The sequence below is a fragment of the Phalacrocorax carbo genome, chromosome 23, assembly GCF_963921805.1.
Source record: "Phalacrocorax carbo chromosome 23, bPhaCar2.1, whole genome shotgun sequence".
Classification (NCBI taxonomy): Eukaryota; Metazoa; Chordata; class Aves; order Suliformes; family Phalacrocoracidae; genus Phalacrocorax; species Phalacrocorax carbo.
The window spans coordinates 1,885,626-1,951,835 of NC_087535.1; the positions used below are offsets into that span (position 1 = coordinate 1,885,626).

Below are 66,210 nucleotides of genomic sequence, written 5' to 3' on the forward strand. Positions count from 1 at the left end.
TGAGAACAATGGCTTGTCTACAAGGCCGCTTGTGGAATGCTTCATCTACCTCTTCACTCTGGTTGGGCGCTCAATACCAGACCCCCAGCAGGATATTTGCCTTAAGCACAGGAAGGAACCCAGTTAAAAAGATGACAGATGCCAGCAGGCTTTCAGAGCAGCAGTCATCTTCCCAGAAGTAACGAGCACTTGCATTGGCCTTCTCCCCCCTCATCAAGGGTTCGGTAACTGCCCGTCATTCTGGTCATCCTTGCAAATCATTAGGTTCACTGAAGAGCTAAAATGTCAAGTAACATCAGCATCTCCAGGAGCTCAGTGCAGGCTTGGCACAGCGGGAGGGTACAACCAGCCTCTCCGATTGGTCCAACAGTCCTTGCAGCTTTTGTATTTACTATAGAAGCAGAAGGCAATGCTACCCTGCTGCCAGCAGGCGCTTCCCTGACAGGTCCTGCAGGTCACCAGCAGCATTGGAAGATGCTGCCAGGAGCAGTGTTTGGCCTCATCCTGGTGCACATTGGTCCCGTGCTGCTTCTGTGCTACATCCACAAATGCTTTCAAGGTGAAGGAGTTTCGCTGCACTGGATTGTTGCTGGAGTTGTCTTGCAGCCAGGTTTCCAAAGAGGACAGATGGATGCCAATTGTGATAACAGATTGCTCTAGAGACCTTACATTTTTCATGTCAGAAATAATTTTTATTCTTTTAAAACCAAAAATAGTACTTCCAGTGATTAAAAACCCACTCTAACCCCCCCCACATTTACCAAAACCCCACCCATAAAGATAACTGACTAATCCAGCCTTGTGAAACTTCACAATGAGACAGTTCAACTGAAGGGTAAATTTTAGCATGCGGTAGGTGATAGAAATAATATCTACCCTACAGTTCTAGTGGAACTAGCCAAGAAGGAGAGTTATGGTGAAGGAAGTTATACATTGGCCCTAACTCAGTGAGACATTTTGCAACGTCGCCCTTAAAATGTGTAAAAAAAGTCCCCTTTAAGTCATAGGAACTATTCACAACGGTATGCATTCTGCTGCGCCTCCCCAAACTGGGGATTGCAAGCAAACTGTGAACTTAAAAACCGTATCTGAAAATCCCTAAACCTCTGTCTCTACAAGACAGACAAATCAAGTGTTTAACGCTAATGTGTGATCACATTAATGTGCATATATTCGTCAACTGACATTCATCTGGCATGTTGGAAAGACTAGTATTTATCACTTAAACTATTTATACAGATGCATGAACGTCAAGTGGATTTGAACAATACTACAGCATCGTTTCCTGTCAAACCCAGTCACCTCTAGAATTTACCTAACAGCTGCAGCAAAGGGCTTGTAAGCCACTCACAGATAGAAAATTTCATTCAAAATCATTGCACTAGCAAACGCATTGAAGATACAACACTTTTCTTGGAGGTCAGTTCACACCAAGAGGCACTATCTGCAGGGAAACGCAGTGAGTACAGTTCGTCCGGTTCAGCTGACCTCTGGCTCTCCCCTTTTGCCATGTTTTGGTTCCCAGTGGGTGACCCCTGACACGACCTCGGTTTGTTCTGTCGTCCTGGCCACTTTTCCTTTTGATACGTTTTCTTCGGAGTGGTCACGCTTTACCTTCATTTCCATTGGGTCATCTGTATCATCTATGGCAAGAAAGAAGAATTAAAGCTTGCAAGTCCTTCTCCAACTTCAGTGCAACAGCCCTCAATGACGGCAGCAGGTGAGGTTACAAAGCATGCCAGAAAACGCTTCTATTCACAGGCAACGAGAACAATGCTGGGCGTAGGGGACTCTGGTTCTCAGATTTTGGCTTTCCGTATCTCCCAAGAGCAATCACAACGACATTTACTCCCCTATACCAAAGGGTTTGTAGAAGAACTCTCAGCATACATTGATTCTATCTGGAATGTAACGATGTGCAACCTCCTGGATGTATTAGTATGCACAGGATTGGGAACAATTAATTCCTTCTGACCATAGCAGTTGAGGTGGGAACACTTAAGACTCCCCAGAGCTGCTGCACGTAGGATTTCTGTAATATATACGGAGGCTGCTATGGCATACGCTGTTCAATACAAAAGCATTGCTTCACTTCCCTTCCTGCAGAGATTCCTCTGAGGCTACAAGCTCATCACAGGCCCCAGGATGCGAATTTTAAGAGCACAGGTGCCATGTAAGTGGAACACCTCTGTGATTGGAAATACCTAATTAATTCAGAGTAGCCCAAAGTTTGAGTGTTCCAGCCTTACCTGATAACTAGCAGTTTGTTACACATGTGCTTAACCTGTTTTAGAAAACAAGGTCAAAAGGTAAATTTCTTAGAGCAACTCAGCTCTCAAGGTCATTTTGCTAGTGATCAGTGGGAATTTCAAATAATTCCTGCTACAGGGCAGGGTAGATCATGCTAAAAAGGACAAACAACGATGCTCTGGTTCGCAAGAGGCGTGGGCAGAGCCGCAGAGATTTCTGCACCTTGGAGATATACCCCGCAAACCTGGGGCTGGGCAGCCTGCTTGTGCAGACCTACAGAAGGTAGAGAAGGTCTGCTTGTGGGAAGGCATCCCTCCAGCAGGCACGAGCAAGCTCCCATCCTGCAAGAGCACCCAGAAGGGAAGGGAACACTGCTCAACCTCTGGTTTCCCATTTCAACAGTACCTAGAAGAGCAGCACATGGTGTGGGTAGCCAAGAGGAAAGGCGTCCTGGAAATCAATGCAGAGCCAACCCCCAAAGCTGGTGACAGCCTCTGCATCGCAGTCACTGAGCATCCAGTGCTGCAGCACCTCTTACCTCTCGTGAGCTGGGCTGTTCTGTACTGTTCCTCTCTGACCTGTTTCATCAGCTGCAGGTTGTGATCGCTGGCTTCCTTGTGGTTCACCATTGGGAAGGGGTAGTCCTGACCTAGTGCAACAGAGACAGCAGCCCTTACAGAACTAATCAAGGATGTTTCACTGGATTTGCACCAGGGCAAGCGCTTGCAGCTTTTCTTAAAATAAATGGCATCTAAGACAGACCATGTGACCCACTCTTCAGAAGTGCCTACTTCCATCGAAGAGTAAGAGCTCCCATTTAGGCATAAGCTTATAAGAGACTTCAAAGATGCATTACAGCAAGTGTAAAAGCACAAGATGTTCAGATACAGATACTATTTAAAGACAGCCCAGAATCCAAGACAGATAAATGCAAAGACATACAGTGATCCAATAGTTTTAGGACATGAAGTTGAGGCAAAAATAAGTCCTCTGAAATCAGGCTCAAGTAAGAAACTTTAAAGGAGAATTGACAGAAGGTAGACTGCTGGACTAATCCATTTTCAGAAGATAAATGCATGACTTGTGTTGGAAATGTGATGCTTCCATCTCACACATGTAATTATTCTGGACAGTTAGCAGCATCAAAATCCTTAGCAAGGTATTCAAACATATTACCTATGATACACCCCGCTTGCTTCTGCTCCTCTTCAGATGCTGTCCAGGGCTCATAGATGTACTTGGAGGGAAAGTTCTTTAGTATAGGCAAGTATTTCCTACAAAACAGGAATAATATGGGGTTTTATAATCCTGCAGACAAATACACATACATTTAAGAGAAGTGTAAACCAACCTATGCCACATTAATTCTTGATGCTTGTGCTGATACTACAATCCATGGCGAAGTTCTGATTCATCTTGCACAAAAGAACTGTTTTTATGTTCTGAAACCCTCCGTAGGGTGATATCTTCCAAAAGTTAATTTTACAGCAAAGAATAAATGGGTTGATTTAAACATTACTTCAGTTTTTACTTCACCAAAAAGGTTTTTGTTTTTAACATTTTCAGTGACATTTCATCCTAAATCTTAATAAATTTAAAAAAAATTCAAAAAAACTAAAAAATTTTTACATAAAAGTTATTTTCCGCCCCCCTCACACTGTCAGGTATATCAGCATGGGCTTCCCCTTGACAAGACACAGAGCTAGACAGGATGTGAGGAAGAGATGTCAGGAAATGGAGTTGTTTGCTCAGACATCAACACAGCCTGCTCCTATCGTAGTCAGCTGTAAAATCGCCCACTGCTTATGAGAAAGCCCATTGTTACCTTACCTAGAGATAAGGAAACCAAGACTTTGAAGCAAAGAGGATGCACTCAGAGTGGGAAATAAAACTTACGTGTCTGAAATGAATCAGACCGCCTACAAAGCCAAGAAACACAGTACAGACTGGAGCGGGGGAGCTGTGGGAGGTTTTACTCAAGTCCTTTAGAAAGAGGAGTCAGCCTGGTGATCACACACAGTGCTGGAGCCGCCAGGTGCTCACAAATCAATACAATGCCCTGCTCAGTCATCACCTGTGCAACCACGGGTATGTCTCTTTGCTTCTACGTGCCTCAGTTTCCTTAAGTGTTAAATAAAATCTTTGCTATGATCCCCGTTTCACAGCGGTATGCCTTTCAAACAAACCGAGTTCATCAGCTCCTGCTGTAAGGGGAGCCAGGGAAGCACCAACGGAGCAGACGGTGCCATGCTGTGCATCGCCCTACCGGATGTACTGGCCCTCGGGGTCCGTGCGCTTCCCAAAGCGGACGGGGCAGAAGATCCGTGTGTACTGGTGGAAGAACGCGCTGGCCGACAGCCACATCCAGTTCCCTGCATTGATGCTGTAGTCAGCATCTAAAAGCAGCTCCTCAAACACCTGCACTTCAGGGACAGGAAGAGAAAGAGAAACACCCCTGACATGGCTGCCATTGCTAGCAGAAAAAACAGCCAAAAACCCAAACAGGCTGGGAGGTGAAGCTTGGCACTGTGCTGGTGTGGGCTACTTTTCTCACAGGGCACAGAGGGAAGGCTCTCCAGCAAGACAGTTTGCCAGAAGGAAGCTAGAGCAGTGAAAGAGCAACCCAAAGCCCGAAGGTCTGGCTTTGAGGCCTGCTGCAGACTGAGCAGGTCTCCAGTATTGTCATCATTCAAAATCATCAGGCTTTGGGGACGGGAACGACCTCTCATCACTGCACCCAGCACAGCAGGGCTCAGACGTGAGTGAGAGGCCATGAGGTTTCATAAACCATCAGATTTCTGGTGAGGCTCGGTAATGAAGCACCACTCTACGTACCACCTCCCACTGCCAGGCTCGCATTTTGTTCAAGGTCAGCCAGAACAAAGAAAATAAAAAACCAGAAGTGAACCTTCATGCCCTCTTCCCAGCTGATCCAAAGGTCCCCCCGCGTCAAGAAGCAGGCAACAGCATGCCGAGCAAGGTGATGGATCCAGCCTTCCTGGCGCAGCTGGGTCATAATTGCGTCGATCCACGGGAACCCCGTCTGTGCCTGCAGCAGAAAAGAAATATCAGCCCTCCTGCAAAGCTTCATTACACTTCTTTCCTACACAGTGCTGTAAGCCCCGTCTCAGACAGCCAGCAGGGAACAATCCCAGGGCAACAGAAAAACTCTAAACTGAAACATAGCAGTTGTGGCAATGCATCTTGTTACCGTTTTCCATTTGTGGAGCCTCTCTGCATCCTCATACCAACTGATCTGAAGGCAGATGGGGTTCCCAGCCATTTTGGTGAAGTTTGGTGTTGCTGATGCCACCGTATAGAAGAATTCCCTCCACAGAAGCTGCCCTTGGAGTGACACAGGGGGCAGAGAGTGATGCTTGGCCTGCAAAAGACACATGAGGTGAAAGCTTCTGTTCATATACACCATTGCAGTCTCACTCATTTTGTAACTGTCAGGCCCATAAAAGATTAATCTAACAACGCTACCAGCTACATGGCACTTTATCATGAAAGCCCAATATCTAAGACCTGAAGAAATGCTGTATGCCCAAAAGGAAAGCTGAACTCTGTTAGACCTCAGTGTTACATCAAACATTTTCCATCTATCTTCCAAAATGGTATCACACTGGGATTTCTTAAACCAAACATGCATTTATTAACATATTAACTGCTCGGCCAGCTGAATTCAGGTGGCTCAACTGTGTCTCAAGAGATACTCTTAATGAGAAGGTTCAGGGAGACCTTGGTTTTCTTGGGTTGGTTTCAACCATACTTTTTCTTAAGAATCAAACAAGTTTTCAGAAGTTGGTTTCGGCTTATACTACAGTTAAAACCTGTCTAAGATGAAAAGAGATGATTTCTGAAAACAAAACTGCTTGAACAGGCTAAACTGATGAAAAACTTCACTTAAACACCAGGCAGACATCCAGAATTCCTTGAATTTTAGGAGGGTTTTCCTGGGCTTCCCTACTGCTTCCAGGTGTCATTGCTCCCTATTTATCATATTTCTAAAACGTAATTGGGAGAAGCTGCATACATTCACAGGTGCTCCACTCAACATATAAACCCCCATCACAGATTTCATAGCACTCTGTGAGAAGACATTAGCAAGGCAGCGTTTTTTGATACACTGGGTTTCTACCAAGATGATCTGAGCCTCACATACCAGACATGTGAGTGTGCTGGATTTGCTTAACTATGACCGATTATTTTCTTACCTGAGCATAAATGTTTGACAACCTATAAAAAAAGGTGCGAACTGACAGGCAGCCCATACTGAAATACGGGCTCAGGCCTGTGGTGCTTGGAAGCAGCGAATTTGGGATTGTTCTCGGTTTGGTAAAACTTGCCACCCAGCCCTAAAACAAAAACAGAAATCCAGGTTCAGGCAGTACAAGGCGACACATGCCCAGCTAATGGAACAGGGAAAACCTCTTGGCAATTGACTTCCACATCACAGAGACCTGTTCAATATCATGTCTGGAAAATGCTCCCACCACCCATCCTGCCTCAAATGCCACCATCAAGGAGAATGACATCTTGAGACCAGGCTGCCATCCTCCTCCGAGATCTCCAAACACATAGACCTCCTCCAAGCCCAACGTCAAGGCCACATCTCACCCGTGGGTGCTGTGAAGCTCTGCTCTCCCCAGAGAGCTGGGTGATTTTGTAACACAGAGAACAGCGCTCTCAGTCCAGCAGCACCACACTGAGATCTTTTCCCATTTTATGAAACCAGGAGTGGGTAACGTATCTGCTTGGAAGCAGCCAGCAGCAAGGAGGCTTGGCTGCCAAGAGGTGAGCCCCGGCGGGGAAGGACTCAGCTGGAGCTGGAATGGCTGAGTGGTTTCTTGAGGTCCAGACACAACCACACATAAAAGGAGCAAGGTGGACACTAACCTCAGCCCATCTAGAGCCACCATCATCACCCATGTAAAGTCAAGGCTGACCTGGTCAGTCAAGTGTTGCTCCAGGCGCTGTAGCCCTTCGGTCTCCCCTCCTCTCCAGGGGGAAGGGCTCTCTGGCGGGATCTTCAAATCCACGGGGAGAGGCACCCTGTAACACTCAGCCAGGCCTGGGTCACGGGGCCTACATCTCCTGGAGTGAGAGAGGGGGCTGTGTCAGAGGGAACCGGAGCCAGGAGAGGGAGGAAGACCCCCGTCCATTGCATATGCCAAGATCTCCTCTGTTGCAGCACAGTGGAACAAAAGCACAGCCAGAAACGTCAGGCTGCACTCTCCCTGGGGAAGAAAAAACTTATCCTGGAATCTCTCCAGGAAATTCTAGTCTGAACTGAGGGAGGAGGTACAGACCCACCAAATTACAGCGCTCAAAGCAGTCGGCTGCAGCCCCCACAGCTCAGACACCCATCTCGCTTCCCATCTGCTACATAAGGCTCGGAGGTGCCCCCTCTCCAGCTTCCCCCAGCTGTCTTATCCATCCCTGGGAAGGAGCGAAGAGCGTCCTCAGACTCTGAACATTATTACGGGTCATGGGCACTGCCTCCGAAGGCCTCTCCAGCTCCTGGGCCTCTGAGGAGAGGTCGCTCTGGGACAGGTTTCTTAGGGAAGGAGACAGATCAGTCCCCAAGGCCACCTCCCCAGCTGCGTCTTCCCAGCCAGGGTGGGAGCTTCCCAAGCCCACACCTCCGAGCAGTCCCCCCACACCTCTTCTGCAGCCTCAGCTGCTGAGGCTTCCCCAAGGCCTCTGCCCCCTGTGAGGCTGGAAGAGCATCAGGGTACGTTTTTTTCCACACCCTGCAATACATAGAGGAGATTCAAGGAAGTGTCAGTGGTATGCAGACTTCTCAAAAACCATGAATGAACTCAGATATCAGTAGAGATCTTTATACTTACCTGGAAAAAACTGAGCTCAGCTCTGTTGCAGACACCTACAGAAGAAGGGGCCAGTGCAGCCCTCAGAGCACTGACATAACACAGGCCTGCTGGGAAGCATGTGAACCACTTATCTCTCATCATCATTAATTTTAAAAGTGCAAATAAACAGAGATTAAAAAAAGGGCAGGGGCGGGAAACAGTGCAAGAAAAAAATATAGTAACCAATATATCCCAATACTTACATGGGTCTTATCATCAGACTATCTGAGGCAACACTCAGGACCTAACAGGATTCCCCAAGATGGAAAGGTTACCAACCCAGAGCCGAGGTCACGCAGGAGGTGCCTGGCACAAGTCCCAAGTATCTGCAGTCCCATCCACAGTGGCCAGCTCTCTCCTACCCCAGTCCTACCTCTCTTTGGGTCACTGACCCCTCCTCATGCAGAGGAGCTCATGCAGAGCTAAATGTAAGACTTCCCTGACTCTGAGCTGCTTCTCAAGTGCTGGGCAACATGAGCTCGGTCCCTCCTTCCCATACAGCAGATGGGAGGAGAGAAAGATTTAAAGCCAGAAGGGAACAGCATGATTATCCCACCGAACTTCCTACATAAAACAAACCACAGTGGTTCATCCAATTCCTGCCTTGAACCTTGCTTTGTGAGGAAGCTAGAGCATGCCTTTGAGAGACTGACCTGTATTTCCATAATTCACCCCTCTCAAACTTTTACATACCTTAAAAGCCTGTCTCAATGTGCCTTGCAAAAGCTTAAGTCTTTGGACTGTGCCCCCTCTCATCTGCTCCCCTCTCGCAATAGCAGAATCACATCCCCTGTACATACAATCAATAACCCTCCGTGCGCAGAAGCAATACAAGGTAACATCAGAAACACCCCGCGGCCCTGGCTCTTCCTTTGGGCAGAGAAAAAGGAGCTGCAATTTCCTGTTGTCTAAGTGTTACTTACTGGAAGTCTTCAGCTGAAAGGTTTCGGACAGGCACCTCCGGGTCGCCGAGCAGAGACAGAATGTGAAGGAACCTCTTGTATGTTAATGGGGGAGTCCCACTGTTCAGGTCCAAAATCCTAAGTAAAACAAGATCACTTTTCACCGCAATATAAACCAAGAAGGAAGCTGGAGCTGCCAGTGGATAGGAAGGTGACAGCACAGGCCAGAACAGCCTCAGTTCATGCAACAAAATGTGGAAATTACCAATTTTACAAGTAAAACTTCCCTGGGCGGATGTACATCCATCCTGAGAGCAGTGTCTCAGGGCTTGAGACAACAAACTTGGCACTAGGATGCCAGCCACGGCTTCAGCTGGGCAGCTCTGTACAGCCAGACATAGCCAGGATGGCAGAGTACAAGGTGCAAAACACACCTTGTGTTTGTGTCTGGTCACAAAAAAAAAACCAGGTTCAGGGCAGTAAATAACTCTTCTGTGTGAGCAACCACCTGTGCAAACAGACAGTTTGAATTCAAGATGGCAAGACACATACATCCATTCACCTACGTAAACTAGGGGCTTTCCAGAATGGAGGGTCAAGGCTGTTTTAGTTATTACTGATCAACTCGCTATTGTTGTTAATTTCAATATCTTCAGTCATTCAGCTCTGCATAACAGCTTGGATCCAAGTGCATCCAGACACCAGTGGAAGTTGATTAGAAAAATTAAAAAAAAAAATCTGACACAAAAAATTATATAAAAGCCCTATTAAATGTGTTAAAGAATTTCTTCCACTCTGTTTAAAAGAGTAGCTAATGTAAGTTTTGAAGTGAATCAAACTGCCCAAAAGGAAAAAATTAACATGGTCTTCAGGCTCAAATCATAGCCCAACATCCTAACACCTCTGCAACCCACCAGAATCTCTTATTACTTCCAGCAGATCAACACAGGAAAAAGTCTCCAGCAAACAGTGCTACGTTCATCTCAGTCCAATTTCATCAAAAGAAACACATTAGGATTAGAACCACCAAGATACCTGGCCTTTGCCCCCTGATGCTCTAAAATAAACCTTCCTGGAGACACCTCACTGGTCTTGGGGGCAATCACGTACCGTTTGGTATCGTACAGACTGTGGCCCAGCAGGGAAAGCACCTCAAACCCCAGCTCTTCTCCAAGATGCCGTATGTTGGCCTCCATTTCCTTGTAAAACGGTTCCATCTCCGCATCCAGAGTCACTTGTGTGATATTCCATTTCTGGATATGATCCCTAAGAACCGACTCATACTCTCCTTGAATGACCAGCAAGCAAGAGCCCAGCTGACACAAGTTTTTCTGGAGGTCGTCCAGGGACTGCAGCAGAAAATGCCACCGCAGGGCGCCTATCTGCATCGCGGACGTCATGAACTTTCTGTCCAGGATGTAGACAGGGTAGACGACCTCCGAGGACTCCAGCGCAGCCAGCAGCGTTGGGTTGTCATGAAGCCGAAGTCCCTTCCGGAAAAGATGAATGGTGCGATGCGGCATCCTGGCTCTTCTCCTCAGGTCTGCTAAAAGAGGAAGGGAACCATTGGCTTTGGGGTTACACAGTCCCTATTGAAGAACCAGCTCAATTAACAATTAGAAACAGAACCCCAAGCAGCCCTCAGCTCTTTTTACTGCAAATCTCTGCTTTTTGATAAGGTTTCGTGAGAGAGAAAAGCAGAAACTGGACCAAACCGCTCTCCTCAGTGTCCTCAGCAAGGTCCCACCATTCAACAGCATTCACCTTGCTCCACAGAGAAAGGCTTCTTCCCCAAATGAGTCACTCAAGTCCTTAAACTAAATCCCTAAATTAAATTCTATCCCAATAGCACTCACCAGAACAAAGGAATCAAAACAGACAGAGCTGCCAGATCTCCACTGCAAAAACATTTTATAACCCCACAGATGTGGCCATCAGCAAACCCGCCGTCAGTCAACAGCGAGAAGATGGTTCAGGGAGCTCTGCCTCCATTTGTACACAACAGGCTGCAGGGAGAATTGCTCTGCAGGAGCCCTCGTCTCACCAGACACCCGATACAACCCTCGCTCTGGCAGTGACAAGCTTTTCTGGATTTCAGTAGGAGACATCAGAAAGACACAGCAGGTTTCCTCACTAACAAGACTGTTAAGGCTGCACGGTGAACCAAGGGAAAGCAAAGCACAGCCCAACCGACACCGGTACAAGAGCATTATGCCTCAGTTCATCAGTTTGCCGTAGTTTTTGTCCATCTTTCCTAGCCCCAGGAGACCTCATGGTGCTTCTCAGTGTCAGGAGCAGCCCTCCTCTCTCCATAGCAGAGCTGGGTGGTGAAACTGCACAAAACTACTCTTTTTCTAAGATGGGGCTAATGTAGGGATTAGCACACATTCATTCCCCTTTGAACTGCTTCAGCTGAATCTAGAAGACAAGCAGAAGGGCTGGTCTTGGCTCTCAGTCCGGGGTAGCTCAGGGCAGAGCCTGAGAAACTGCTTCACAACTAGTGGCTGCTCTGCTCACGGGGTGATGGACTCTGCAGAGGGCAGGACACAGAAACGACGAGCTCAGGTGCCACCTTGTGTTTGTATCAAGCCCAGCAACGTCTCCCCAACTTGCTCTCTCTCACGTAGAAGCAGGGAAGCTCACACTCGCCTCCGAGGTGGGTCCACAACTGCTTCTCGTTCAAGCGTTACCACCCATAGAAGAATTAAGAGATTATGGATTACCAAAGAACCAAACAGTAATCTCTAATCCAGTTCAGCTCTTCCACTCGCACCCTCCCAAATGGCTGCAATGGGTGTCTCGGCCCCTTGTCCCTGCTCAACCCATTATCAACAGCTTTACCAGCCTCATAAACAATGATCTGACTTGCCCTGCTCCCAGAAACGCACATCAGCATCACCAAGACAAACCCAGTTGCTCTCCCAGGCTGTGACGCAGCACATGGCAAACACCCCGATAGGCAAACCCTGCAAACTTGCGGGCTCGCAAGTGCTGGGCAGCACCAGGCACAGCCGAACACGGGGATCTGGGCACCGCGGGGTGCTCTGCCTTGTGCCCCAGTTTGGGCACCGCCCTGCCCACACGTCCTGGGAGAACAGGAGAGACAAGGTGACTCTCCTGCCGCTTGGGGAGCGCCCAGCTGGCACTTCTGGGTAACAAACCATGCAAAGGGTGCTGCATCCCACGGCAGGAGCACAGGACCAGCCTGCACCAGCTGGCCTCACTGAGGGGCTGCCCCGAGTTGGGGCTCCAAGGCCCTCCACAGCCTTTGGGGCCATCCCAAGCCCTGCAGCCCCATGTAGTCTGCAGGGTCACCCCAAGTCCAGGGCCCTGCAGCCCCCCATAAACCCTATAAACTCACCCCAAGCCCAGTGCCCCTTGGCCCCACACAGCCCATAAGCCTGCTCTGAGCCCAGCACCCCATACAACCTATAGGGTAACACCAAACTTGGGGTCCCACCCAGCCCATAGGGCCACCCCAAACCTGGGGCCTTCCAGCCCCACACAGCCCATGGGGTGGCCCCAAGCCCAGGGTGTCCTGGGGTGGCGGGGGGGGGGAATCCCATCCCTTCCAGTGGTGGCATTCCCTGCACGGCCAGTGGGATATGGCCATGGGGAGCGGGGCCACACCAGGGCAGGGAATGGGAGGGACTGGGCACAGGATAGAGGGACACCAGGGCAGGACCAGAGGGGCCTGGGTGGACTGCAGTGCCGAGGTTAGGAGCAGCTCTGGGAATCCCAGCGCAGGGGACTGGGGGAATTGGAGCTGGTGGGGAGCAGGGGTTCCAGGAAAGGGGGCTGAAGAGGTGTCAGGGCCGGGTGGAGAGCTGGGACCCACTTCTAGGCAGCAAGGAATAAGGGGGGGATCGCTGGTGCAGGCCTGGCAGCACTACGGGCGGCGTCGGAGAGGAGGCGGAGGCTCAGCACCAAGGGACAGCTCCCTCGGACAGTCCTGCCCCGTCAGGAGGAAGGGGAAGATCCTCTGGGGCGATGGGGGGGAGGCAGAGCAGCCACTGTCCATCAATCGACTTGGTGTTAGGATTTAACCACCGTTACTCTCCTAACTCACCGTGAACTGGTGACTTGAGGTCGTTCACGCAGCAAGGCCGGGCAGACCCCCTACGACATCTGTTCATCAAAAAATCAAGCAGCACAGGCAGAAAATGCACCTCGCACCTGATACACCCCTGCACTCTGGGGGTACACCATGACACAAAGCAGGGAAAACCCCAAATCAGGCAAGTGGGCCTTACCCCGAGCCGTACCTGGCTGACGCTCCGGGGTCTTTACATGTTGCCCCAAAAAGAAGATGTGACACAACTGCTGATCACGGCTCTGCCACCGCCGAGCATTTCTCTCTGCGGGCAGAGGGATGCAGGGGTCATCAGAGCATCACCGGCCGGATCCAGCTGTGCCGCTCCTATTCCTACAAGCATTGAGAAATTAGTTACCCAGGTTTAAACACTCCTAAATACCATAAATATCAGCATCGAGGTGGATTCTGCATCAAAGACGATCTGAGCGACTTGAGGCTCTTGTGTAATACCCAGGCAAGGAGGAGGAGGATCGCATCCAGCTCGCCACCCTCTGGTGCGCTGGCTCCCAGCAAGACGGGGCACGTACGGACCAAGGCCCAGGAGCTGGAAGGAAAACCTTTAACAGTTTAATTCCCTCTGCGGGCACTCTTGATTGCCCGGTTAGGTCAAACCACAGATGTTCTCCCTGTCCATAAGCCTGCCTGCTTAGAAGCGATAGTAATGCAATTACAAAGCTTTAAATACACACGTCAGGAGCTGGGAAGGCAGCCTTGTGGGAGCCCTCCGAGACCGCAGTTCGGGCTGTTGTTGCAGAATGATTGTTCCTTTACAATCGTTAATTGTAAATTCGGTTTACAACAGTTTTGGTTGCAATAAGAAAATTCAGTTTAACAACAATTCAGTTGTTTTAATGTTTCTTCTGATTTGAGAGGTTTGAGAATGATTCATTAAATCAGGTTTTAAGAAGAAACCCCATTTTTTTGTGTTAACTTGGTTCCGTAATCCCCGTCTCCACGTCGTGCCAGACCCGAGCCCGCTGCCGACCCAACACCTTTGTGCCACCTCTCTTCTCCCAACGGTTCAGGAGATAAAGTGCCACGTAGAGGGTTGGATACAAAAAAAAATGACATTTTAAGGCACACCAGGAAAAGAGCCCCCAGACCACCCCCCGCTCTTCCCTGCAGCGCCCCGGGGACCCCAGCCCCTGCCTCCTCCGTGCCTCCCGGCGCCCACCGGACAGCGCTTATCTCTTTCCCCGCGGGCCCGGTGACGCCCGGCACCTCCTGCAGCCCCGCGGCGGCACCGGCTCCCTTCCTCCACCGTCCCATCAGCCCCCGCGGCTCGACCCGCCAGCATTATGCAAGCCACGCCCATACAGCGGGCGGGGCTTCACGAAATGGGCGTGGTTTGGTCGTCCTCCCGCAGCGCTCATCCAATAGCAGCGCCTCTCCTCTTCAAATTCCAATTGCCGCCGAATGGGCGGGGCTGGGGAGATACCCAATTAGCGCTCGCCTGGCGGGACGCGGGGCGGGGCTGCCTGTCAGGCGTCTTCCCCTTCGTTGCTAGGCTCCGGGGGAGGATTCGCCCCCTGCCGCGCGCTTCCGCCGCGCGCTGAGGGTGTGTGAGGGGGACGGTAAGCTATGGGTCGTGACGGGGGGGGGTGATTAGGTGGGGGCGTAACTAATTAGGCCGCGGGGGTAATTAGGGCGCGGGAAGCAGCGAGGCTGGGTAGGAGGCGGTTCCTGGCGGGGTTGTGTGAGGCTGGGGGCTCTTGGGGGGGAGGGGGCCAGGCCAAGGGAGGCCGCTTCCTTGGGGCGGGGGGGCGATCCTCGGCCGTGTCAGGGGATAAGCGGGTAGGGGGAGAGGGGCCCTGTCCGTGGAGGTATGAGGGGGGAGGTCCCTGTCTTGGGGGTGTCACAGGTATTCCTGTAGCAGGGAGTGTCTGTCCCTAAGGCCGCTTTGGGCTTTCCTGTTGCGGGAGGATGGGAGAGAGGGGCCCCTCTGGGGTGGGGAGACGGCCCCTCTTTGCTGTGGGGCTTGGAGGGAGGTGGCACTGCTGGGTACCCCAGCCTACAGCACCTCTGGGGGTAGGCGGCTCCAGCAGAGCTATGAAGGGATAGTATTTCACCCTAAAGGGACCCGGGTCATCCTAGGGCAGGCGTTACAGTCCCGTTAGGGGTCTGGAGCTTGGTCCTGGACTGGGAGGGGTTGATACACTCAGCTGGGGAGGGAGGAGTAGGGCTGATTTTAATGGTGGGGATTTGGATCTCTTCCTCCAGCTGGATGCGAGAGCAGCTCCAGGAACAGCCTCCTGAGACTCTGGCTATCGCATCAGGATAACAACTTGAAACCCAGCTTAATTCTTCTTAGCAGGAAAAAAGAATTCAATATTAAGTGCTGTTTTTGAAAAGCTAATTTTGCCAGCAATAAAATCTAGTCTTTTACAGCTTCAGCACAATGCAAAGAGCATCACGGCTGAAGAGGGAGCTCTCCCTCTTGACCACGGAGCCACCTCCAGGCATCACCTGCTGGCAGAATGAAAACCAGCTAGATGACCTACGAGCACGTATGTACTTCTCTGACGGGACTTTTCTATACGTAAGGGGTGTATTAGGGATCGCTGCTAGGTCTGGATTTGCTGGGTGGCAGGTACTTCATAGGCTGTGTGGAATTTAGGACAACGCCTAGGGGTTTTTTTTGTTTTCCTTTAAATATAGCCTGGCCTATGCCTGGTCGTCTGCCTGCCGTTTGGATTGCCACGGGGTGGGACTGGTGTCGGATAAGCTGTCTTTTTTTTTTTTGTTCCTGAATCTGAGCAGCATTAGAGTTCTGTAAGTGTGGGACATGTGGAGGCTGTTGGACAAATCCAAGTGATTTTGAATGTAATGCTTATGTTTTAATCTTGCTTTTAAAGAAATTTTAGGAGGTGCAGACACACCGTATGAGAAAGGAATATTCAACCTGGAAATAGTTGTTCCTGAAAGGTAAGTAGGCAATGCCATCTAGTTTGGTAGCTGGTGTAGTGCTTCCTTCAAATATAAGTTAACTGATGTAAGGTATTTTATATAAGCGCTGCCATCTTGGTCTTTCCTTTGGCCTCCCAACAAAGAGTGGTTGATAGGTGACACTCTTTGTTTATGGAATGTAACTAATATTGTTTCCATTGTCTGACACACTTATTTCACATTGGGCATCCTACGATGTGCGAATCACTACCTAAAAGTGCTCTGAGATATCTACCTTATCCCACTGTCTTAAAGCTTTCTGGAAAGGAGTTCTTTCATGTGTAGAAAGTTCCCTGTCACGTTTGCTTCTTTGTGGAAAGCTACCCAGGGAAGTGCTAGTCAGACGCAGCTGAAAGCATCAAAGGCGAGCACTGCCTCCTCCAAAACTTTGTGGGGAAGGATGTCACTTAGTAAATGGCCAGGAGAAGGAAATAATGCCATTGCTCGGGTGATGAAGCAACTGGCGTAGAGATATAAAAATAATTTGTTTCTTAATGCTTATTCCTTAAAGGTACCCGTTTGAGCCCCCGAAGATTCGTTTCCTGACCCCTATCTACCATCCAAACATTGACTCTGCTGGAAGGATTTGCCTGGATGTTCTTAAATTACCCCCAAAGGTAAGACAGTGCTACCTGGGCGTGGGTAAGTGAGCCTGAGGAGGATAATGAGCTCCTTATCCTTTTCTTGTAAAAGCCGTATTGAATGTCTGTTTACTACTGACTTATTTACACAGGAATAAAGTTTTTGAGTGGCATCTCCTTTGTTTAGCGGCTCAAACGTGACCTTCTTTGTTCCATATAAATTCCCAAGGCTTTAAGGATTGGAGTCAAAAGGTGTTAGGTGGCCCTGGCACCGCTACAGCCTGCGGCTGTCGGTCAGGCTTCCTTGGAGAGGCCACAGTGTGCTGAGAAGGGATCTGGTGTTTTCTGCGGGGGTTTAAATGCTGAAGCCCTGAGGCAGCTTGTGGGCAGGTCGGGCTTAAATGCCACAAGCCCTGAGGGTTCTCTAAGGCAGCCCGTGGGCAGGTTTGTTTTAGATTAACTGCTTCTCTCGCCCCATGTCCTTGAAGGGTGCGTGGAGGCCTTCCTTGAACATCTCCACTCTGCTGACCTCCATACAGCTGTTGATGGCGGAGCCCAACCCTGATGACCCTCTCATGGCAGACATAGTACGTGAGCTCCTCTTCCTCTCTCATGGCTGTGGGCGCAGACCGGGAAGGAACGGTGTGTTAGATTTAGGCTGTGCTTCCACTTTGCTCGCTCTGGAGTAACATGCCAGCGCGTTACAGTGCAGCGTGGCGTGATGTGGATCAGGCCTGGGGACACACCCATGTTCCCCTGAGCAGCTGGGGCGCGCAGCGCCGGGTCTATGCCAGCAGCGGAAAAGAGACGGTAAAGGTCTTGTCCTCCAGCCTGCCAGCACCAAATGGCAGCGTGCATTCTTCAAGCGAACTAAAGCAAGCAAAATAATTTTTATGCTTCATGCTGCGCACTTGTAGTGGTTTTGTTCTGGTTCTAGGAGTCCTAAAGCCAGACCTTAGTCCCAGCTTCTCAGTGTGATGTTTGTATTAAATCAAACCTGTCTTTGTCTTGCTCATTGCATTTAGTCCTCGGAGTACAAGTACAACAAGCAACTGTTCTTGCTAAATGCCAGAGAGTGGACTGAGAAATACGCGAGCCAGCAGAAGGGGGTGAGAAACATGCTCTGCTTTCTCAGCTGAATGTAGCTCTGCTTTGTGAGCAGTCCTCCTTGTCTCAATTTGCCTGTCACAGTCACTGTGTGCAGCTCTCTTTGGCAGCCTTCTTTCTTCCCTCCCCTTCTGTATTTTGGATGTCTATTTAATTTCATTACTCCTTAAGATCACTCGATTCGCTCCTCCCAAATAAATGTGTTAATTCACAAGTGATTGCAGTGCTTCTCGGGAAGAAGGAAGGATGAGTCAGACTGAAGCCTGATAAAGCCCCTGCCCAGGGATCCTCCAGCCCTGTGCCTCGGCTCTGCTCCTGCCAGGTTCCGTGTCCCACTGTGGCTGTGCCGTATGCTCAGCTACACCCCTTCTCCACCGCTCTTCCCTTCGCTGATGGGTCTCCCCAGTCCTCGGTGGAGCGCAGCCTTCCTGCCCTCACCCTCCCTCTTCTCCTGCCTCCATTCTGCGCCCTTGCTTATCTCACAGAGGCGTCACAGAAAAGTAAACCACGCTTAAGTGGATCAAAGCCTGTTCCCAAAAATCAATTCTGTTTGGGCCTTCTCCCTTACCCGGGTGCCCTCCCTGCACCCGATTTGGACAGCATGCTTTCCCAGAGGGCTCGCTGCTCCAGCTCAGAACACGTCCGCACGTTAACTGCGCGGGTCGTTAAAAGGGCTCAGGGTGAAGAGACCTTTACAGCAAGACACTCAGCCCCAGAGAGACCCGGCTCATGCGCGGGCATGGCACTTCCACACTCGGCCATCACCCTGCTCTCCTGGCGTTCCTAAAATTTCCGCAGTCAGAGGGGGATAATTAAGGGTGACAGCATAAAAGCTGGAAGCGCGGTCGGCTCTGACCCTCACGGAGGGCAGGGCACGCTAAGGCGTACGCGTGCGGAGCTGGGAACACCCAGCGGTCGGTGCCAGGGGCTGGAGAACAATTATTCACAGCTGTTACTTTTATTTCTTGTGTTACTACAGGCTTCCAAGCCTCTGGAAGAGAAAATAAACCGAAGCGAAATGAGTACCACCAGTGAATCTACTGTGCAGAAGAGAAAAGGGAGTGCTACCAGCAAGAAGGAGAAGAAATCTCGCCTGGATTCCTAGGTGGTTTTCAGTCTTGTTGCAGCTCTCGCCTTTGCTTTTGCTGTCCTCTCTTTGCCTCAAACTTTAACCAATATGTGACTGCAGCGCAGGCTTTGTTGTTCTATTTCCTGGGGTTTTCTTCTGTGAAAAGTTATATAAATTAGATAAATAAGATATAATAAATAAATTAGATATAAAGCTTTAATTTATTTTCTCTTTTGTTGTGCGGAGTTTTTGAAATATTCTGAAGAAAAAGAAACTTGGAAGTATCAGTTCAGCTCCGCTTTCCAGCTTTCTCTCAGAGAAATGGGAACAACACCGAGGATTTCGGTTCCTATTTTACTGTCCCTGCCTCAGACCAGACTGAGAGCGGAAGCTGAGCAACAGACATGTCGGGACTAGTTTGTGGAAATCCTCCTCTAGTAAAGACTTACTTTCCTTGTAGCATCAAGGCTTCTAAAGGATAAAGGGCAGCGGGGCTGGGGCAGGGTCTGGAGCACAAGTGTGCTGGGGGGCGGCTGAGGGGGCTGGGGGGGTTTAGCCTGGAGAAGAGGGGGCTGAGGGGAGCCCTTCTCGCTCTCTGCAGCTGCCTGAGAGGGGCTGGAGTGAGGGGGGGGCTGGTCTCTGCTCCCAAGTCACCAGTGACAGGGCGAGAGGGAACGGCCTCAGGCTGCGTCAGGGGAGGTTTAGGTTGGATATTGGGAAAATGTCTTTAGTGCCAGAGTGGTCGGGCCCTGGCACAGGCTGCCCAGAGAGGGGGGGGGAGTCACCGTCCCTGGGGGGGTTCAAACACCGTGCAGATGTGGCCCTTGGGGACATGGTTTAGGAGGCCTGGGGGTGTTGGGTTGGTGGTGGGACTTGATGATCCTAGAGGTCTTTTCCACCTTTAATGATTCTGTAGTTCTATAAGTCAGTCATTAAAGCTGGAGACTCCCAGGGCTCCACAGTTCCGCTCTCTGGAGCAGCTGGTTGGGCTCCAGTTGCACCCCAGACCATGGAACGTGACCTGGGCTGTGTCTCGACTCTGCTGGGTCTCTGGGATGTGGCCAGTGTAAAACACCAGCTGAGGGGGGTGAAGATCAGCCCAGAGGAGCCGGGGATCTGGGAGCGGGACGGGCGCAGGAGGAGCAGGGTGCCGGGGAGGGGACGTGCAGGGCGAGAAGCTGGCACGGCTGAGGAGGAGAGGTTTTGGTGGTGCAGCGGGTCAGAGGGTGCTGGGGGCAGGACTCCCTGTTGCCAGAGCTGTCTGATTCTGTGCACACCCGCGGCAGGTCGCAGCGGGAGCGAGTTTGTTGCTCGAACTCCTGCTCTGCGTGGTTGCCTGTGAGGAATTTAACCTGTGTCCCGTCCCTGCTCCAAGAACAGCAAGCCAGGCCCATCCTTATGCGCCTGCTGGAGCAGAGGCAGGACCTGGGGAAGTAATCAGAGAGCTGAACCAAGAGATGTGCTCTGATATGCCAGGAAATGGAGTGTCCTTGCCTGCTGCTGTTCACAAAGCCCTTGGCTTGTCTCTCCTGCGCTTCATCCAGTTCAGTCGAAGTTGTAATAAAGGCAAAAGGCGAAGAACATGGCGAAGATCTGAAACAGCGGGGGGGGGGGGGGGGAGGCAGGACACTATGTCCAAGGAGGCACTTCTGCCCTTCCTGAGGAGCAAAATCCACCTTCTCCCAGCCCTTTAACCTGACTCAACCACAGCGGCGGTTGGCTTTATGCCCCAAGGCAGACCCGCTGTATGTGCACCTGCTTTCTGGGTGCGATCATGAGGCTCAGGTGGGTCTGCCTCAAGCTCCTGTGTGGTCCCTTCACCCCCAGACCACCCTCCTGGCAAAAAGGGAGCCTGACCTGCTGCCTGCCCCCTCCCTTCCCATCCCCTCCGGCCCCGCTCAGCACCTCGATGCCCAGCACGGCCGAGCTGCAGGTCCCCGGGAGGGAGATGTACTTGTGCAAGGTCCTGCCAAAGGTGGAGAAGCAGCCCTAGGGTGGAGGAGATGCTGGAGGGGCTCCCTCGGGCTCCCTCGCACTCCCCACAGCTGCGGGGAGCTCAGAGGGCAACCGAGGCCTGGGGAGATGGGGAGTGTGGTGGGGCAGGAGGAGCTGGGAACTTGAGGGGTCTCTGGGGTGCAGCACCATGGGCGGGCAGTGTCCCAGCCCCGGGAAGTGCTGGGGACGGGACAGGCACATGGCAGGGTCGGGTCCTACCTGCTCGTGGATGTAGCCAGGGTTCCTCTCGCGGCACTGCTCCCAGCCCAGCAGCTCACCCGCCTGCAGGACCCCGTCCCGGGTGCAGCACGCCCGTGGCCAGGGTGTCCCCGGGTGCAGCTCCTGGAAGCGGGACCCATTCCCAAAGTCTTCGGGTCCTAAAACGCCGCAACACGAGAACTGAAACATAAGGGAAACGTCATCAGCATGCTGTCAAACTGGGGGACACTGCCTGGGGAGGTGACGGAGGGAGGGGGAACAGCCCAGCCTAGAATCATGGAATCATTGAGGTTGGAAAGGACCTCTGGGATCATCAAGTCCCACCACCAACCCAACACCCCCAGGCCTCCTAAACCATGTCCCCAAGGGCCACGTCTGCACGGTGTTTGAACCCCTCCAGGGACGGTGACTCCCCCACCTCTCTGGGCAGCCTGTGCCAGGGCCTGACCGCTCTTGCACTAAAGACATTTTCCCTCACACCCAACCTAAACCTCCCCTGACGCAGCCTGAGGCCGTTCCCTCTCGTCCTGTCACCGGTGACTTGGGAGCAGAGACAAACCCCCCCCTCACTCCAGCCCCTCTCAGGCAGCTGCAGGGAGCAAGAGGGGCTCCCCTCAGCCCCCTCTTCTCCAGGCTAAACCCCCCCAGCTCCCTCAGCCGCCCCCCAGCACACTTGTGCTCCAGACCCTGCCCCAGCTTTGCTGCCCTTCACTGCATGCCCAGCATGGTGCTGGGTTTCTGGGGTACATGAGCCCCTCGCCTGCATTCAGGGTCACCCTCAGCAGCTCCTGTGGGTGCTCTGTGCCCCCCACAGCCCACCACCAGCTGCTCACCGTGACCATGAGGGTGTTCCAGGCGGTGGAGAAGACCTCGGCACCTTCATCCCCACGGTAGTTCCTCCGCAGCTCAGTCAGGAAGAGCTCAGGCCGGATCTGTGGGGCCGGTGCCACCTGTGAGCACTGGGGAGTGGTACCAGGGATGGGGCAGTGGGGGTGTGCGCCCACCCCACCCACCCCTGCGCAGCACCACACAGCCAGGGGACATGGGGAGCCACCCATGGTACGCATCCACCAGGGTTCGGGCTTGCGTCAGGGTGCTGGTGATGAAGGTGAGGGTGACAAAGAACGTCCCCACACCAGTCCCAGTCCCCTGGGGCACTCAGGGCCGTGACCCACGGGCACAGCGGAGGGAGAAGAGGGGCTGGCCACACTGGGCACAGCGTCAGGGCATAGGGATGGTACCTGCTTCCAGTGCACCAGGAAAAGAACAGCCCCAACCAGCTGCGTGACAAAGATGAGGCTCACAAGGATGAAGAACTGGAAGGCAGTGGGATGAAGGAGTCAGAGACCAGCCTGACCCCACGGGCAGCTCGCTCCGGCTCTTCCTCCCCTCCTCTGCAGGCAGCCCTGCCCATGCCCAGTGCCCGAGAGCGGGGGACACGGGACGAGTGCGCAGCTCCTGGGGATGGATGCCGCATCTCTGAGCACCGCAGCTGCAAGGCAGAGGGTTAAAAACCAGCACCAGCTCTGGGGATGCTAAAGAAACAGGCGTGTCGGTGCTCAGAAAGGGGTTCCTAGCCCTTGCTATTGGGGGGAAAAGTTCAGAAATGCTGTGTGGAACAAGGCAGCAGCTTCAGAGAGAAGTGACACCCCCCCCACTCAGGAGCTTTATAAAATCCTCTGGACTCTAAGTTCAAAGACTCGTAAGGTGGGGAGTGGATTGGGATGTGCGCTGAGGGCCGACGGGCCAGGATGGGGAACACTGGCTCCCCCAAGGACGCCCTGCATCCCCCAGCACCCTCCATCCCCTCGTCCCTGCATCCCCCCGCACCCTCTGTCCCCTGGCTCCCACACCCCGCAGTCCCCTGCCCGCCTGGCTCCCCGCATCCCACAACAGATGCCTCCCCACCCGTCTGCCCCCACTCACCACCAGCAGCAGCGGCCGGCTCCGGCGCAGGGCCCCGCAGCACCCCAGGAAGCCCAGCAGCGCGAGGGCGATGCCCACGGCCAGCAGCAGGTACGCGCCCGCGCTCAACACAGCCTTGGCAGCCACGATGTCCTGGAAACCAGCTGGGTCCACGGCCACCCAGACCCCCACACCCACCAGACACGTCCCCCCGGCCTGTGGGACACCCAGTGGTTACGGGGCGCAGGGACCCCACGAGGGCTCCGTGGGGATGATCTCACCTCTGCTGGGGTCCCCTCCCTCGGACTGGGGTCACCCACCCCTGCGCCAGCCAGAGATGTCATCCCTCAGGAACACTGGACCCCACCCCACCCCACCAGGCCCAGGGGGACTCACAAACACCAGCACGTTGAAGACGAACATCAGGTACTTCACGCAGCTCAAGACACCCATGGGGACACTGCGGAGGGGACACAGCAGCGTTCGGCCCTGCAGAGGGGAGAGCAGAGCCTCTCCTGGACCCCCCCGGCTCCAGCAGGACACAGGGGCTGCCCCCAACCAGCATGAAACCCCCCAAATTCCGAAGGGCATCTCCTGCCGCACCCCCAAAAAGCCCCAAAACCCGTGTCCCCTCCAAACCCAACACCGCTCACCCTGTGGGGACAGCAGATGGCCCAGACGCCACCAGCCAGCCCCAGCGGCACCTATTTAACGCCGGGAAGGTTGGAAAATCTGTCCGCTCCTTCCCAGCCAAGCAGCCCCTGAGAAACCCCTTCCAGCGGCTGGGCATGAATGATTGATGGGGAACTGGATCCACCATTGTGCCGTCGCGGCAAGGGGAGTCTCCGGCCCCGGCTGTCGTTAGCGGAGGTAATTAAACCTCTGGGCAGGGAAAGACGAGCTGGCCCCAACAGGCCGAGGGCGACCTTGGCCATCAATTATTGCTGCAGTCATTTGCTCCCCAGGGCTGTCGACAGCTGGGGAAGCCCTCGACGGCCTTCAGTGGGGACTCGCGGTGCTGGCATGGCCACTGGAGACAGAGGGACAGGTTACGGGCAGATGGCTGGGTCTGTTTCCCCTGGCCTGGGCACCCCTCAGAGCAGCGCTGGCATGGTAACGGGGCAGCTGTGTCAATGCCACCACAGGCCTGGGGGAGGCATAGGCCCGCCCCCACCACCACCCCCCGCGGGGCTCTGCCCCCTCTCCTCGGTGCGGCGGCGGGACTGAGCCCCCCGGCCCTGCCCCGGCCCCGCCCCGGCCGGGCCCGCCCGCCGCCATCACGGGACTCCCGGAGCTGGCGCTGCCGCCGCAGCGCCGCGCCCCGCCCCACCCCACCCCTCCCCTAGATGGCAGCCGAGCGCACGACCAGAGAGACGCGCAGCTTGGCTAGAGCGCCCCCATGTCAGGTGGGCGACTAGCCCAATGAACCGCCGGCGGGGAGAGGGGGAGGGAGAGAGACAGACAGCTTCTGCGGCCAATCAGAAGGCGGGACCCGCGTAGTGCCCCTACCGTCCCGTCCCGGAGGCGTCGTCGCCGGGCGGGGGCTGGTATTCGCGACCGGAAGCGGCCCCGTTCCCTCAGCGTCGCTTCCGGTGCCGCCGCCGCCGCCGTCGCCGCCGCCCTGCCCGGGATGTAGCGACCGGTGAGTGCGGGCGGGGCTGGCCTGGGAGCGGAGCCGGGAGTGGGGCTGGCCTGGGAGCGGAGCCGCCGCCGCCGCCCCACGCCGGTGCTCCGGGAGGGCCCGTCCCGTCGGTTCCAGCCCCCCGGGAGGTCCCGGCCCGGGGCGGCGCGCGTGGCCGTCGGTGCCCGGCCGGGCCCTGGTGACTTTCCTTTCCCTCCCCCCGCAGCGCGGCGGCACAAGGACGCGGAGCGACCCGCCCCGGCCGCCGCCGCCGCTGCCATGGCGTCCCGCAAGGCCTCCGCCGCCGGGCAGGGCAGCGGGTTGGCCGCCGCCGGCCGGGAGAGAGCGCACCTGGAGCTGGCCGAGCTGGGGCCGCTGCTGGAGGAGAAGGGGGACCGGGGAGCCGCCGGCTCGGCCAGTGTAAGCCCCCCGTGCTGCCCCCCTCGCCCAGAACCGCCGGAGTGGATTAACCTCGGAATTTGCCCGTTATCCCGGGAAAATACCCGGGCCGGGTGGTGTTTTGTAGAGCCACGAGTCTGGTCATTGCTGTGCATCAGCTGTGAGGTGTTTTGTGACCCAGCCGCCGATGGGTCTGGCTGCTCCGTGCTTGGAGCCAGCCCAAAGCCTTCTCCGGTCGATCGCGATGGCCCCGTGCCGGGGTGTCGGCCGAGACGTGCCTCTGTGTCCTGGCAGCGCTGATGGAGCAAGGGGCTGTTCTTCACCCCCAACCTCGGGGCTGGAAACCACCTTCCCAACCCCACGAGGGAAAAGGAGGAGAGAGGGAGTCGAGCCAGGATGGGCAGAGTGTTCCCGGCCCGGGAGGGTGCCAGGAGCTGCTGCCGCTGCTCTGCATCGGGCTCATGACTGGGGTGCAGAGCCGGGTTTCCTGGCTGGGCCGAGTGGCTGTTCCAGCCTTGGTTGTAGGGATGAAAGTCCCCCCTTGTAATCCCACCTCTCAGCACGGATAAATCGGGGATTAGCCTTCCTGAGATGGCTAAGACAGTGGTGTGTTGCATAAGTAGTGGTGACCGGTGGGCCCTGCGTCTCCCCTCAGGAAGGGATGAGGCCCCAGGTGCTCTCAGAAGGAGCTTGCAGTACGTTGTTCCTCCTCCCGTGGACAGCAATGGTTTCCTCCCAGTGTTTCTCTCTCTAGGCTGAAGACCCTCCATGCCCAGCGGCCCGTGAGGAAGAGGAGGAGGTGGTCCGTGTGCTGACTCTGCCTCTGCAGGCTCATCATGCCATGGAGAAGATGGAAGAGTTTGTGTATAAGGTACAGCAGCCTGTAGCGATTCCCCAGCCCTGATTTGGGAGCATTAACGAGGCCCGGATGCCCCAAGGCTGGTGCTGGGGGCGGCGGGCAGGGTATGGGATGGGTTGCTCTGCCTGAGTAAAGCTCCCTGGGCTCTGTGCGGCTCCACCGGCAGCTGGTTCTGGCTCCACTCGCTGGGGCCTGGATGAGCAGCGACCTGGGGAGCTATCCCAGTGTCTCTGCCTTCCTCTGATGGGGACAGGAGGCACCAAGCACCGTTGCTGGCTTCGCCCGGCACCTGTCCTCGTGGTCACTGCAGTTCGGTAAGCGGTGGCGTTGCCTTAGGGCCAGCCTGGGTCTGTTGCCAGCCAGGGTTCCCTCTTCCCTGACCAAAATGGGGGGAGTTCCCTGCTGCAGGGAACAGCTGCTTTGGGTGCAGAAGGGTTAAACCCAAGGGCTCAGTTGCCTTTGGCTCCCTGGGGGGATGCGTGGGGAGTGCTCTGCAGGATGTGGGTGGTGTAAGGGGTCCCGCAGGGTGCTGATGTTGCAAAAGCTGAACTTCCCCTCCCCGAGGAGCCTTATGGGGCCTTTTCAGCCCTGGCTGTAGGGAAGACTCTGCTGGGCTTGTTCTGCCTGCAGCTTTAGGCTCCCGGGGTAAGTAAACATGAGCCTTTGGGCTGGCTCGATGCCCTGAGGGCCACCAGCACAGCTTGCCTTCTATGATTCTATAGGGAATGGCAGGGAGATGTGCCAGGGGAGGGTTAGGCTGGGTATTAGGAAAAGCTTCTTCCCCCAGAGGGTGGTGGAGCCCTGGAACAGGCTCCCCAGGGAGGCATCACGGCACCAGCCTGGTGGTATTCAGGAGCACTTGGACAAGTCCCTCAGAGACATGGTGTGAACTTGGGGTGTCCTGTGCAGGGACAGGAGCTGGGCTTGATGATCCTTGTTGAGTCCCTTCCCACTCAGGGCATTCTATGATTGGTGTGTTGCAGGTGTGGGAAGGGCGCTGGCGCGTTATCCCTTACGACGTGCTGCCTGACTGGCTGAAGGACAACGATTACCTCCTGCACGGACACAGGCCTCCCATGCCGTCCTTCCGAGCCTGCTTCAAGAGCATCTTCCGAATACACACCGAGACAGGCAACATCTGGACACACTTGCTAGGTGACTGGGAGGGTTTGGTAGCCCTGGGGCTGGAGGTGGGCTCGGACCCCGTGCGAGAGGGCGGCCCTTTGTGGCCTGGGCTTGCTTGGTGCTGGTGTCCACTCCATGCCCGGGACCTCCCTTTGAGGACCACATCCCCCAGCCCGGTCCTGTGCGCACAGGCAGCGGGGTCACGAGCTACCTGAGAGCTCCTCGGGTGAAGGGAGACCGGGGCTGGGCTCAGCGATGGTTTGTGGCTTTGCCCACACTCCACAAGAGCGGGACGGGGAAATGTGCCCTGGGTGAGACAGGAACGCCTCGGAGCGCTTTCCTCTGAAACCCAGGGACTGGTCTGCGGCTCTTCGCCCTGCGCCTGGCCCTGCCCTTACCCCCGGCTCCGCTTGCCTGCGCGTGTACCAACAGCCTGGGCTAACGGCTCGCTGCCGGGCAGCCCCAGCTGCGACTGAGCACCTCCAGAGTGCCGCAAGCAGGATGCGACCAGGGCCTGCCTTGCAGAGCGCAGCCAGGGCCGTGTTTTCCCTGTCTCTTTGCTGAATTCGTTCCCCCCTGCTTCTGCCACATCCGCCTGACCGCCCTTTCGGTGCACTTCCTGCAGGTTTTGTCTTGTTCCTCTGCTTGGGGATCCTGACCATGCTGCGGCCCAACATGTACTTCATGGCTCCTCTCCAGGAGAAGGTGGTGTTCGGGATGTTCTTCCTAGGAGCGGTGCTGTGCCTCAGCTTCTCCTGGCTTTTCCACACTGTCTACTGTCACTCGGAGAAGGTCTCGCGGACTTTTTCAAAGTGAGTCAGCACGAGGGCGGTTGTGCAGTCTCTGGTTTTGAGTTCTCACAGCACTTCCTCTTAAAAAGTGCTGTGTTCCCAAATGTTGTATCCTGGGGGGAAGGGAGCACTCTCTGAATCCAGCACGGAGCTTGGAGCTGAGAGGGAGCCACAGCTGGGTCCTGACGGACACTGCCCTGTGCCTGAGCACCCAAATCCCACCAGCCCAAGTGCCCTCAGGTAGATGATAAAGACCCCGGGACTCTGTGGCTCCCAAGGGAGCAGCCTTTGTGCCCCTCAGCACAGCGAATTGAGGACGGGTCTTGGTCCCACAGGGCAGCCATGGGACACAGCAGTTGGGCAGTTTCCAGTTTACTGGATGCTTTCAAAAAATCTCTGGTTTGGATCCAATTTGGCCTGAAACCAAATTGAAAGAAACAAAACAAAGAGGATTCCCGGCAGAGCGGAAAGGCCATGCAGCGGCCAGCGCTGCTCCCTGAGGTCGGTGCGCAGGCTGCGCTTAGAGTTAAGCTCACATCAGCCTTCGTGGCCTGGGCAGGGCAGCAGCAAGGCTTTCAAATAAGATCTTGCTCACGCAAGTCTGTCAGAGGTATTTACTTGGGCACTGCTTGCTGGGAAATCCTGCACAAACCTTTGCACAATCCTGTGCACAAACCCGAGATCCTGCGGGCTCGTGTCTGCAGAACGCGCTGTGCCGCCACGCCCGCAGCAGAAGTGCCCTCGCGCACCAGGGACGTGCTTGCCACGGCCGCCGCGGTGCTGGGGGTAACACGAGCGGCTGCATTTCGGTGGTGAAATGGTTCCCGGATCGATAGATCGAAAGCGCTTTGCAGTGGAGGATAACAGTCAAATCCATACGCGCCAGGCCTCGTGCCCACTGCATCCCATCAGGGTGGTTTGAGTGCGCGGCCTGTCTCACACCCTGCCAGCTCCTCTTCATCCTCTGCGGTCCTGCCGAGCTCTGCTGGCCTCCCCGGCAGCCGCGTCCATGCCCAGGCCCTTTCCCCGTCCCAGGCCGTGTTGAGGGGGCCCAAGCGCAGCCTTCCTCCCCTCTCTGGACATGCAGCTTCACCTGCAGGGCCGTGGTGACTCCATTGGGGTGTGGGGAGGCTGGAGGGGGCTGACACCCCGGTACCAAGAGGAACGCAAGGGTTCGGGGGAGGGGGATTTTGGGGCTCACCTGTGACTCTGTGTTGTTGTACCCCGGCTGCAGGTTGGATTATTCAGGAATTGCACTGCTGATCATGGGGAGCTTTGTCCCATGGCTCTACTATTCGTTCTACTGCTCCCCACAGCCAAGACTCATCTACCTCTCCATCGTCTGTGTCCTGGGTATCTCTGCCATCATCGTTGCTCAGTGGGACAGGTTTGCCACCCCCAAGCACAGGCAGACAAGAGCAGGTAGGAGTCCTCCCTCCTCGCGGTGGGTCCCTGGCCCTGGGTTGGAGCTCGGGAGGGGCTCAGAGGCACTTTGGGAAGATCCCATTTTGGAATGGTGCTTCCCTTCGGGAAGAGCTCTCAGCATCTGCAGAACTCATCCCCCAGAGCACCACAGCGCCCTGCAGCAGCTCCTGGCAGCGAGAGCTCTCCTCCCTCCTCTCGCTGTGCTGGGGATTTAGATCCTCCGCTGAGCAGGGCCAGAGCTCTGCTGGGCACTCGGTGAGCCTGAGGTTTGGAGCAGACAGACAGCATTTAAAAATAGCCCTGTAAGTGGTGGCTGGGTGGCCCAGGGCTGTGCCACGACAAGCCGTCTTCTCCGGGAAGCAGTTTGGCAGCGTGAACCTGCAGCTCAGCGCAGGAGGAGGAGGAGGTTCCCTCGGCTCTCCCCTGCCAGTTACCCCTGGCACGTCACTGCAGGGTGAGGCTGCTTCAACCTGCTCTACTCTCACACCCTGTCCTGCCCCTGCTGCAGCCTCCACAGGTTAAATCAGCCTCGCTGAGCACCGGGGAGTGGGGAGAAACACCCCTGCAGGCCCTCGCTTCCCAGGAGGGCTCCCGCAGCACAATGTCTCTTGCAGCAGCGTCCTGGCTACCTGAGAGGCTGGAGGCTGGGAAGCACCGCTGGCATGGCACCCCCGACACCCCCTCAGGAGGGGGCAGGGGACGGGGCAGGACTGCCCGCTGGCGGAAATCCCAGCTGCCAGCTCCTGGAGAGGGCTGCTGTCCTCCCCCGGTGCGAGGCGAGATCCCGCTGCGAGCACAAGCCACGGCCTCTCTGGGCCCGTGTCTCGCCGCGGTGCCGTTTGCTCTCTGCCAAACTAATTAGATGCCAGAGCTGAAAATCCCAGCGCTGCTAATTAGCACCTTCCCCTCCGAGCAGCTTCACTGAATGAGTGACTGTGGCAAAGCCTCAGGGGGGCTGGCTGGGGCTGCCGCCGCGTTCCTCCTGCCTGTGAGGCTTCGGTGCGATCCCAAGGGCCGGCACCTCCCAAAAGAGCCGTTCCCGTAGCCAGGAGCGGGAGCTGCTGCAGCCCTGCCACTGCTGGGGGAGCGTGTGTCTGTGAGCTCTGCCCAGCGAGCACTGGGGATCAGCACTGGTTTTGACTGGGGTGTTGAGCTCTAGATCCCTCATTTTGTGGTGGATAAATGCCATGGGGGTTGGATAATCCAGGACCAAGCGAGGAAAAGCTGCTAGTGCCTCCCAGAGCTGCCCTTCACACAGGACGAGGGTGCGAGGGGAGCTGGCGCGGAGGAGCAGCGCCCCGGCCACGCTGCGCTTGCCTTCGCTGATCTCCCCTCTCTGCCGCAGGCGTCTTTCTGGGGCTGGGGCTGAGCGGCGTGGTGCCCACCATGCACTTCACCATCGCCGAAGGCTTTGTGAAAGCCACCACCGTCGGCCAGATGGGCTGGTTCTTCCTCATGGCCGTGATGTACATCACGGGTGCAGGGCTCTACGCCGCCCGCATACCTGAGCGCTTCTTCCCGGGCAAGTTCGACATCTGGGTGAGTGTGGGACGTGTCGGGGGGCAGCTGCGAGGCTGGGGAGGGGGGATCGAGGGCGGGGAACGCCGAGGTGAGGAGGAGGAGGTGGCTGGGGGTGTCTTGGAGTGCCCCAACGGCTGCTGCAAGCAGGTCGGGGCGGCTGAAGTACAGGGTGGAAAACCTTGCCCGGGAGCAACAAGGAGGGGAAGGTGGAGCTCAGAGGACAGTCCTGGGGCGGTGGAGAAGCAGCGAGGAGGAGGAGGAAGAGGAGGTGTTCCCGGTGTTGCTTTCCCCTTTGGTCTGGTCTAAAGGGCTTTTTCGCTTCCCTGCAGTTTCAGTCGCATCAGATCTTCCACGTGCTCGTGGTGGCCGCGGCCTTTGTCCACTTCTACGGGGTGTCGAACCTGCAGGAGTTTCGCTACGGACTCGAAGGGGGGTGCACAGACGACTCTCTCCTCTGAGGGCGCCTGATTTTAGTACAAGCTTCCTAAGTGCTTTTTAAACTCTGTCTTTGCTAAAATCAAAGGAAGACTCAAAACTGTTTGGGGTTGTTGGTTGGTTTGTGTTTGGTTGGTTGGTGTTTGTTTTTTTGTTTTTTTTTCTTAAGAAAAAAGAAACAGAAAAACTCTTTAGCAAAGTTGTCAACCAACTCCTCACCCCCTTCCCCCCGCACTTGGCGGGGGCTGAGGGGAGGCGACGTGGCCTCGCCTCCTCCAGACAGTGTTTAAGCTGCACCGGGGCCGTCCGACCTTCCCAGGCACGCCCATTCCCGAAAGCAAAGGGGCGCGGGTCCCCCGCTGCCGGCGCGGCCGAGCACCCCTTCCCGAGCCCACCGCCGGAGCCAGCGGGTCACGCGCTACCAGGGCCAGAGGTTTTTTTTCCTTTTGCATATCCCTCGCAGCAGAGCCGCCTCGCTCGGGGCAGCTCTGCCGCCCCCGGTGCTGCTGCCCAGGGCACGGGCACAGATTCACGTAACTTAAGTTTTAATTGTCTTTTCTTTGGTTGTTTGTTTTCCTTGACAAAGTAATGTAAACAGAAATGAGAGAATATTTAATATTTAATACTAAGCTTTAAAAAGACTTGCTGCCACCGCAGTGTACTCGGCTCCCTCACTGTCTGTGGTAGTAAAGGAAGGACAGTGTGTTAGGGGAATGTAGAGCTGCTGTAGCTGATCGAAATAAAAAGGTCCATAGTTCAGTGTCGTGCCGGCGGCGTCTGTCTCGGTTATTTTGGGGCGGGCGTAGGGGAGCCGCTCAGGGCACGGGCTGCGTCTGGGGAGAGGGCCGGGAGCAGCGTGTCCCCTCCAGGGCTGCCGGCACCGAGCACCAGCAGGTGCGGCAGGATCCCTCCGGCCGCGGCAGCCGGGCAGGCCGGCCCCGACGGCAGAAATAAAACGTGGGAGCGCTCGGGTGTTGCGGCGATAACGGGAGGAACCCCTTTGCTGGCTGGGCGCTGCACTGCTGGACAGCGGGACCCGCTGCCCTCCCTCCTGCGACCGGCACGGCCAGGTGCTCGCAGCTGCTCGGAAAAGCTGCCGCAGCCTGGCTGGGGCGTGGGGAGCAAAGGGTGATGCCCTGCATCGGTGCAACGTGTGAGGGCGGTTGTTCAGCGCAGGAGGTCAAGGGGAATTAGAGGGAAGAGCCCAGCTGCGCAAAGCTCCTCTCAGGCGGGTGAGGGAGGAGCGCCTGGCAGGGCCACCGCAGCCCCTGGGCCACAGCCAGTCACTGCTGGCACCTATCCCTGCTCTCCCCAGCAGGTGGGAGTCGCTGCTGCCTCCCAGAAGGGTTGTGTGGTGGCCCCTTCTTTGGCCATGGCCTGACCGAGGGGCCCCCGTGTCCCAGCTCGGCCACTCTGCTCCCAAAGCGCAGGTGGGAGAGGTCACCCAAGCGCTCCAGGCCGGGAGGTGGCTCGGCCCCGTCATCTCGCCTCGCAGCAAAGCCTGAGGGCAGACAGGGAGCGAAACCCTCACGCTGCACGCAGAGTTGCACAGCACCCCAGGGCTCTAATCCTATGTGAAGAGTACGGGGAAGCGTGGTGGTGAACACACAGCTCTGGATACACCTGGGAAGCGCCACAGCTGCTGCGAGCTGAGCGTAATTCTCTCAAATACCAGCAACTCACCCACTCCCCTGGGCGGGGGGTCTCACGCGGGGACAGGAGCGAGCACTGGCAGAGTGACACAAGTCAAGAAAATTGTCCTGACAACTGGCCTGAGGAACCAGGTAAGTGGCAAAGGAAGACGAGCCTTTACACACACACACACGGTGCTTTTGTGCTTACGGTTTTTTGAAACGTGCAGACCAGCAGCAGCTACACGACAGCAAGGCAGCCGAGGGGCGCGGCCCAGCAGTCCCGGGGCGGGTCTAGGACAGGTGGGGCACGGACACAGGAAAAGGTCGCTTTTACAGGATGATGGGACGTGATGTCCAGGATCTCGCACGCACACGTCGTACAACCCCAATGCACCTGTTTGCCAACCATACTGTGACCGCTTCCGTGTTATTTTCATCCTCTCCTCCTACTAAATGGGTCTGAGTTTCCTGATAGAGAGCAGAGCTCACGTGCCCTCCCGGGCAGAGGAAAAGCCACGAGGCGGCTCAGATAATATTCAAATCTTTTTTGAATATGGATAGGCTATCAGGGCCTGCCAGCAAGCAATAGTATTAACAACAGAAAACTCACCAGATGATAAGATTTTTTAACTGCTGGCAAAAGGGAACACACTTAAACAACTGGAGTTTAAGACCAAAAACATGGAGCAGATGTTTTAGCTGTGCTTAGGCCTGGATCCGAGGTGAAAAGGCAAGCGGCTGCGCTGGCAGCAGGTGCAGTGCTTCCCCCTGCAGCCCGTGCTCTGTTCGGGGCTGCTACACGCGTCTGCGGCAGTTCGAGGAGGGGCGGCTGGCTGCGGCGCGCCCTTCCAGGCCTGCTGCGAAAGCCACAGCAAGCAGCAGCAGAGGCGACGAGTTAAATTTGCTGCCGCCTCTTGCTAAAAGGGGCTCAAAGCCCCGCGGGTTTAGGGGAAGGCGGAGGTTTGCTGCAGCCTGCGGACCCGCACAAGGCTCCTGCTTTAAGCAAAGCACTCGGGCTGCGTGGCGGCAGCGCAGAAAGCCAACAGCAGCAGTGGGACGCATATCGCTGGGGGTGATTGTCACCGGCTTGAACATTCTCCCAATAATATGCACTATAGGAATGTAAAACTGCGCGTAGACGAATTATCTTCCTTAAGCTGAAATACGGGTAGCGACCTAAATCCGATGGGGAGGTGGCTAAATTGCAGCTGCGTTCACTGCGGATGGTCAATGGCACGTGCCAGGGAAGGCTCCAAAGACTTTCACTTCAGTCCGTGTCCAAAGGACGACAAGACTCCGTTTGGTCCTTGTCTTAAACCTCCGTGTATTCTATCAGACATGTATTAACGTTACAGCAATGGAATCTATCACGAATAAATAGATTTGTCATCTTCTAAAAGTTCTCCTGGGCAGCTTTACCCGGAAAAGAGCTGAAGGTCCTCGTGGCATGGTTTGTGTAAGAGGCTGCCACTGGTGTAGACATACCGTGTCGCCGTCCTCCAGCGTTTTACATCACAGCTCAGGTACAAGGTGAACCAGGAGAATGGGGATGATCACTGGTATTGTCTGTAGTCGCCGAATGGAGAGGGCTGCAGCTGGGAGGGGTCATCTGAAAACTGAGGGCCTGGGAATACAGCAAGAGAAAAAAGGCAAATAATAAACACCAGAGGACGAGAGATTCTTCCCACTAACAATGAAATGCATTCACAGCATTTTTAATACAAATCCCCTCTAAAAATGAAGCCAGATTTTACAGGATCACAGAGTCCCAGACTGGCGGGGGTCGAGAGGCACCTCTGGAGCTCACCCCGTCCCACCCCTGCGTGAGCAGGCACCCCCAGAGCAGGGGCACAGGGCCGCGTCCAGGCGGGGGGTGAATGTCTCCAGGGAAGGGACCCCACAGCCTCTCTGGGCAGCCTGTGCCCCTGCTCCGGCACCCGCACAGGGAAGGGGTTTGTCCCCATGTTCAGGGGGAGCTTCCCGTGTTCCAGCTTGTGCCCGTGGCCCCTTGGCCTGGCGTTGGGCACCACTGAAAAGAGCCCGGCCCCATCCCCCTGACACCCACCCTTCAGATATTTATAGGCACTGATGAGACCCCCCTCAGCCTTCTCTTCTCCAGGCTGAACAGACCCAGGTCTCTCAGCCTTTCCTCACAAGGGAGATGCTCCAGCCCCTGATCCCCTTGGCAGCTCTGCGCTGGCCTTGCTCCAGCAGTTCCCTGCCCTTCTTGAACTGGAGGGCCCAGAACTGGCCGCAGCACCCCAGATGTGGCCTCACCAGGGCAGAGCAGAGGGGGAGGAGAACCTCCCTCGCCCTGCTGCCCACACGCCTTTCCATGCCCCCCAGGGCACCGCTGGCCCCCTTGGCCCCAAGGGCCCGGTGCTGGCTCAGGGTCAGCTTATATTTGATTTCCTTTCATTCGGAGAAGTTTGAGAGCTTCACGCACTGACGAGAGCCTCTGTCCAACAAGGACCACAATTTTATCTCCTTTATTAATGCAGCAAGAGAGAAACATTTTCAGTCACCTAAAGGAGCTGGAAGCCTCTGCCTTATTGCCCTTCAGTTGAACTTAGCCACTCTGTAAAGGTTTAACCACGGTAACGTGCCCGACAATAAAGCAAGGCAGTGAAACGGAACAGACCATTGTGGAGTCGGCCTCCCGACTCCTCTCACCGACGTTCTGCTGGAGGGAAGCAATACCTTTAGCGCACGCCACTTCTAGAGGGAGTAAATGGTAACAGACAGATGATACCCCTTCTCTAAAGCAGACTAATTTTAAAATGTCTTTGTATTAAGAACAGAAACTGTTATAATTTAGACTGAACAAAGAATGTCAGTGAACAAACCCAAGAGAGGAAGCCTCTCAGGAATTGGTGGCTTGTTACTAATCCTTTCAACACTGGTGGTTTTGTCTGTATTCCTCCCAAAACAAAATGGGGCGACAGAGGTATGAAGTATTTTGCACAGGTAAGGATTGACACAAACAGCTACTGACTCGGCTAACTGACACCTCAGCTTGCGTTTTACTTAAGGAAAAAAAAATGGATTTATTTTTTGAAGCAGTTTAGAAAAAAACTGCTGCCACCACCATCCCCTCTCTTCGAAATCTGTTATCTGTATCTGCCGGCTGCTCTTTATCACCTCTTCGCACCAGGGCTGCCCGCAGACCGCAGGCTGCCGGCACCACCCCTCTTGCTCCTCCCTCAACCCTGCTGCCACGGCCCGCCGGGTCCGGAGGCTGCGCCAGGGGCCAGGTGGGCAGCGGGGCCGTCCCTGCTCTCAGCCACGCAGCCTCCAGTCGCCCAGCGGGAAGGAGCTCAGGAAACTCTTGTCTCGTCGGCAACGCGCGGTTCCTCCTTGACTTTCTACAGCCTCAGAAGCTGGCAGAGTACATTCACTCTGCGATAAAACCGATGACTGAAGAGGTGCATTAGTAAAGCCTGCACGATAAAAGCCTTGCGATACCACGGCCTGCTGGCTCCTTACCGTTTGGAAACTGTGTGGAGGCAAATCTTGTCAACAGAATACCAGCTCCTTCAATTAAAGCCAGGAGAATTCCTCCCATCGCAGCAGATCCAACCATGGCAACAGGTCCATCTGAAAACAAAAAGCACAAAACAAGACTTTTTACTTCTTTGGTGCATCACTTTGCATATTAGAGCTCTCTTTAGGTATAATCTCTCCTATAAGCAGACTCAGAAGCAGTAATTTTGCATCCATTAAGCTTCATGAGCATCACCAGTAAAAGGATAATTACTGGGCAACTCCCCCTTCCCCAAGGAAGCAAAGGAACACCACTAACGTCTGAGAACATAATCATCACTTCCATAAGCACGGGACAAAAGTTTCAGATTATCTTTTAATTTCTCTTAGAAAGTAAATTCCAGTTTGGGTACTGCAGACTGCTCCTTCACTATAACGGTGAGTACAGTACATTTAAAATCAGAAGTTTTTAATTAACGTCCTCCCCAGTGCTCAGTTTCTTACTTCTTGCAGCTAATATGGCTCCAGTCAGGGCTCCGCTTGTGATTGAATTCCACGGATCTTCCTTCCCTCTCATTCTGACCATACTGCAGTCAATCATGGAGAAGAGACCTCCCCAGACAGCAAAGCTACCTGGTAAAAACAAAAAGCCAAACCAGTTGAGAGGAAGCAGACAAACCAGCCACGCCGCAGCCGGACAGTCAAGACACGGTGCAGTATTCGTGTGCTTGCTTCCATATTCCAACCCACAAAGAGCCAACAACAGGTTAAAATCAATACTGAGAAAAACTCTCAACTTGCCAGGTGATGCACATATTACACATAGACACATTTTATAATCTTACTGATTTATATTTAATGACAGGCGGCCTATCAAACAGTGGTTATAATGGAACTTCCATCCTAATAAAGGATAAAGAGTAAGATAAGGATAAATTAAAAAGCTCAGGGAACTTTCATGGCTTTCACTTTTTAAACCTACCTCCTCACAGAGAATGACGCAGGGTAATTTCGCACCTCACCCTAACCTGCTCCTGGCATCTCAGAGGATCGGTGCCGGTCGCCATCGTACGGCAGATGCAAAGAGAATGCAAGTTTTCAGAATGCAAATTCTGAATTTGTCACGGTGTGAGCTGGGACAGAGTTAATTCTCTTCCCTGTAGCTGGTGCAGTGCCGCGGTTTGGATTTAGGATGAGAATATTGTTGATAACACCGGGATGTTCAGTTGCTGCTGAGCAGCGCTTACACTAGGCAAGGACTTTTCCAGCCTCCCATGCTCTGCCGGGGGCACAAGGAGCCGGGAGGGGAGGGGGCACAGCCAAGGCAGCTGATCCATATCACATGATGCCATGCCCAGTGTGTTAACTGGGGGGAGCTGGCCAGGGGAGGCAGCGACCGTGGTTTGTGGACCGGTGGCATCGGTCGGCGGGTGGTGAGCGGCTGCAGCACTTTTTGTCTGGTTGGGTATTTTTCCCCTCCCCAGGTTTTGTGTCTCTCTCTCATTATTTTTCCTTTCCATTTTTAAATTATTATTAATATTTTTGTTTTATTTTAATTATTAAACTGTTCTTATCTGAACCCATAAGTGATCTTACTTTTGCTCTTCCAATTCTCTCCCCGCTCCCACCAGGGCAGGGGCAGTGAGCGAGTGGCTGCATGGGGCTCAGTTACTAACTGGGGCTAAACCACGTCCTTTAACAATAATGCGTATTAAAAATTAAAATAAATATTGACCTCCAGACTCATTTTGGGAAAACTACTGTTTAGAGTAAGTTCAGCCTTCCTTAATTCGAGGCGCCTTAAGGCTTTATACCGGCTTAACACCAGCTGGAAACCAGGAGGCGCCTCCCTCGGCGCACAGCCACCGCAGGCTGCAGCCACGGAGCCTCTTCAGTCCGCGGCGCCGGCTCCTTCAGGCAGCTCTGCTGCAGCCGGCGCTTCCCCGCTCAGCACCACCCTCCCGTTTTCTCCTGTAACACACTGGCTCCACGTGCCTGGCAGAACGGCACGGAGCAGCACGCGGCCTTTGAGAGGTCACGACGTCATTTTGACTCAGGCCACGGTTTTATGATTTTTTACACTTACGCACAAAAGTCACTTCGCAAAAACAACTGAAATTTACCTAGCTGGCCCCAGGGAACCGCCTGAAATCCTGCCCGGACCCACCCCTCCACTTCATTGTTTCTCCAGTTTTCATTGTTTCTTTTAATTGGGCCAATTTTGTTTAGTTTAAGACCCTGCACACAAAGCACAAGCTGCCAGGCGACTCTGCTGCTTAAAATATGACAAAATGATTAACCCTGTGTCCTGGTTTCAGCTGGGATAGAGTTATTTTTCTTTGTAGTAGCTAGATTGTGATAGAAATACCTTTAAACTGTCATAGCCTGGGATCCAAGTTACATGTTATGGCAATTGCTGTAGCAGAAACCCCTTGTTGCTGGCCAGGCTGGCAGCAATGCCGGGAGTTCACTGCAATGTTAAAACCCACAACCTGTCCCAAAGGGGCCAGAGGTGGAGATTGTGACGGTTCTACCTTTAAATTGTTGTAACCTGTGGTCTGAGTCGCATGTTATGGGCGTTAATATAGCAGAAACCACCTGAAGCAACGGAGGACAAGCCTTACCAGAAGCAGTGCAAGCGCAGCAGTGACCCAGCCTGAGCTGGCTTCGGTGCCCCGTAACTCCACGCAACACCCCACCTCTCCTGCCCTGAGTGACCACCGCAGCAGACGGAGCCCAAAGTCATGGACTGAATGAGCTCAATGGACATTTTGTGGACCCTCTACAGACATTTTACAGGGGTGGTCCATAGGTTAAGGGAATGATAAATGATATCTGTATTTTGTCAAAGGATGAGAAGGGGAATGGTGGTTAATGGGGTTGTATTGGATAGTATGGGACCTGAGCATGGCGAAAATGGTGTGGAATAAGAGGTGGATACTGTCCTGGTTTCAGCTGGGATAGGGTTAATTTTCTTTGTAGTAGCCAGCATGGGGCTATGGTTTGGATTTGGGGTGGAAACAGTGGTGATAATGCGGAGATGTTTTAGTTGTTGCTAAGTAGCGCTTACACTAGTCAAGGACTTTTCCAGCTCCCCACGCTCTACCAGGGGCACAAGGAGCTGGGAGGGGACACAGCTGGGGTGGTGACCCCAGCTGACCCCGGGGCTGTCCCACACCGTGCGGCATCGTGCTCAGCACGAGCTGGGGGAGGAGGAGGAAGGGGGCATGTTGGCAGTGATGGCGTTTGTCTTCCCCAGTCACCGTTAGGCGCGATGGAGCCCTGCTCTCCTGGGGATGGCTGAGCCCCGCCTGCCCGTGGGGAGGAGGGAATGAATTCCTTGGTCTGCTTTGCTTCCACGCACAGCTTTTGCTTTACCTGTTAAACTGTCTTTATCCCACCCCATGAGTTTCCTCACTTCTACTCTTCCAATTCTCTCCCCCATCCCACCACGAGGGAGCGAGCGAGCGGCTGAATGGGGCTTGGTTGCTGGCTGGGGCTAAACTGTGACACCCTGGCTTGTTACTCCATGAACACAAGCACGCTTCCTCTGCACCAAACTAATTCTGGATGCGTCATAACATTTACTCATCACTTGGACTAACAAACACCCTGAAACCCAGCTGGCCCACAGCTCAGGTGTCACTGCACTCGTACCGCGTTACGTTCCCAAACTTGGTTATCTACCAAGAGTCAACTGACTGCAACAACAATATAGCATTAATTACCTCCCAGTTGCGGAGCTCTTGTTTTAATAGCTGTCAAACTTCCCCGCAGCCGGTGGTTTACACCCTACAATAAAAGAAATGACAGTTAAAAGAGTGAAGCCTTACAGCCAATCTGACTGTATATAGCAAAAACCTGCCACAGGCCCGACTTATTTCTAAGCTCCTTCAACAGCCGGGACCAGGAGCTGACAGAAACGGCATTTTACACATACTTCAGCATTTATCGCTCCCTTACAACACACCTGTCAACTACAGAAATGAATTACAGCCATCAGGCATTAAACAACTTGAGTTCAAGTTTGTTTGAGTGGCCTAGTGGGGATGGAACGAGACATTTAAAGTAACACTTTTAGCAAGACAAGTGTTATTTATTTTTCACGTTTCATTTCTTTGTTCCATTCCGATGCCCGGTCACTTGACACAGTTTGCACACAGGACACACGCGGAGCAAACAGCAGCATCAGGCGGCTCCGGGCAGCAGCACATCTCACTAGTTGTCCCAAATTTAGTCCTTCCTGCTGGTCACGAGGAGCATTTAGTCCTTGGCCCATCAGCTCAGTCTCAGCTCAGAGAAGCAATTCAGTTTCTAAAGGTAGTGCTGAGCCTTCCCGAGTGTAACACTAAGCACGTCATCTGGGACCCTGCGGAATTATGACTACACATTTTCCCACACCTTAAGAAGATTTAATGAACACAAACTGTCACGGTTTGGGCTGGGACAGAGTTAATTCTCTTCCCTGTAGCTGGTGCAGTGCCACGGTTTGGATTTAGGATGAGAATATTGTTGATAACACCGGGATGTTCAGTTGCTGCTGAGCAGCGCTTACACTAGGCAAGGACTTTTCCAGCCTCCCATGCTCTGCCGGGGGCACAAGGAGCCGGGAGGGGAGGGGGCACAGCCAAGGCAGCTGATCCAAACTGGCCAAAGGGATGTTCCATATCACATGATGCCATGCCCAGTGTGTTAACTGGGGGGAGCTGGCCGGGGGAAGCAGCAATCGCGGCTCGGGGACTGGTGGCATCAGTCGGCGGGTGGTGAGCGGTTGCAGCACTTGTGGGTTTGTGGGGTTTTTTCCCCTTTTTTTTCCTCTGGGTTTCATTTCTCTCTTGCTAGTTTCCTTTTTATTATATTATTATCACCACCATCATTATTCTCATTACCATTATTACTACCACTATTTTAATTATTAAACTGTTCTTATCTCAACCCATGAGTGATCTTACTTTTGCTCTTCCGACTCTCCCCCGTCCCACCGGGTTGGGGGCAGCGAGCGAGCTGCGGCGTGGGGCTGAGCTGCTGACTGGGGCTAAACCACAACAATAAACCCGAGTTTTATTTTTGGTACAAGCGCTCACAAGTGCAGACTGGTTTATTTAATAACTCTTATGCAAAATTAAGAACGCATTTAAGCAGATAGATCCTGCAGACACTTAACTTGAAAAGGATTGACTGGTTTGGAAACAGTTACTTACAAAACTTACCTCAAACTGAGATATTTGAGGCAAACATTGTCACAGAGTAACACTAAAAACCACACAACAAAACCCCCTTTTATCCTAAGCCAGAGAAATGTTTTAAAACAAATGTTCAAGTAGAAATAGGATCTTATTTTAACAAATGTCTCTACAACAGGCTTAGAGTAAAAATTTTGCAGCAGAAATCCTGAAAGCGGAAGTATCTTAAATGAGTTGCATCGGCTAAACTTCAACTTTCATGTTTACATACGCTGCTGGATTTAAACAAAGCCTATAAAAAATCCAGCTGATAAAATATATTAATCATTAAATAAAAGAAAAATAATCCCCCCTAGTATAAATCTGAAGGACAAAAAGATTCTTGCTTTGAGTCTTTCCATTTCTTAAAAGAAAGGGAGAGGAGTAGGCCAGAAGAGGAAGAACAGCCCAGGCTTCACGTCTTTACGTGCAGACAGAGCCAGTGGCTGGTGCCGAGATGGACCCAGTCTCCGCTCGCCGCCCCGAGGGAGATGTCCCTCAGTGAGGGAGGGCAGCCGGCCACTGGCGTCCCACCGCTGCCGTCAGATCAAACAGAGAAAGCACAGCTTTCACCCAGGAAGGCAAAGGCCCCGTCTGGATCCTGAGCCGGTCCCCGAGGTACCCTCCTGCTTTGGATTAACAACACACAGGCCGTTAATCAGTCCCACAGGGGTTTCTTCTCCTTTACCTGCCGCTGGCCAGATTCACTGCTGACGGACGGAGGACTGCGCTCTGAACGCTCTCTCAAGTGATTTTACTTACCACTGGGGAATTTCTGAATCCCTTGATAGCTTGGAAGATGCCACCTCCTATCGCTCCCATCGTGAAAGCGCCTCCGCAGTCATCTACTATCCTCCAGGGACTATAAGGAAAAATAAAGGTGAAAATACTAAATTCTATCATGTTAAACCATGCAAGTAACCGTCACGGACCCACCGCTCACGCACTGAGTGTAACTGGAGTGAAGATCAAGCCTGTCTCACATCCAGCTTGCCGAACAGACATCAACAGAATGCACGGACAGGTAATATTACAGCAAAAGAAACTCAACTTTTGCCGAGAGTTTGCCAACCCGCCTCCCAAGAGCGGTAAGCATCAATTAGACAGAAGAATTGCCCGAACAACTCACACAAGGCAGAAAGACGTATTTCCATCGTGGAAAAATTCTGCAGACTTCCAGCTCTCCCCTACTTACAGAGTGTAAATGGCTTTATGTTTATTGTTCTCATTTTCATCCTGACATACAGAAAACTTAGGTGGCAAATTCCAGGAGGCTCACTTCACAGCTGGCACAAAACACCACTTTTCTGAATTATCCATGCTTTTCATTAGTTCTGGTTATTTAAATGGGAGGCTTCAAAGTCATCTTTTGTTAAACTGAAGAGGTTTTTCCTGCCGCATCCTGGACCTTTGAAGTTCATTCAAACAAAACACAGACCTAGTCAGAGGTCCAGGAGGCCACAACTCCTGCCTCCAACAACATGTGGCGTCCAGTGTTTCCAACCAGTAAGCAAAAGCTTTGCCACAGAACGAGCGCCCTCCTCACAGGAAACACTTTCAACACCGGTGAGATGAGCTTTAATTTGGGGTTCAAAACTGCTGCCAAGCACTAGAGCCTTCCACCCCTCTGCCACTAAACTGAACTCCTACACTCGGTGAGCACTAACCTGCTATTAACCTCTGTTGCCACTGCTGGTAATTTTGAAGCATAAAATAACAAAGTTGTTTTGTTTCTTTCATCTTATATCTAAATCTTACAGCAGAAGCCAAAAACTCAGATGGTTATAGCTCCTGCACTGGCAATAATCAGCAAACCTCGCAAAAAACAGACTACAGCAGCACGCAGGGCCACAAAACTGAACACTGCAGCAAGCTCAGTGTTCACATTACCAAACCACAGACAGGAGCATCGATGTGTGTTTGGGATTTCACCCTGAATTTCACATTTCTGTTCTAGATAACTCCCTACAGCACCCAGATCCTGCACCTCAGAATACATCTTCATTGATCCATTTTGAATCTGCCACAGCATATGCTAATGCTCTTCTGCTGTAAGGAGCAACAAACATCATCACTCTCCCCTGGACCCCTTGCTGTACTTTGTATTTTCTCACAGGGTTTTTTTCTTCTCAAAAAAAAAAAAAAAAGTCTAAAATTTGCCATCCCCCCTCCTACAGGCTCCTCAATTATGTGACCTATTTCTGAAGCTCTCCCTACCTCCGCAGTCGCTTTAATGAGAGCGCAGCCAGCTCTGCACGCCTTCCAAACGAAGGCAAATTGCTTGTTTGCACACATGACATCGTTCTCTTGCTCTGCTTTTGCGTCTTGGCATCGCTTGGCTGTTCCAAAGGCACCGGGACCCCACCCAAACGCCAGCGCTGATCCTCCCTGGTGACAGCGACATCCAGGTCCCAAACCCACGCTGGTTCAGAGAACAGTGGAAGGACTGCACGTCACCCCACCACGCATCACCCTTCTTTTTCATTGCTCTGCCTGTAACATGCTTTCTTCTCATATTCCTCACAAACCCCCTCTAGCTTAGACTAAATTAAATAATTTAGCCCCATTTCACATTTTATTTTCCTTCCCCTATTTCCTCTGTATAATGATCAGGAAAAGGTTACAGGCGCACTGTTGTCAGAGATGTCAAGATTAAAAGCGACTAAGCCTTTCTTCTCAGGGCTTTTTTTTTTGTTGCTTTGTTCTTCTCCACGTCTCCTGTCCAGATTTTGATCTACTCTGTTATGAATAAAACATCTCATCACAAATCTCCTCCTTCATTAGCTTGCTAACAGTGATCTTGTTAAAAGGCTTTCGGAAATCTAAATAGATTATGTAAAGTGGTCTTCCTTTACCCACAAGGTCAAAGAATTCCAATTTAGCAAATCATGACTGTTCTTTACAGAAGTTTCCTTAATTAGACCCCAATCACGGAATGCTTTCCTAGATTTTTTTCCATCTTGAACCCTACTTGAGATGTCAAACTCATTAGCTGTTACCTTTGGGGTTCTTAATTTTCCTTTTAAACTACCCTCCACAGGAGCAGCTTTTAAACAAGAAAACATCTTTGATGCCAGCAAAGCCATTTCATATGTCAGCTCCTTTCAACTCCTGCGTGCATCTGAAAGCCGATACAAAACACCCCACAGTCCCTGGCAGTGCTTGGCCTCAGCAGAGGAGAGAATCGGAAGAGAACAGATTACTCCATTATTAATTTGGCACTTATCTACAAGTTTAATGTTACTGTTAATTGTTTCCCTGACTTTAAGGGGACCCCTCCCTGTGGGGAGATGATGTGCTCACTGCAAGATGAGGTTAGATTCCTACACCTGTGGCAACCAAGATGGCTTAGAGATGAGGAGAGCAGAGGCCAGGGCTTTGCTTACGCCAGGGACCTGGGGCAGCCACACACCAGCTGTGCTGACCAGAGAGGCTGAGGATACCCCACACCTCAGACACATGCCCAGAGGGAGCTGTGGTGCCTCAGCACTGCCTGGCTCCATAAAAGAAGAGGGGGTCGCAGGCAGGGCCAGCGGAGCGAAGAAAGAGGTGGGTGCCATGCCAGCTCTGACTGTCTGAGAGCTCTTGGGGGGGGGGGGTGGTGGTGAGGCATCCCTCTGAGCTCCACAGCTGCCAGCAGCGATCCTAACCGCTACAGAACCACCAGAGTCAGAGGGTACCATGTTTTAAATGAACAGAGCTGCCTCGTCTCAGCACCAATGGTTCAGCAGGGCGCCAGCCTGGCACCAGCTTGGCTCTAGACAGGGCAGCACTTCATCCTCATCATCGAGCCGTCATGACGTGCCAGCCCCAATGGCCTGACCATCAGCTGCTCAGAGCTTTCCCAGCGCAGACAAGCCTACACAATGAGACCCACGCTCCTAACGAAGGGAACTGCGATGCAAGTTACAGCCAGGTCACAGAATCCCAGGCTGGCAGGGGTTGGAAGGGACCTCTGGAGATCATCCTGCCCAACCCCCTGCTTGAGCAGGCACACCCAGAGCAGGGGGCACAGGACTGCGTCCAGGTAGGGTGTGAATGTCTCCAGGGAAGGGACCCCACAGCCTCTCTGGGCAGCCTGTGCCGCTGCTCTGGCACCCTGAAAATAAAGAAGTATTTCCACATATTCAGGTGGAACTTCCCATGTTCCAACTTGTGCCTGTTGCCCCTTGGCCTGTCATTGGGCACCACTGAAAAGAGTCCAGCCCCATCCTCTTGACACCCACCCTTCAGATATTTATAAGTATTGACAAAATCCCCCTTAGTCTTCTCTTCTCCAGGTCCTACAGCGTCGCCTTCCAGTGAGGACACGCTGCTCCCAGGAACGGCAACTCCCGGGGGGTGAAACCCCCCCATATCGCTGCGGGGGAGAGATAACAGGGTGACCAGCAGTAAAACGGGACCAGCCAGCCCGGGGACCCCGACAGTCCCCCTACAGCTTCGCAGCAGACCGTCCTTATTGCATGGCCTTGCTAAAAAGAGTGAGGTTATCTGGAGCCCACAGCGACCAATACATAACATTTATTTTGTTGGCATCCCAAACGCTTACAAAGACACAGCTGAAACGGGACGGGGTTTGGCGGTGGGGCTGCCTGGGCGGCCGGCCCCGGGGTGCTCCTGCCCCGTGGAAGCGGGGGGAGGAGAGGGCCAGGGTCACCGGGAGCCGAGGGACACAGGGGGCCGCAGCCCCGCCGGAGCGGGGAGCCTGTCCCAGGGGCCGCAGCCCCGCCGGGGCCCAGGCGCAGGCCCAGCCGCCACGCCGGTACCCACCCCCGCTCCCAGTCCCTCAGGGAGACTCCGCCGGACCCGGTACCGGCGGGGCCTCGGCGGCCCCCGGGCCCCGGGGCGGCCCCTCGGGCGGCGCGGCCCGGCCTACCCCGCCGCCGCTCTCTCGGAGGGGCCTGGCCAAGGTCACACAACCACACACACACACACCCCGGCCGGGGGCGGCCCTGGGAGCGGCCCCGGGGCCCCTCTGTCTGTCCGTACGTCCGGTCGTCCCTCTGTCCGCCGGCCCGGCCCGCCCCGCTCCCGCCGCCCCTCACGGCCGCCGCGACGCCGCTCACCAGGGCTCACGCGCGTACTCCTCCATCTTCCCGACCGCCACCGCCCTCGCCGCGCGATTGGCTCACCTCCTCCCCGCCACGGCCAATAGGCGCGGAGGGCGGGACTAAGGTGGAGGGGAGTGAAGGAAAGCGTGGCGCCGCTCCGAGGGCGCATGCGCAGTGCACTCCCGCCCCGCCCCGCCCCGCCCCGAGCTGAGGGGTGGCCCGTGGGGTGCCGGCTGTGAGGCCGTTGTGCCCGGGTGCGTCCACCGGCCCCTGTCCTGGCAGCATGAGCTTAACTTAAACCCAGCCAATGCACCAGAATTGCTGCCTCAAATGTGTATGTGTATATATATATTATTCTTGAATGAAATGGAATAGCCCAGGAGTTATTAGTAACTAAGAAAGAATCGTAGAATCATAGAATCATTAAGGTTGGAAAAGACCCTTAAGATCATCGAGTCCAACACTAACCTATCCCTGCCAAGTCCACCACTAAACCATATCCTCAAGCACCACGTCTACCCTTCTTTTAAATACCTCCAGGGATGGAGGCTCAGCCACCTTCCTGGGCAGCCTGTGCCAGTGTCTGACAGCCCTTTTGGTGAAGAAGTTTTTCCTAATATCCAGCCTAAACCTCCCCTGACGCAGCCTGAGGCCGTTCCCTCTCGTCCTGTCACTGGTGACCTGGGAGCAGAGACCAACCCCCCCCTCACTCCAGCCCCTCTCAGGCAGCTGCAGAGAGCGAGAAGGGCTCCCCTCAGCCCCCCCTTCTCCAGGCTAAACCCCCCCAGCCCCCTCAGCCGCCCCCCAGCACACTTGTGCTCCAGACCCTGCCCCAGCCCCGCTGCCCTTCTCTGGACACGCTCCAGCCCCTCAAGGCCCTTCTTGTCCCGAGGGGCCCAAACCTGAGCCCAGCATTCGAGGTGGGGCCTCCCCAGGGCCGAGCACAGGGGCCCCATCCCTGCCCGGCCCCTGCTGGCCACACCAGCGCTGGCACAAGCCCGGGGGCTGGTGGCCTCCTTGGCCACCCGGGCACTGCTGGCTCATGCCCAGCCGGCTGTCAGCCAGCACCCCCAGGGCCTTCTCCGCCGGGCACTTCCCAGCCCCTCTGCCCCAGGCCTGGGGCGCTGCCTGGGGTTGGTGTGACCCAAGGGCAGGACCCGGCCCTTGGCGTTGTTGAATCTCATACTGTTGGCTCTGGCCCAACGATCCAGCCTGTCCAGGTCCCTCTGCAGAGCCTTCCTGCCCTCGAGCAGATCGACACTTCCACCCAGCTTGGTGTCATCTGCAAAAAGATCACAGTTAGGAATGAAAACTAACACCTGAGAATTTTAATAACGCTGAGGCCAGAGAGGAAGGTATTGACAATGAATGCTGCATTGACATGAAACTCTTAAAAGAATACAAATCAGTAGAAGTTCAAGGACTGACAGTGGAAACATCCTGCTACAAAGAAGGCCATGAAGATAAGGGAAGGCCACAGATCCATCAACAGTGATAGAAGGGAACAACTTGGCCCAGAAGGCACTGAAGCGTAGAACTGCGGGAAAGGTAATTCCGGCAGGGGAATATTGCGACCATCGGCTCAACTGAGGGACAAAAGGACTGACCCCACACACACTCCTCTTGAGCATGGACAGTGAATTAAAATCACACTACAGCTTTACATATAAGTGAAGAAGATACAGATCAATGGAAGAAGAGAATGCTCAGTCAAGTCAATGATTATGTGTTAGATAAGTGTGGTGTGTTAACTGTCATGTATAAATGCCAAAATGAACTCCAACAGGTGAGCACGCTAGGAGGAATTATCCCCTGTGCATTTGGCACTGTAATAAAAGAATGCCTGCTTTCTAAAACTTCAAAATTGAGTCTTAGAGAGTTATTTTAGCCGTCTTTTACAGTATCACCCTTGGGTCCTGTCGTTGGTCACCAGAGAGAAGAGACCAGTGCCTGCCCCTCCTCCTCCCCTCGTGAGGAAGCTGCAGAGCACCATGAGGGCTGCCCTCAGCCTCCTCTTCTCCAGACTGAAAAACCAAGGGACTTCAGTCGCTCCTTGTACAGTTTCCCCTCTAAACCCTTCATCAACTTCATGGCCCTTCTCGGGACACTCTCCAGTAGCTTTATACCCTCAATGTCCTGCGGCACCCAACACTGCCCACAGCGCTCGAGGTGAGGCCGCCCCAGCGCGGGGCAGAGCGGGACAATCCCCCCGCCCTCGCCCGGCTGCGATGCAGGGCTCGGTGCCCCCCGGGGCACGGCTGGCCCTCTGGGCTGCCAGGGCACGCTGTTGGCTCATGTTCAACCTGCCATCGACCAGAAACCCCAGGTCCCTGCAGAGCTGGTCTTCAGCCTCTCGTTCCCCAGGCTGTCTGTACAGCCAGGGCTGCCGTGCCCCAGGGGCAAAATCCAGCACTTGCCCTTGTTAAACTTCATACGGTTGGTGATTGCACCATCAGCAAGATTCAGATGCATCAGGGCTAGGCTCACATCATGGCCCTCTGACTGAGGCCTGACCCACAAAGCAGCTTTTGTTTATCCCTCTAGGAAGTAGCGCCTGCAGTAAAAGCGTGAGGAAATCTGAGTCAGCCCTGCCAATCCTTGAGGCTTCAGGCAGCCAATCACCCCACAACCCATCTGGTCTGCACCTTGCAAATGCATCCCAGCGGCAAGTGTCGTGAGCACCCTGGAAGTGGAAATGAAGATGTCTGACAGTACCCGGCTGAGCTGGAGGAGGACGCCTGCCCGGTGGCCAAGGAGGTGGCGAGGGGTGGCGTGCCTGTGCTGCGGGCATCCATCCCACCGGAGCAGCCGAGATGCTCAGGAGCGGCACCTGCCTCACTCCTGGCACCGCTGAATCAGCCAGGCTGACCTCGGGGTGTCCTTGGGGATGCTCCTGTGGGCTGGGCAGTGCAGGCGAGAGCTGGGCTTTCAGGGACCCTCAAGAGACGGTGCCTGCGAGAGGGCAGTTCTCCAGGGAGAATTAGTCTCTGTGCTGGCAGCAAACACCAGGGCAGCCTGTGAAGCCCCTGAAGCCTTTCCCCACATGTTTGCAAACGCTCCAAGTTGTAAACTGCTTATTCTTTTCACACTCCTAATTTAACCTTACACACTGTGCTCTCTTGAAAGGGTGGTAAATCATTCGGTTGCAACAGGCGATGCGGATTGTGCACCAAGGCACTTAATTGCTCTAATAAATCATGGGCTGAAGCAATGGAAAGGAGCTGAAATGCTCCACCTGCTTTAATTTGCTGTTTTCAAAGGCTTTAAAAGACTCCTTGTGAATGTAAGCCTTCATGGTGTGAGTGCAGTGATGGCATGTTTGTCCTTACTTAAGGCAGGATGGGAGCAGAGGGCGATGCAGTAATGGACGTTACCAGAAGGTGGTATTGTGGCTTCTGCTTTGGCGAAGGAGGGGAGATGGGAAGAGTGGAAAACCTCAGCCTCATCCCAGCCTGGCTGAGCCTGGGAGCAGACCTTTCCACTCTCCTGTCCTGTTACTGCTGTGACTGGTCCCACACTGGTCTGACCCTCCTTGGGGTGGCAATTTCTTGTGGTAGAATCATGGAATCACAGAATGGTTTTGGTCGGAAGGGACCTTTAGGGGCCATCTAGTCCAGCCCCTGCAGTGATCAGGGACATCTTCAACCAGACCAGGTTGCTCAGAGCCCCGTCCAGCCTGACCTTGGATGTTTCCAGGGATGGGGCATCGACCACCTCTTGGGGCAACCTGGGACAGGGTTTCACCACCCTCATCATAAAAAATTTCTTCCTTATAACCAGTTTAAATCTATCCTCCTTTAGTTTAAAACCACCACCCCTTGTCCTGTCACAGCAGCCCTTGCTAAAGAGGTCACCCCCACCCTTCATACAGCCCCGCTTTAAGCGCTGGGAGGCCGCAATAAGGTCTCCCCGCAGCCTTCTCTTCTCCAGCTGAACAACCCCAGCTCTCCCAGCCCGGCCTCGCAGCAGAGGGGCTCCAGCCCCCGGAGCATTTCTGTGCCCCCTCTGGCCCCGCTCCAGCAGCCCCGTGTCTGTCCCGCGCTGAGGAGCCCCGAGCTGGAGGCGGCGCTGCGGGGGGGTCTCACAGAGCGGGGCAGGGGGGCAGGACCCCCTCCCTCGCCCCACTGCCCGCGCTGCCGGGGATGCAGCCCAGGGCACGGCCGGCTTCTGGGCTCCGAGCACACGTTGTTGGCTCGTGTGCAGCTCTTCACCCACCAGCACCCCCAAGTCCTTCCCCGCAGGGCATTGTAGCCCTTGTCCGTTCCCCTGAGGAGCAGCAGGTTAATTCTATCAGGCCGAACGGTCACTCTGCTCATCCCTTTCACAAGCTGTGGGAGAGCTTGTGAAACTCCCTGCCGAGCCCATGTGATGCTTGAGTTGCAGTGGCCAAAGTCACCACAGGGATGTCCAGTAGCTCAGCTGGGGGCACTGGGGCACCCTGGGGCAGGCTGCGGGAAGGTGCTCAAGGACTTTCTGGGGTTTTCTGAATTTCCCTGCGGCCAGGATCCGGTTCCTTTCCTGATATAGAATGCCTTCTCCCCACTTCCCTCGCTCTGCAGAGGCAGGTGTTTTGCAGAGTGGGAGTTTGGGTGAAGTTGCATTGGGTTTGGGAGAGAAGCGGTTTCTCTCACTGGCCATGGGAGCAACATGTTCCAGAGCAGCCGCGTGTCCCAGCCAGGCAGGGAGATGTCGCTTGCTTTCTCAAGGAATATCTTACACAATAAGAAAAAAAATGAGTGTGTTTAACCTTTCCTCCTGCAGGCTCTGAAGGAAAGGGAAATAAAACAGATTAGAGGAATCCATTCCATTTTTTGGTTGTCATTTATCACCTAATAGGAAAAGATAAAGACAGACAATCCTAGGTAGTGGCACGGGAGAGGGAGGCACAGAAAGCTTTCCCAGCTCTGCCAAAGACCCTGTATGCTCACCTGGAAAAGGTATTTAATCTGACTTTCTCTCAGTGCCTTATCTCTGAGATGCAGCTAATCACGTTGCTGTGTTTCAAAGGAGTGTTGTGCAGAAATATTCATTAGTGCCTCCAAGGTGCCCAGTTGCTATGGAGATGGGGATCCTGTTAAATGCAGCGACTGACAGAGCCTCGGCCGGGATCCGGAGCTGCCAGGAGCTCCTCTGCGCCAAACCGCACCGCGCTGTGCCGCGCCACGCTCTCCCGACGGGCGCAGCTTCCCAGGGCCAGCGTCAAGCCCGCAGTGGCTGGAGCTGGCTGCGGAGCGAGGCCCGGGGGTCCCAGTTGCTGGTGGCCCATGGAAGAGCAGCCAGAGCAGACATATCCAGAGCTCCTCTTACTCTGGGGTGAAATTTTTCTTTCTTCCCTAGATCCTCTTTCTGTTGTTTTCTTTCTTACAGCACTGGAACTCTGTGGAATACGGTGCAGTCAGAGCTGCGCTAATATCCCCATTTCAAAAGAGACGTGTAACAGCCAGGGTAAATTCCAGTAAGACCATCCACTATAAACCAGGACAAGTTTAGGGTGACCCCTGCTTGTCTCCCGGCTTTTCTGCTAATGAGGGAGCGCCACAGCCAGCTCTGCAGCTCGGTGGAGGAGGGCCCAGCAGACGTGGGCTCCCAGAGCAGGGGAGCACGTGTGATGCTTCAGGAGAAACTCGCAGCCTCCCAGGTCACGTTTACAGCTTCTCAGGGAACTCGGTGTCCGGTGCTTCTCCTCACAGGAGCCAAGATTCAGGAGCAACAAAACAGAGACCCAGTCGAGGTGTCGATAGGGATTTTATTCTGTTGAAAACTGATTTAAAACACGGGAAGGAGTAGTGAAGGAAAGGCAGACACACAATTCCAGGTTTTACTCGCCAGTGGAAAGGTTCTGTCTCTGGTTTAACATTACAGATTGTCCCTGGGGCTGTCCACGTGCCCTGTCCCTGGAGCCAGGGGTGGCACACTTGAGGGAGCCTGGATTTTTCCTGGAAGAGGGAGACACGCAGCTGTGACTCCTCACTGCCTTTTTTTTTGTCCCCTCTCCAGCTGGGGACTGAGCTGCCAGTCTGTAGCTTACTTCCTACGAGCACTTGCCGTGTGCTCCTGGTGACTGCGCACAGCGGCACCGGGTAGAAGTACCAGGCATTTGGCCATTTCTTCCATCCCTGGCCTCTGTTAACTCAAATTTCTCTTCCAGAAGACGCAGTGATAAGACGTTTTGAACTGTGTATCCTGAAAAGCAGCCACGTTACAGAGCTCCAGGGCTGTAGTAAGGTGGAACAAGCAAGACACTCCTTTGGCTTCTGTGGGAAAAGAAGGCACTAAATAGACACCGATACGCTAAATTCTCTCTGGTTCCTGTTGCATTCAGTGCTGTTGCAGCCACGGCAGTTTTGGGGTGAGGGAAGGGGAAGAGTCTGACAGGGCTGGGCCCAGAAGAAGGTGAAGGGGGTGACCATGTCCCTCATAGTCCTTGGTGCAAGTGAGCACCAAGACAAGGGTCATGATATCAGGGAGATAGAAGTGGTGGAATGAAACGGGATGAAATTGAAGACAGCAGTGTTTAAGGTTATGCGCTTGGAAACTAAAACCAACCGTTTCTTCTACACTCTGGAAAAAATCTCAGTGGTTCTGGTGAATCATAGGAAGGCTATGAGCAGGAGCTGCGATGCTGGAGATAAATGAAATCCTAGAATGCAGCGAGAATGTGCATTTCCCGTTAAGATGGGGGATGTCTAGTTTGTAAGACAAGGCACAGGGAGACTCACCTGGAGCACCCTGTGCCTGTGTTCGGGGCGGGATCTGAGCCAGGGAGACAGGCAGAGAAGGTAATTAGTCTGACAAGGAAAATCTTACAAGAGCCTATTTTACAGAAGACCAAAGCGCTGCTTGTTTGGACTAGCAAAGAGAGAGGCCTGAGAGCAGGCAGTAAATCCTGGGAGGATGATAAAGGATGAAGAAAAAAGGAGGCGGTTGGCAGCATAGCTGGGTGCGAAATGCTGTGCACGGAGTAAAGCTGCCTTGAAACTTGGAGAGAAGAGCCTGTCTGCCTCTATCCCTCTGGGAGAATTTGCAGGTGCCAGTAAGCTTCTTTATGGATTAGGTTGATGGAAAGTAGGTGCCTCCAACCAAAGCCTGGCTTAGGGCACTGCCTGAACCAGAAGCAGGAGAAACTCAGGAATTTAGTCTGTGCAGAAGGAGGGATGTCTCTGGGGCTTGGCGAGGGGAAATGGGAGCGTTGTGATGAAGAGCAGCTGCAGAAGCACCCCTGCAGAGAACAGGGAATCAGCAGAAGCTCTGATGAAGTGATGCAGGGATGGTGCTGGGGTCAGACTTTGCAGAGCGAGGAGCAGGCACCGGGCTGGGCTGGCACCCCCTACCTGCTTCCTCCCCACCCCAAAGGTGCTGGACTTTGTGCATCCTTCGTAAAGAAACCAGTCTGCACCAGCAACATAACCCCACCACCTCCTTCCCGAAGGGGAAAAGAAAAACGGCAGAGATCCTGGCGAGCAGCGCCATGAAGATGAAAACTTTCTGTGGGGTGGGCGCTTTATTGCCCGTTTCAGCCAAAAGCTGTCACTGTCACAGCAGAAACTCTCCCCTCCTGTAACGGAGGAGACGCCCCGTATCTTCGGAGCCACGCTGACCTCTTTATTAGCCCTGCGGCACCGATGGGCACATGCGAGGGATCTGCCTCCCCCACCCCCCAGATCCCCAGCCTGCCAGCTTGTGCATTTTTGCGTGTTTTCGCACTAGGTTGGCCCATTGCCTTTAAAAGGCTAAATGCTCCGGACTAAATTTGGTCATGGAGCTCTGCATGGTTCCCTGGAATGTCCTCGGGTTTCAGGCTCCTCTGATAGCACCATTCCCCGCCTCCCGCTGGGCTCCATTGGCTTCCCAGCACCCGAAATCGCGTCCGGACCCTGTTATTGGCCAACTCTTGGATCGAGGGGTGTCCCCTCTTCGTAACTACTATATCCCGGGCTGCAGCGGTTGAGAGCTGCTGAGATTTAACACTTCAGCACCTGCCGCTGCTGGGGGAAACTGTCGGAGCTTCGGCTTCTTGTTTTTTTCTCCTGCCTTGGGTACCACACATAACCGCAACCGTGTCTCGCCAGCGAGCCAAGATGTCCAAAGTGGCCAAATATCGGCGACAAGTTAGTGAAGATCCAGATATTGACAGTTTGTTGTCTACTCTGTCTCCAGAGGAGATGGAAGAGCTGGAAAAGGAGCTGGATGTGGTGGATGCAGATGGAAGCATCCACCTGGAGCTCAGTCAGAAAAACCAAACAGAAAATTCCCCGCCCGGCCCGCAAAACTGCGACACAGTGCTCAATCACTGCGAAAAGGAGACCAGGAAACTTATTCAGAGGGAACACTCGATCGACGTAAGTCACCTCTCCCCACGCTTGAGCTGTTTCTATCAGTGCAGGGGACACCTGTGAACTGCGCCGGGCTGTTTTAGGGGATGAGATGGAAAACACGAGCCCCAGGAAGGGCGTGCTGTGCTTGCTAAAGAGGAATAGCTGTTGTGTAGAGAGCGGAGGAGCGGGGCAGGGAGCTACTCCCGGCACTCCGGGAGGGAACAGGGGATTTCATCAAAGCCCGGTGTGACTGGCAAACCTGTGCTGGTGTCAGGGATTTTCTCTCTGCCTCTGCTCTGCGTCCTTTGGCAGGGCTGAGGGCAGAGATGGTCCTCCCAGAAGGCGGCCGGAGGGGCCAGTGCAGTGACAGCGATCCCTTGGGCTGCATTTCTTTTTCCTCCTTTGTTTTTTTTTTTTTTTTTTCCCGTTGGAGATCTTCAAACTCTCAGTCCCTTAAGCTCTTCTTGTGCAAAAGCTTAAACAGTCTCTGGTTCTTCTGCAATAAAAGAAGTTAGCTGCTTTGAGGAAATCACCCCGAGAAGCAGGTTTTGCCCCGAGCCATTTGTTTCGTGTTTATTGTTCAGTTAAAATTCATTCTTTTATTTTGATTTGGGTACATTCATCTCCTTCTTTTCACCTGGTAAATCCTTTAATAGCTTGCTTTGAGCTAGAAAGCTTCGTGCCAGTCCCTCTCGTCTTTTTGTGCCTTGCCTTAGTGGGAGCCAATCCCACTTCTCCGTAACATTTATTAACCTCTGCACTAAGAATATTTGGTATGTGCTTCTTGCGTGGGAGGCTGGGAAGCATTTGGTTTCCCTGGTTTTTCATGGCAGGCTGAGCCAGAAAGTGGAAGAAGGAGAGTCTTGAGCTATTTATCTGTGTAGTCACAGGCAGATTTCATGTCCCAAGCTGGATTCGCATCTGCTGGGATGGGCCAGGGCTGAGGAGTATCAGCAGCGTAAGCAGAGCAGAGGCTTATGTGGATCCCACTCTTAAGAGATTGCTCTGGCTCTGGTTCCTTATCTATTCCAGGTCACCCAGCAGCACCCTGGATCTCCCAGCTGAGTAATTGAGCTCTAACTAGCCCACGACCACTTGGAAGTAGCTCTTTATGGATGTGTATGGGGTTTATTATTAGGAGGGTCCTCTGCTGACCGGGGCCTGGGAGAAAACAGGGAGAAAAAGTTGAAAATTGCAGCTATAGGAGAAATAAATGAAGGTTTATTTTGAAGACCCGAACAAGGGGTTAAACCGTTCCCCCCCACCTCTCTCCAAGCTCCAAGCTCGGCTCACGCTGCCTGGGAGCTTTCCCCTGGCTGTGAGGACAAGGCACCCGCAGCCTTCGCCTTCTATATGCAGTGCTTGGCACGGGCTGGGGGACAGAAAGCGCCGGGCCCCTCGCCACGAGAGCGCTGGGTATATCTTCCCACTGGTGGAAAATTTCCCTGTGGTGGGGAACTGCAGGTGCTACAGGACAAACCTGCCTGGGAAGGGAAATCTGTTATGTGAGACCAGTTATCCCAGTGGCGCTGCAGGGGACTGCACTGGTTTGCAGGTGACCCCGGCGTGCAGCCAGCACTGAGAGCTGGCAATGGAAAAGCTGCTTTTTCAGGCAGGGGGACTCTGGTGTTTGGCATCACTAGTGATGCTGGTTTGTTTTAACCATGGGAAGAGGGGGAGTCGACTGGGAATTGGGACAGGGAAGTGTCCCTGACCAAGAGGAAGGGAAGGAATTTGTTTTTTTCGGAAATAGATTGTTGGGGAATTGGTTAAACGCTGTGTTATTTGGAAGATGCCTGAGAGTGTGCGTGTGTCTGCGTGTTGCAGAAGAGGTCTTGGGGTGGCAGCAAGGGATGGCAGGGGGAGGAGAGGCGCCCCGGGAGCGGGTGCACAGCCCCGGCTGGCGGGGAGGGCAGCGACGGAGGTCCTGAGAAAAGCACTCACTGTGCTCTCCTTTGAACTTCGGTAGCTTTGGGCCATGGAAGACAAAGCAAGTTGGCTGCTGGTCAAATTTGTCAGTGAAACTGGCCCAGTTAGATTGCATTGCAGTAACTGGATATGGCAGAACTGTCTTTCTTCTTCTATTTCAATCCCTGGAGGCCAAGAAAAAAGATATCCTCCACCCCTTCCTCCTTGGCATTGTTAGGACCTGGGATTAGCACCTAGAAAATGCCAGCCCGCAGCGCGGGCAGGTCAGCCCATGCTGGTGGTGGAGCAGGGCTGTTGCTGCACCATGGGGCACGAGGACGGGAGGGGATGGGGTGGGGTGGGATGAGGACAGGATGGGATGGGATGGGATGGGACGGGATGGGATGGGATCATTGGACCACAGAAGCGATTGCAGAAGCCAGCCCAGAGCCAATGGTTCCCTCCATCCGAGGAAGCTGCAGGGCTGTGTTTTGCTGCAGGATGGATTGAGAACGTGGAGCCACCCAGACCATCCCAGACGGCTCCCGAGCTCTCACCCGGCTGCTCAGAGCACTGAGGGCTGTGATGATAAATCCCTCTCTTATATCAGTGGATTTCACCTTGCAGCAGTCAGCAAAGCCCTTGTGCCTGCCAACAGAGGCGTTGTGGCTGCACACCCCCAGGGATGGCATTCCCCCAGCCAAGCGCAGGCACCACCCCACCGAGGTCCATCCAGCCTCTCTCCCTTGACAGCTCCCAACATTGCGCATCACAAACCCACGCAGTGCCCGGCATCCCTGATTAAACGCGTCAAGCAAAGCCTTTGCGAGCGAGAAGCGGAGGCGTGAGCATGGGAGGGAAGCGCGGGCACGAGGGCAGGGAAGGAACGGGAGGTCCTTCCAGCGGGACTGGCCCTTGGAACATCTGGAAGATGTTATCTTGCATCTGTGGTGTCTCTTCTGTCGCGAGGGACAGGAGGTTAGATTCTTGTCCTTGAACTACAGAGAGTTTATAGGTCTGTAGCTGCCTTGTGCAAATGCTGAGGATAGAAAATGTTAGGGAGTTCCCAGCGCAGCTCCGCAGCGGCGCCTCGGGCTGTATCGTTGCTGCTAAAACTCATTTTGCAAAGCTGGGAGGTGGCAGGGTCACAGACCCCGCCGTGCAACGGCCGCTCCAGCTCCCGCAGCCTGCCAGGACCGGGGCCGGGGCAGCCGCCTCGCGGGGCCGGCAGCATGCCGAGCCAAGCTGCCGCACTCCGCTCTCCCCGCCTGTTTTTCCTCCTTCCTCCATCCATCCCTCATTTGCCCCTTCTTCGTGCAGTTGCTGGAGGGACATCGTCTGTTAGCTGGGATGTGCAGGAACTTCTCCAAAGAGCAAATTAGGATATTTTAAAGGGAAAGGTTCAGTTTCTGCCCATCTCACAGGTCTTCTTGCAGTCATTGCTCTGTTCTTGGACTGGCTCCAGGCACCCCCATTCCCTTCTAAATGTTGTGAGGAGTGGGTATATTTAGAAATATTGTAACTACATAATAACACATCTTCTTAGTGATGAAAAGGGCAAACTTGGGTAACTAGGAAGCAGTTTATAAACAGCCCAAAATAGATGTGAGCTTTGCCCTAACTTCTCTGCACGGGAGAGCCAAATTCACATCTTGGTGATGCATTAACTAATTAATCTTCATTTTGTATTGCTAGCGAGTAAAAGTACACCCCGAGTTCAACAGCGGGGCTTGGGACAGTGCCCCTCTTCGGATGCGCTCGACAAGGCCTTCTTGCAGGTCCGTGTATCAAGGGAACCAAAATTAAACTAATATTCACAGGTAGATAAATGAAGAGATTATTTTTAATAGCTCATGGCTCTTTACTGTAGCGGGCAAAGACATAATGAGAGAGAAATCCGGGTTAGAAACACACTGCAAAGTCGAAGCAGTGGCGTTAAGCAAAGGATGATTTACCTGGGAACACAGCGGAGTTGCTGTCACTTGAAAACTTCATACAGTGCCTGGGATTTCCCTTTAGAAAAGGAAAGGCTGTTTGTGCCAGGGGTTTGGGACTCAGTGGGATGGGTTCCCTCTGTCTCTGCGGGATGGGTTTCTCTGACAGCTGAGCTCTACGAGGGGACGGGGTTTGTGAGAGCTGCTCTGGATTTGTGCGGTTCTTCCTCTGCCATTGGTGACATCTTTAAAAAGCAGGTGTCTGTGTATATGGCACTACGATACACACCCTGGAGATACCCCCGTTGTTCCCGTTGGCATTCGGTCGCTCCTAAACCCCCTCGGGGTACCTTTCCCAGGAGGGACCTGGCTGAGCAGAGCCACGCTGTGGGTAGGACCCCGCCGCGCCAGCCGTGCGTGCCGCGGGACCGCCTGGTGTGGTGGACAACTGCTCCTTAGCAGCTGCCATATCCACAGCAGGAGGTTTTACCTTTCAAAGCGTGCCACAAAATCCACTTGCTTCAGTTCTTGGCTCTCCTTGGATTCCCACCCAGCCTCACCACAGGGCCCACGTAGCTCCAAAACACTGAGCACCAGGTGACAGAGGCAGCCTCTCGTGCTCTCCTTCCCCAGCACCAGCACCTTCCCTGGGAGCGGATGGAGCCTCCTTCCCTCAACTGCACCTGTAAGGAGAGGCCACCTGGATGCCCCGGTCCCGTCAGAGTCCCCAGTCCTGCCTCCCAGCGGGGACGCACTGATTTCATGCTGCTGCAAGCAGGGATGGCTGGGAAATTGCATGGAAATTGCATGCGGGGGCTTAATCCTACAGGTGGAGGGGATTCATTGCAGGGCCACAGGACCACTTCTCTTAGCAAGATGCTTGCAGGCACGGTGGATGTCTCGTTCCATGTAAGCCTAGGGACCAGCTTCTTGGAGGAGACGGCCCTGAACAGGAGACACTGGATGCCAGGGCAGATGTGCACAGCCAGGGCAGATGTGCACTAGTGCAGATGACCCCTGTATTTTTGTCTCCTGAAGGTTGAACACCCTTCCCACGAGAGGAGCTGAGGTGGCTCAGGCGAGTGCCTTCCAATACGTTTCCCCTTCCTCTCGGACGTCCCACTCCCCAGCGCGCTCCTGCACGGACAAGACACCCTCCTGCTCCAGCTCCGTGCGTCCTTACCCCTGCAGGCTGCTTTGCCTGGCCTGGTGCTCCTGGGGACAGCCTTGTGCCCCCAAGCACTCTTCGCTGTCGGCTGCGTGCATCGGTCGGTTTTGATGCTGAGGGGAAAATCAGTGACCTTGGAAGGCGTTTACTTAACCCAAATGCAGCACATTAGAAGGATGCTGGTGGCAGAGGGCAGCAGGTCCTATTGCCGTGGATAAGGATTACCAAACTCCTCGGGAAGGTCTTGTAAAAAGTCCTGCCTTCCTTTCTGACTTACTGGGGGGTGCACATGTAGGCTTGGCGCTCGCCGCTGGGTGGGATTTAATCCAGTTACTGGTGGCTATATGTGGAGGGTGACACCGTGACAAGCGGAGATCCCTACCAATGAGCCCTTCCTCAACGCTGGGGAAAAACAAGTTAGTATTTAACTTTCTTATCAAAGCTCGTCATCTTTTCATGAAAATATCTGGAGGAAAAACAAGCTCTACGGTTAAATAGCTGGGACAGACTCAAGGGAAATTGCAAACAAGGGAAAAGAAGCGGTTGTATCATTCTTTAAGCATCTTACCAGTCTGTGACTAACACATATGTATTTAAACACTGCTGTTCTGTTTATCAGCCAGTTCTGTCGATATGCCAAGACCATTCCTTCTCTCTTCCAAGAGTCTTCACCAGTTCCCAGCCCTTGCCTTTCTTTTAACCATGTCCCGGGCAGGTCTCTGGCAGCCTGGGTGCCTGCTCTTCCCTCACCAGAACAAGTTGTTGTTCCGCTCTTGGCCTCCAAAAGAGGTGCAGGGGGTGGGTGGCACTGGGGCATCCTTTGCTTCTCCAGCAGCACCCAGCTCACAGTGGGGTGGGAAGGGAGCTGGTGGCTCCCTGGTCTTTGCGTTACTCCCGCAGACGGTAGCCAGGAGTATCTAGAAGAGTCACACAGTGTGGAAGAAACCAAAGGTATTGAATTGTTCCTACTTGGTCCTTAAAAGAGGCCACAGACGGGCTCTGCTTCGCGGCCTCCCCAGGCTGCTGCAGAGCCGCCCACCCAGGTGGGCCCTTCTATTTGTCACCTTTTGTTGTTCAAAAATGAAAACTGCCGTTGTCTGCGCTCGGATAATTCATTCTTCATTTCTGAAACCCTGGAACGAGAAGGACGAGCATCAGAAGCGAGAGCTGTCAGCTAGCAACAGACGATAAAACAGACCTCCGAGGCAAAAAGAGAAGCAGGAGCGATCCCGTGACAGATAACTGAGGGATCTGCAGCGTGGAGAACAGCTGAAGCAAGCGAGGCAGCAACGCACCCGGGTTTGAACTCCTTTTCTGAGCAAACGGTGTGAGAAGGAACCTCGCAGCCAGATCGGGGTTTCTGTAACACCGTGGGAAACCGTGGAAGAAACCTTGTGTTGCTGTGACCGGGGCAAGTGGCAGCACAAAGCGTTCCCAGTGACTCGTAGGTCCATCTAAGGGCACAAGCGGGGAAGAAAAGCTGAATTTCTAGTCAGTCTGAAAAAAAGACCAAGAATAAAAAGCTGAGTTCTATATTTACATAAACCACAACTGGGATGCAGATAAATCCGTGGAAATGCTTGGAGCGTTTAGCTTATATGGGCTGAGCTGCCACAGGCAGGGAGGTTTACTGTCTGTTTATGTTGAGCTGATAAATAGACATACAGAGGAGGGAAAGAGCTGGGATCCTTTACGTATCGCTTTCTCTCGCAGTGTTTTGACATCATTTGCGTGCTAAAATGATCTCAGTGACTCAGCTCCCAGCAGGACGCTGGGATTAACCGGTCGTGTCACTCAAGCCCACCCGTTGCCGTGGTGGGAATCGCAGCACGGTGGAGCGAGAGGATCTCGCTTCACAGGGAAGGAGGTATCGGGGCACTTGTTCTGAAATCACGGCGTGGAGAGCGGCAACGGCGGCCGCACCGTGGAGTAACATGAGTCCTGCTTGGTCCTTTCCTCTGCCCAGAACATGGTGCAAACAAGGTTGAAAGCAGGCAGGGCCAAGAGCTGCAGAAGTGCCAGAGGGGAGGCGAGAGCCTGGGGTCACAGGGGTGCTCTGGTGCGTGCAGCCCGCTGCCGTTGGGTTGGGGAGCCCACGGCTGAGACACGATACTTGGGTCGGGATTCACACCAAGACCCGCCGGCTGCTGCCGAGGGCTCCGAGTGGTCCTGCCCCCTGGCAGGGGCACAAGGGCAGGAGGCAGGTGCGTCCGGACGTCCGGACGTCCGTGGGGACGGGCACCCGCACAGCCCAGCACAAAGGGAGCTGCAGTTTGCTTCCTTTCAGGGAGGATCTTCAGTTTCTAAGAACTAGCGATGGCGACTCCCGGCATGCCCTGTTTTCTCTCATTAAGTCCTGGACCACAGCTCCCACATGGCGTAGAAGCCCAAGCAGCCAGCGCTCTTGTTTCTCGTAAGTTATTTAAGGGTTTCAACCTGCAAACCAGCTCTCTGATTTTGGCAGCTGAGCTCCTGGGTCTGGGGCTCCTCTCACCTGCTTCAAAGACCTCGATTCATCCTCCCACACCGGGTGCCTGCGGCCACCAGTGACACCATGGGGTGTCTGTGATGGTCCCACGGGTTGGCTGGTGGGAGACCTGCACCAGCAAGGGGCCTGGAGATGCTTTCCACATAGTCCCAGGAGGCTGGGAGCCAGAGTCCTCTTTCTCAATCATCCAGCCCGCCGTGACGCAGAGGACAGGAGATAGGGTTTAAGACTCGCTAAGCTGATTTGCAGTTCTTCTGACCCTAAAAATCTGAGGAATGCTCTTTGTGGGCTGTCCACAGAAAGTGCTCTGAGCAGAAATCCAGCCGCGAGGTGGCCGTGCTGTGAATCTCTGACATTCACACATTCACCGCCCTTTGCAACCTCTGCCGAAGAGGAGGTGATCAGCAAAAAGGTCTCAGCTTGGGAATATCCAGTTCAGCCATGGCAGTGCCAGGAGAAAGGGCTGGGAAAATGTTGGGTAGAAGAGAAAAACCCTGACTTCTAAAAACAGATTTTGTTAGAGAAACAAAAGTTTCCATTTGCAAAGTATCCAGCAGCATTAAGGGCTTTCTGGAAAATGGTTGCATGTTGCTGAGGAAGGGCTGGAGCTATTCTATTAAAGGAAACCCAGTTGAACCATTTGTTGTCTGCCTTAGTTCAGCAATGAAGGCAAAGCAAGGCAAAAGTCAGGGCCAGAAGCTGTCCAGTCTCTGGAGAACAGCACTGTGTCTCAGAAGGAGGATGTTTTTAAAAAAATTGGCTTGGGAAGTGCAAAAAGACAGTGATATTTGGGGTCAGGAAGATCTGAGCAGAAGGGAAGGGGAATAACTGAGCTCCTCATTAAAATAACAGAGTAATAGCTGAGGCAGGACAGAACAAGGAGTTGTTTACATCGCTCTGGGCTTTAGCACATAGAGCATGGCCTGGGGGGCCATGCTAGGTCTGCGTGCGTCCCAGTGCTGGAAGCTGAGGTCCTTTCACCCTTGCTTCATGCCAAAAAAAATCCAAGCGTGCCGAGAGAGAAACTCCGTGCTGCCTGGGAATGGTCCTACCAGGGAGGCCGTCGGGGCCAGAGCTCTGCGGGGCGTATGGGGAGCACGAGCAGGGAGTCTCACCGCAGCAGCCCATGGTAAGGTAGATAAGGACTGGCAGGGTTACTCTGGTGCTGCTGCAGGTAGAGCAATGCCAGATCCCTTGTGGGTGGGATGGGTGTCGTGTAAATCCGGACTTGGCTGTCTCGGGCAAGCAAGATCAGCAGAAGCCTCATGGACCCGCTTCCTCCAGTGGTCTCGTCAGTCCAGGTTTAGCAGCTCTCAGGACTCAGCCAAGGACACAGTATTTTTCCCAGGAATGTCCTTGGCTCTGAGTTGTCCCTGGGTTACTCAAAATTGGCCAAGGAATGGAGGAAAGGAGCCTCTTGGCCAGCTTGTTGTGGTTTAGCTTGGCTCCAGCAACCCTCTCACATGCCTAGGGCATAATGGCGATGCATACCCAGATACCCAGGAGCGTCAAGTGCAAAACAACCTGCCTTCACCCACTGGCCACCTCAAAGGACTTCTCCAAGCAGTGGGAGAGTCTCGGGGGACACCCCTGTCCCCAGGGAGCTCACACGGCCTCTGCCCAGCCCCCTCAGCCCCCTTCACCCACGGCCATGATGAGGGGTGGTGGGGTGCTGGTGCTTCGCTCACAGCTCTGGCTGGGGGTTGGGGTAGCTGGGCAGGGCAGAGGGGACATCAGGGCTCCTTTAGAGCCCACGCAATGGGGTAGGCGTCTCCACAGGATGATGCAGATGCCCAAGGTTAGAGCTGTGGGTTTGATCTCAGCATCTCTTGGTGGCTCTGGAGACCTTTGTAGGCCTCGGCAGCATGTGTAGGACAGACTGAAACCTCTCAGGCAATGATACCAGATTGGCCCATTAGTTATGGATCCATAACTAATTTAGGCATAGCTAGTTTAGGCATAATTATTATGCTTAAAACCCCTATGTCAAATAACCGAACCCAGGTCCCTTCTCCGGCCAGTCTGGTCTGGGAGCCCCCAGCTGACCAACAGGTTCTGGTGAGCTGTCTCTCCTGGTCTCCCGTCGTCCCTGGGGCTTCCCCACTTCCCAGCTCCAAAAGCCCCTCCGTCAATCAGGATTTGCCTGGGACTGATGGAGCTTTGCTGATGGGTACCTGTTGCCTAAGCCATGGCCTGCCAAGAGATGAACTGGAAAATGTCCTGTTGGCTGCAGGAGAAATTTATTACCCCAGCAGAGGCTGGGAGAAAGGGACAGTCTCTTGGCCTGGATTTTATCCCCCAGCCCTACAGCTCTGAAGGGATTCTGGTTGGTTTGGAAGGAGCACGGCTCTGGGTGGAGGGTCTCTGTTGGTGGCAAAAGCCATGTGCCAGGCAACCAGCACACCGAAACAGCTCTGCCGGTGGAATTGCTGGCGAGGAGGGAGGCAGAGAGCCGCAAGGAGAGGACTCATGGGCTCCGGTGCACATGTGGAAATTACCCTGAGTGGCTGAAATCATTCCTGGACCAATTAAGTTCAGCTGGTCCCATGGTCCTTCAGCAGACATCTGCATCTGGCTTCAGGAGGGCCGTGCGCTGGTGTAGGGCAGGTTGGTTACAAGCGGTGACAAACGCTTGGTGCTTGCAAGAGCGCAGGCACAAGGCTTGTGCCCACGAGCCGTCGTGCAGCTCAACCGACTGAGCTGAATAGGGGCAATTTCCATGCGTGGGCAGTTTCTGACACTTGCCTCTCGCTTTGCTCCATGTTTTCCTCTCATATCCCTCAAGAACAGACGTCCCCAGGGCGGCACGCAGGCGAGGACCAGGCCCCGCTGTTTGGGGGTGTGTGAAGCCCGTGTCCCCATTGCCATCCACAGCAGGAGCCTGCAGCCGCACTGGAACTAACCCCAGCTTTGGAGCTAACCCCGGCTTTGGAGCTAACCCCGGCTTCCCCAGCAGAGCTGGTGGTTGGGGTGGGCCTGATCCCTGCTCAGACTTCCCCTCTTGTGCTCTTGATGCTCTCCTTATATCAGCTGGGGGGTGATGCCTCACCGTTGGCTTCCAGAGGCCACCAGAGCTGGAGATGACATTAGAGACCGAGTCAGTGACAAGCCAGGAGGTTGAGTTCATTATTTCTGGAGCCATTTTCACATGAGCTGCAGGTGGAGGTTTGGCCCTGAGGTCTTCTGCTGACAGCCCCGTTCCCTCCTGGGGCACAGCGTGCCACAAGCCCCCAGCAGCGACCCTCGCAGAGGAGCCGTCCTGGACTCTTCTGGCTTCCCCCTTTCAGCCAAGCCCTCCTTGCACCCAGATGGGGCACAGCTCCTCGGAGCCGGCATGGAGCTGCTCGGCAGCACGTGCCCCGCGAGGCTTCCACCCTTACATCTTGTTCCTTGGCGGAGCCGAGCGCACGGCCAGCGTGGTGGGGCGGCATGTTCAGCCTGCTGATCCAGGCCACGAGGGACTCTTCCCAGGACACGTCTCTGAAAATAACTGCAGGCTGGTGAAAGCTGGCCCCTTCCAAAGGCAAGATATTTCTTCTACAAATGCATTTCCATATGTCCCCTCTGCCAGGGACTGATGTAGCAGCAGCAGCTGGGCCACAAAATGCCCCTTCCCTCCAGCTTGGGTATAGATTTTGCGAGTGCCTGGGTAACCCATCCTTTCCCCTTCTCTCCAGCAGGTTCCCCTTTCTCTTTGAAACCTGCTTGTGGGCACTGCGGGGTGACCAGCTCTCAGTCCCCGTGCTGAGCAAACAGCCTGGGTGATACCTACCACCCAAGCAGCGATTTTCTACCCCAAACTGAGCTGTGGGGCTTTCAGGGCAGGAGGCGAGAACCTAGCTCCACCATCGCATCCCCCCCGCCCGCAGCAGATCTCGGCAGCCC

At 54.1% G+C, this 66,210-nt stretch overlaps 6 protein-coding genes across 17 annotated transcripts in view; 3 read left to right on the plus strand and 3 right to left on the minus strand.

Annotated features, from left to right (window-relative positions):
- Window positions 1–733: 733 nt before the first annotated feature.
- On the minus strand, window positions 734–14,401 carry LOC104053701 (cryptochrome-1). Of its 8 annotated transcripts, XM_064471907.1 has the most exons (13): window positions 14,299–14,400; window positions 13,294–13,454; window positions 13,098–13,156; window positions 10,139–10,574; window positions 9,050–9,166; window positions 7,200–7,347; window positions 6,468–6,608; window positions 5,462–5,632; window positions 5,159–5,299; window positions 4,517–4,668; window positions 3,427–3,524; window positions 2,789–2,899; window positions 734–1,643 (listed from the first exon to the last, which is right to left on the minus strand). In XM_064471907.1, the coding sequence occupies exons 4-13, from the start codon at window positions 10,549–10,551 to the stop codon at window positions 1,480–1,482; spliced, it is 1,656 nt and encodes a 551-aa protein (XP_064327977.1). In that variant the 5' UTR covers window positions 10,552–10,574; window positions 13,098–13,156; window positions 13,294–13,454; window positions 14,299–14,400; the 3' UTR covers window positions 734–1,479. The 8 variants fall into 8 exon arrangements, with proteins under 8 accessions (XP_064327977.1, XP_064327981.1, XP_064327975.1 ...); XM_064471911.1 differs by lacking the exon at window positions 13,098–13,156 and having other exon boundaries at window positions 14,346–14,401; XM_064471905.1 differs by lacking the exon at window positions 13,098–13,156 and having other exon boundaries at window positions 10,139–10,571.
- Window positions 14,402–14,587: 186 nt separating this feature from the next.
- Window positions 14,588–19,047, plus strand: UBE2T (ubiquitin conjugating enzyme E2 T). Of its 3 annotated transcripts, none has more exons than XM_064471994.1 (7): window positions 14,588–14,682; window positions 15,345–15,631; window positions 15,980–16,049; window positions 16,582–16,687; window positions 17,140–17,238; window positions 17,677–17,760; window positions 18,738–19,047. In XM_064471994.1, the coding sequence occupies exons 2-7, from the start codon at window positions 15,523–15,525 to the stop codon at window positions 18,861–18,863; spliced, it is 594 nt and encodes a 197-aa protein (XP_064328064.1). In that variant the 5' UTR covers window positions 14,588–14,682; window positions 15,345–15,522; the 3' UTR covers window positions 18,864–19,047. The 3 variants fall into 3 exon arrangements, with proteins under 3 accessions (XP_064328064.1, XP_064328065.1, XP_064328066.1); XM_064471995.1 differs by having other exon boundaries at window positions 15,513–15,631; XM_064471996.1 differs by having other exon boundaries at window positions 14,622–14,698; window positions 15,513–15,631.
- Window positions 19,048–19,183: 136 nt separating this feature from the next.
- Window positions 19,184–24,160, minus strand: LOC135316889 (tetraspanin-18-like). Of its 2 annotated transcripts, none has more exons than XM_064471992.1 (8): window positions 23,600–24,160; window positions 23,343–23,406; window positions 22,968–23,162; window positions 22,283–22,357; window positions 21,875–21,973; window positions 21,042–21,221; window positions 20,733–20,816; window positions 19,184–20,420 (listed from the first exon to the last, which is right to left on the minus strand). In XM_064471992.1, exons 1-8 carry the CDS (start codon window positions 23,764–23,766, stop codon window positions 20,373–20,375), a joined length of 912 nt encoding a protein of 303 aa, XP_064328062.1. In that variant the 5' UTR covers window positions 23,767–24,160; the 3' UTR covers window positions 19,184–20,372. The 2 variants fall into 2 exon arrangements, with proteins under 2 accessions (XP_064328062.1, XP_064328063.1); XM_064471993.1 differs by having other exon boundaries at window positions 23,343–23,435; window positions 23,600–23,687.
- Window positions 24,161–24,436: 276 nt separating this feature from the next.
- On the plus strand, window positions 24,437–31,889 carry ADIPOR1 (adiponectin receptor 1). Its single transcript, XM_064472124.1, has 8 exons — window positions 24,437–24,588; window positions 24,794–24,987; window positions 25,721–25,837; window positions 26,809–26,980; window positions 27,576–27,762; window positions 28,976–29,163; window positions 30,512–30,705; window positions 31,017–31,889. Exons 2-8 carry the CDS (start codon window positions 24,847–24,849, stop codon window positions 31,143–31,145), a joined length of 1,128 nt encoding a protein of 375 aa, XP_064328194.1. The 5' UTR covers window positions 24,437–24,588; window positions 24,794–24,846; the 3' UTR covers window positions 31,146–31,889.
- A 2,166-nt stretch (window positions 31,890–34,055) lies between these two features.
- TIMM17A (translocase of inner mitochondrial membrane 17A) lies at window positions 34,056–46,633 on the minus strand. The gene is made up of 6 exons (XM_064472127.1): window positions 46,528–46,633; window positions 42,224–42,323; window positions 39,968–40,031; window positions 36,744–36,872; window positions 36,243–36,353; window positions 34,056–34,380 (listed from the first exon to the last, which is right to left on the minus strand). Exons 1-6 carry the CDS (start codon window positions 46,551–46,553, stop codon window positions 34,310–34,312), a joined length of 501 nt encoding a protein of 166 aa, XP_064328197.1. The 5' UTR covers window positions 46,554–46,633; the 3' UTR covers window positions 34,056–34,309.
- A 7,805-nt stretch (window positions 46,634–54,438) lies between these two features.
- LMOD1 (leiomodin 1) overlaps window positions 54,439–66,210 on the plus strand; it is a 21,683-nt gene continuing 9,911 nt past the window's right edge. Inside the window, exon 1 of one of the 2 annotated variants that reach the window (XM_064472116.1) lies at window positions 54,439–54,851. In XM_064472116.1, the coding sequence (XP_064328186.1) occupies window positions 54,591–54,851 (261 nt within the window). In that variant the 5' untranslated portion in view covers window positions 54,439–54,590. Of the gene's footprint in view, window positions 54,852–63,343; window positions 63,455–66,210 lie in introns of those variants that run through there. The other variant, XM_064472117.1, reaches the window with a different exon arrangement.

What these genes read in the sequence shown, in the direction of transcription:
- LOC104053701 (XM_064471911.1), bottom strand. Translation starts at nt 10,551, where the DNA reads ATGCCGCATCGCACCATTCATCTTTTCCGGAAGGGACTTCGGCTTCAT. An exon ending in GGCTCCACAAATGGAAAACG is followed by an intron (nt 5,300 to 5,461) that starts GTAACAAGATGC and finishes TTTCTGCTGCAG; the next exon opens with GCACAGACGGGGTTCCCGTG. An exon ending in GCAAGCGGGGTGTATCATAG is followed by an intron (nt 2,900 to 3,426) that starts GTAATATGTTTG and finishes CTGTTGCACTAG; the next exon opens with GTCAGGACTACCCCTTCCCA.
- UBE2T (XM_064471994.1), top strand. Translation starts at nt 15,523, where the DNA reads ATGCAAAGAGCATCACGGCTGAAGAGGGAGCTCTCCCTCTTGACCACG. An exon ending in TTCTTAAATTACCCCCAAAG is followed by an intron (nt 16,688 to 17,139) that starts GTAAGACAGTGC and finishes ATGTCCTTGAAG; the next exon opens with GGTGCGTGGAGGCCTTCCTT. An exon ending in ACCCTCTCATGGCAGACATA is followed by an intron (nt 17,239 to 17,676) that starts GTACGTGAGCTC and finishes CATTGCATTTAG; the next exon opens with TCCTCGGAGTACAAGTACAA.
- LOC135316889 (XM_064471992.1), bottom strand. Translation starts at nt 23,766, where the DNA reads ATGGTGGATCCAGTTCCCCATCAATCATTCATGCCCAGCCGCTGGAAG. An exon ending in TCTTCAACGTGCTGGTGTTT is followed by an intron (nt 23,163 to 23,342) that starts GTGAGTCCCCCT and finishes GGTGTCCCACAG; the next exon opens with GCCGGGGGGACGTGTCTGGT. An exon ending in CGGCCGTGCTGGGCATCGAG is followed by an intron (nt 20,421 to 20,732) that starts GTGCTGAGCGGG and finishes CCGCTGTTTCAG; the next exon opens with ATCTTCGCCATGTTCTTCGC.
- ADIPOR1 (XM_064472124.1), top strand. Translation starts at nt 24,847, where the DNA reads ATGGCGTCCCGCAAGGCCTCCGCCGCCGGGCAGGGCAGCGGGTTGGCC. An exon ending in GAGCCGCCGGCTCGGCCAGT is followed by an intron (nt 24,988 to 25,720) that starts GTAAGCCCCCCG and finishes TTCTCTCTCTAG; the next exon opens with GCTGAAGACCCTCCATGCCC. An exon ending in GCACAGGCAGACAAGAGCAG is followed by an intron (nt 29,164 to 30,511) that starts GTAGGAGTCCTC and finishes TCTCTGCCGCAG; the next exon opens with GCGTCTTTCTGGGGCTGGGG.
- TIMM17A (XM_064472127.1), bottom strand. Translation starts at nt 46,553, where the DNA reads ATGGAGGAGTACGCGCGTGAGCCCTG. An exon ending in AAGAGCTCCGCAACTGGGAG is followed by an intron (nt 36,873 to 39,967) that starts GTAATTAATGCT and finishes TGTTTTTACCAG; the next exon opens with GTAGCTTTGCTGTCTGGGGA. An exon ending in AGCCATATTAGCTGCAAGAA is followed by an intron (nt 36,354 to 36,743) that starts GTAAGAAACTGA and finishes TTTTGTTTTCAG; the next exon opens with ATGGACCTGTTGCCATGGTT.